The sequence below is a fragment of the Podarcis bocagei genome (genome assembly GCF_964188305.1).
Source record: "Podarcis bocagei genome assembly, chromosome: 4".
In the NCBI taxonomy this organism is placed as follows: Eukaryota; Metazoa; Chordata; class Lepidosauria; order Squamata; family Lacertidae; genus Podarcis; species Podarcis bocagei.
This window is the reverse complement of record NC_138128.1, coordinates 9,147,667-9,219,755: the sequence shown is the minus strand read 5'-3', so window position 1 is coordinate 9,219,755 and position 72,089 is coordinate 9,147,667. Positions and strand designations below refer to the sequence as shown.

Sequence of the window (72,089 nt, the reverse complement as noted above, 5' to 3'; positions counted from 1 at the left end):
TTATAGGAAGGAAGGGGCAAAAGCAGCCCATTGAAGACTGAACATGTTCAATGGCCAGTCCAGCTGGGGGATTTTTGGACAGAAAAGCAGAGGGAGGTTAGGGAATGGAGTATCACTTTACATGATTTGTTGCAGATTCCCCTGCACTCTCTGTATCATCAGTGGCCAGGTGCAAAGATGTGTGTATTCTGTGTGCCTCCAAAATTACTGCAGACGTATAGGACTTCATGACCAGTGCCAAACTAGGTTGGCCACTTACACATAAGCCCCCCCAAAAAAGAGGAGCACAAAGTTAGTAGAAATAACTTATCTGATTCAAATAGAAATGTCCTACAGACTCAGCTATATGGCTGCAAATAAAACATTTTAGGTGTGTTGCAAAGTACATTATACAAATGTGACACTAGATGGCGATGGTGAGCTATGGCAAATTCAATATATTTTTTCAAAACTTTTTTTAAAGCATTTTCACACAGGTTTGTTTTTTTGTTTTGTTTTGTTTTTTGTAGACTCTACCTACATCCTCACCCTAATAGCAAAGGTTATGAGCTTCCTGCTAACAGTTGAGGAGCATCTTCAGGGTCCCTGTTGCTCTCCCTTCTTAGGGGCCATTAGCATCAAACTGGGCCTGGACCTGGCAGCCTTCCCAACAGAGGACACCTTCCTCTGCCCCAGCTGCAACAAAACATGTCTCTCCCATATCAGTCTCTTCAGCCACAGCAGGCATTGCAGCCTTCCAACAGCTTGACCTCACCCCCAGTGTCTCCTGAGACAGATGAATGCCAACAGTTCATTTATTGCATTTATAATACAGGGTGGCAAACATGACCTAATAGGCATTACTGAAACTTGGTGGGATGAGACTCATGGCTGGAGTGTAGAAATTGAGGGGTACAAACTGTTTAAATGGAGCACGAGACTCTTAATCTCAGAATCATAGATTTGAGCACCATGTTGGGCAAAAGTTTCCTGCAGCACAGAAAGTAGGACTTAGAAGAACTTTGTGGTTTTCTTTCACTTGAAAACAAACAAGCGAATATGCAAGTTTTCCAGTGCAAGCTCAGTTCCCCAAAAGCCACAGGGGCATTTGCCCACTCCCATCCCCAACGCAGCTTCTTGCCACCTAGCTGCAGAATAAGCTTATGTCTCCTTCCCTGGCTACATTCAAAAACTTAGTTTAAGTATTTCCTTGGCAGGTGGAGTGTGCTATAAATCTCACCAGCTAGTAGTCACCAGCCATCAAAGACTGTCTGTCAAGCACCTTCAGGAAGCAAACCATAAAAGCCCCCCAGAGAAGATCATTTTGCATGCTCAAAGAATGCGCTGGCACCAGGCCCATCCAGGTGCCTCTTCTGATTCCGATGATGGAGCATAGCATTCTGTGCTTCCAATTCCTGGTCTCTGCACATGGAAGACATATTTTGTACTGAATCTCCACATCTATTTGCTCCAATAGGATCTGTCCATACTGTGACACTATTGGGATGATCTGGGTGAATGCATTACCCACATTCATCCCTTGTCACCTTTGCTGATCCCATTCCTTCCCCTCCTGCTCCTCTGCCAAAATTTTGATTGCAAACTCCTTGCAGCAGGGACCTTTTTTCTGTTACTTGGTAAAGAACTGCATGCAGTGCTGCAGGATAACCATGTCCCCAACTTCACACAGGACAGTCCCCTATTCGAAGGGCTGTCCTTTCTAAGTCCAGAGAGCCCAGAATAAGGGAGACAAGAGTCTTGAAATCACCCATCAATTATTTGGTTTGGCGGTGTTGTGTTTTGTTTATTTGCTCATATTTCATTTAGGGTTTGTCGGCTTGGTTTTACCCCTATGCAATCTCATGTGTTTGAGCTATGAAATTACAAATAATTTTGCATTTTTAATTCTTTTTGAAAGGTTACTATTTTTCTTGTTGTTGCAAACTACAAAAGAAAGGAAGGAAAGCAATTGTCCATCACCTCACTGGGGTGAGTTGGGTTGTATTTCTGTAATAATAATAATAATAATAATAATAATAATAATAATAATAATAATAATTTATTTATTTATTTATACCCTGCCCATCTGGCTGGGTTTTCCCAGCCACTCTTGGTGGCTTCCAACAGAATATTTAAAACATTGTTGTTTAGTCGTCTAGTCGTGTCCAACTCTTCGTGACCCCATGGACCAGAGCACGCCAGGCACTTCTGTCCTCCACTGCCTCCCGCAGTTTGATCAAACTCATGCTGGTAGCTTCAAGAACACCATCCAACCATCTCATTCTCTGTCGTCCCCTTCTCCTTGTGCCCTCCATCTTTCCCAACATCAGGGTCTTTTCCAGGGAGTCTTCTCTTCTCATGAGGTGGCCAAAGTATTGGAGCCTCAGCTTCACGATCTGTCCTTCCAGTGAGCGCTCAGGGCTGATTTCCTTCAGAATGGAGAGGTTTGATCTTCTTGCAGTCCATGGGACTCTCAAGAGTCTCCTCCAGCACCATAATTCAAAAGCATCAATTCTTCGGCGATCAGCCTTCTTTATGGTCCAGCTCTCACTTCCATACATCACTACTGGGAAAACCATGGCTTTTACTATACGGACCTTTGTTGGCAAGGTGATGTCTCTGCTTTTTAAGATGTTGTCTAGGTTTGCCATCGCCTTTCTCCCAAGGATCAGGCGTCTTTTAATTTCGTGACTGCTGTCACCATCTGCACTGATCATGGAGCCCAAGAAGGTAAAATCTCTCACTGCCTCCATTTCTTCCCCTTCTATTTGCCAGGAGGTGATGGGCCCAGTGGCCATGATCTTCGTTTTTTTGATGTTGAGCTTCAGACCATATTTTGCGCTCTCCTCTTTCACCCTCATTAATAGGTTCTTTAATTCCTCTTCACTTTCTGCCATCAAGGTTGTGTCATCTGCATATCTGAGGTTGTTGATATTTCTTCCGGCAATCTTAATTCCGGTTTGGGATTCATCCAGCCCAGCCTTTCGCATTATGAATTCTGCATATAAGTTAAATAAGCAGGGAGAAAATATACAGCCTTGCCGTACTCCTTTCCCAATTTGGAACCAATCAGTTGTTCCATATCCAGTTCTAACTGTAGCTTCTTGTCCCACATAGAGATTTCTCAGGAGACAGATGAGGTGATCAGGCACTCCCTGATTTAAAACATTATAAAACATCAAACATTAAAAACTTCCCTAAGCCTTCAGATGTCTTTTAAAAGTCAGATAGCTGTTTATTTCCTTGACATCCTGTGGGAGGGCGTACCACAGCGCGAGTGCCACCACCAAGAAGGCCCTCTGCCTGGTTCCCTGTAACCTCACTTCTCTCAGTGAGGGAACCTCTAGAAGGCCCTTGGAGCTGGACCTCAGTGTCCGGGCTGAACGATGTTATAGTACATCTGTGCATATTAGCATAATGCAAATCTGTTCCCTCTCTTGGCCTCATTTCTGGAGATGCCTAAGTGAGAACCCTAGAATGATGACACTATACTGATGATGATGATGCTACAATGTTGGCTGCTGCTCATTGGGACTGGCAGAGCAAGACGCCAACAGGAGGCGGAGCCAAAGCCAAGGGTGGACCACACCAGAGCCAATGACAGGGCACAGCCAATTAATTCCAGGTTTGCTTCCTTCTTCCTCCCTGCTGAATTCTACAAGGGGTAACACTGAGATTAGGAAGGAGCCAGCTGACAGCCAGGGCCACCCATTAGACAGGATTGATGAGGCAGTGCCCCATTTGCCCAGACATTGCAGCCTCCCCTGATAATAAATAATTATACCACGAGAAGAGGAGGACACTTAAACCAGTTTGAACCCTCCGATTAAAGGCAGTGCAGGATGATTGGATCCCGAGTGGAAATACAATCCTTCTAGCCTGCGTGATGCATGAGGTTAGACGAGACGATTGCACCAGTTCCCTTCTGTCCTCGGGCTCCATAAATCTCTGGCGGAGTCATGTCCTCCAAGGGTCCTCCTAAATCACTTCTGCTCAGAGTGATTTATCTCTTTGCGCTTACTCCCACAGAGTCAACTGCTGCCTCGAGACTGAAAGGAAGCATGTTGTGCAAAAGGGCAGGTCTCTCGCTAAACATCTCCCAAGGGGAGACAAGAGAGAGAGAGAGAGACCGTGACCACACCTGCTAGACATTTTTTTGCCATCGCTGCGTATGAGGCTGTCCTGACACAGTTTGTTTGTCTCTGTGTGGAGGGTGCTTCAGCTGGAGCAGAATGCCGCCACTCACCAAGGTATGGCCCAAAATGCCGGGCAAGACCGTCCCAACTATTAGGCAAAGTGAGGCAGTTGCCTCAGGCAGCTGATACCGGTTGGCAGGCAATGGCAGTGAGGTCTCAGAGGACAAAGCTGTGTGCCCTGTGCCCCTAAGCTAGCATTATTGCTCATGGGCGTAGTGGAGGAGACTGTCCATAGCTAACATTGAAGGTAAATGCAAACTCCAGTTTAGCATTTTGTTCTTTGCTCCAAGCAACAAGATATCTTGGTCCAGACCTGATGCTAGCTTAAAATTGTAATAATAGTCCAAACTATAGCTGTTGTCCAGTGTGAAGCAGCTAGGTAGTTTTAGACTTTTGTACTTCATAGTCTTTTGGGGTATCCCCTCTTTACGTGGTCCTGAATTCACCTAAGTGAATTAATATTAAGTGGATATTAATATTAAGTGAATATTAAGTGAAATTAATATTCATTTACGTCAAGATGTGATATGCCAACCCTGCAGCATTGGCAGGGAAACACTCATGTCCATTCTGCCCAGTGGGAGCCAAGGCATCTGTCCTCAAAGTCTTATACTGACAGCACCACTGGGGGAAACCTTACCAAAGGAAAACATGGTTATATAGGTAATAACGAAACACAATTGCAGTTGGCAAAACCTACCCAGTTGTTCAGCAGGTAGAAAAGGTATTATCAGAGGGCTCTTGGAGGGTTTCCTGTGCTGCCAGTTTGGCATGAGGCTTTGGAGGCAGATGCATAGCAGCTGCCCATTCAGACGTGCCCTGATGATGGCCGTACAGCTAGCATGCAGGTATGCCAAACATCACAGGTTCTCCATCACCCCTGGACCCAGAAATCTGATGTCAGTGTCTAGGAATTTGAAGCCATTATTCAGCCCTGTACAGCACTGGCAGTTATAATTGGGTCTGAGCTGAATGTTGTACTCAACAAGCATTTTCATTACTGAAAGTGGGGGCAATGTAAGCTTTCATGAAAGCCCCCACCTTGTCTACCTCTTCTTCGCTGTATTTTGTTGTCTGTGCTCCTCATCACTGCTTGGTGCCCTCCCACTTGCTTTGGTTGCACCAGAGTGAGGGCAGCTGCCTTCACTCAGATTTGGCTTTGTGATACTTTGGTTACCAGTTCGTTTCTGAGCCTATTTCAAGGTGCTCACATTTAAAGCCCTGAACGATTCTGGCCCCAAATATCTGAAAGACTGCCTCCAGTCCTACAGACCTTCTCCAGCATTAAGATTGACAGAGGGGGGAACTTGTGGCAGTTCTGGTGCCCTCAGAGGTTCAGGGCGGCAGCAGCAAAGGAACGGGCCTTCTCTGTGGCAGCTCCTAAAGTTGTAGAACTCCTTCCCCACAGAGGTGCATCTGAAAACTTAACTATACAGTTCCCTGTCAGTGTTGAAGATGTAACTCTTTGGATCTGAGTTGTATATTTTTACAGCCCACCCTATTTTTGTAAATAATAACAAGCAGGAACAGTTCACGCTATTGTGCTGTTCCTGGCATGCCCTGGTTCAAGATTTCACCATGATTTCGTACAGCATCCATTTCTGAACTTATTTTCAGGGAGTCCTGCTGAGGAATTCATTGCTCCCAGGGATGCCAACTTGAATAAAATATGGTGGGGAGAGAAGGGCAGGTGAGGCCTGCCCCACATAATCAACTACATTGGCATGGCACAAACACACCATTTGAATGGCAATGCCCATCAACTTTGGGCAATGCGCATCTTTCATTGGGCAGGGACGAAAGGACCTTGGCCCCTAAGAGTCGGCTCTTATGACTGCTACAGAAGATTCCAGGGTGCCTTCTGGAGCTGTACACCTATGTCTCCATGGGAGATTTCGGCCTGGTCCCAGGTGCACAGGCAAAGCCGACGTCTGTACAGCTGTACGTTTGAGAGCCATGTCTATCTGTGCATGCAACTGGCTACCCTATCTGTATTCATCTCCCCCCCCCCAACACACACACAACGTGTGAAGAATCCTTATTAAGGCTAAGCTAGGTATTATGTGAGAGACTTATGAATAGGATATTCTGCATTTTTACAGTGTTAATAGCAGCCTCTGCTGCCCCCGGGTCCTGTGTATTCAAAACAGGCCTGTTCTACTAACATTTTCACATGCATTATTTTCCGGTTTAAAATTGCTCTCCCCAAAGCTATTTGTCCTGAGGGGCAAAACACACGGGAGAAGTATGTTTTACAGGTACTCCCTTTACCCGTGGGAAAGGAGTAGCTTCAGGTGGGGGATATTTTTAACTGGGAAATCAATTCAGGGCGAAAGGCTTACCCCCCTCGCCACCAGCATTGTGGCCTCAATCCAAATTCCACCCACCAGCTGCTTCCAGCAGCACGTTAAAATGCAGAAGATTCTGTTCACAGACCTCAAAAGTCTTGTATTGTTTGAGACAGTTGATGCCTGGTGGATATTTGAAAAATGGCATCCATTTGGGTGCCTGTGCCTTTCTATCCATGCCCAGCTAAGCTAAGAGCCAAAGCAGATGTTTGGTGCGCACAATGGATACGATAACGATAATCTTTATTGTCATTGTCCCATACAGAACAACGAAATTGAAAAAATCTACATCAGACATAACAAAAACCAACAAGCCTGCTATCCCAGCTATCCCAGCCTGATTGACCCCCTAAAAACTCTGATACCACATAATTAAATACAATATACTCCCATAGAGACTACCTTACACTGCATTTAAAACCAAAATCACATTTGGATAGAAACTTTTCTCAGGCAGCTAGTCCTAGTCTTTATAACCCTGTACCTTCTTCCAGAGGCAGAAGCTGAAAGAGATCATTTTTTTTGGGGGGGTGCACTATCCTGCGCTATCTCTGCAACTTTCTTATAGCACCTGGAAGCATAGATTTGATCCAAGGTGGGAAGAGTGCACCCAATTATTCTCTCCACAGTCTTTACAACCCTGGACAGCATTGTTTTTCCCCTGACTGTGCAGCTCCCAAACCACACACAGAGACCATAAGTTAATACACTCTCAACGGTACAATGGTAAAATGCCATCAAAATGGAGTCTGGGAACTAGGGGTGCTCTGCTGAACAATGACAAGGCTTCAGGGGTAAAGCACAATTTGAAGGGAGAAGTAGCAGGTGGAGCAAGGGTGTTTAACCCTCCCTGTCCACAGAAGCTTTTCTCCCTGCAAAATGCATCCGGGAACCACAACTGGGGGGAAAGGACTGGGTGAGGGAAGAACCAGTGGTGAGACTTAATCACCCTTCCTACGCCTGGTGTCTTCCCTTCCAAATAGCGCCAGTGCCTTTTGCCGAATGCCTAGCTGGTCCTCAGGTGAGTGGGGCAGCTTGTCAGTTTGCAGCCATAGAGGGATGGCTGTGGTTCATTTCCAAGCAGAGTAGAGATCTCTGCACGGGAGGAATTAAACGGGGAGCAGTGTTGGCATCCACCAGGCCAGCCCCGTTGGCGCAATCTGCCCATCTGCAGGAGATGTGGGAAGTTCAAGCTGCCATCACTCCAAGAACAGGCTCCTTTTCGGGTGGCAGGAAATGTTTGCCATTGTGAGCATGGGGGGGGGGGAGGGCCCGTCAATGGCGAGGGTCAGCCCAATGGCTTCAAAGCCTCCTATTTCTCTCGGCAGTTCCAATTGCTCGTTGATCTGCCAAGAACAGCAGAGGTTCTGTTGTGCCCCCGAGCTCCAGATGGCTTTTAAGTCATAACTGTGCTTCCTTGCTCAGGAGCTCAGGTTACCTCTCCTCAATCCAGGGATCCCTTCTCTCTCCCCCCCCCCCGACCCCCACCCTATGAATGGTCCCTTCCCCTCCCCCCTCTCTGTTTGCTCCATCAGCCTTTTCTGATTGGCTGCAATTACCCTGATTGCAAAGGATAACTGAACGGCATCAACTTCACTCCCCATCTTAGAGGAAGGTACCAATCAATGGCGGGATTCCCCCAGGAGGCCGTGTTACTCTATACGTTTGTCATTCAAAGCCTGAGCTTGAGGGGCAAAATATCCGCACACTCTGAGGCTGTTCGAGGAACAAGAATGCAGATGCTCAAAGCACCTTTGATCAGACCCTTCAGGTTCAAATCACTCTCCCCCTCCACTCTTTGCCTTGCAGTCTCATTTGCTGCTCAGTGCAGAAAACCTGGACCAAGGTACAGTGGTACCTCTGGTTACGTACTTAATTCGTTCCAGAGGCCCGTTCTTAACCTGAAACTGTTCTTAACTTGAAGCACCACTTTAGCTAATGGGGCCTCCTGCTGCTGCCATGCCGCCGGAGCACAATTTCTGTTCTCATCCTGAAGCAAAGTTCTTAACCCGAGGTACTATTTCTGGGTTAGCGGGGTCTGTAACCTGAAGCGTGTGTAACCTGAAGCGTATGTAATCCGAGGTACCACTGTACAGATGTGGCTCGTGGTTCTTTTTAAAAGGGATATACTACGTCTCTGATGCAACTAGTACTTTTTTAGTTTTTAATCTGGGTTGGCGGTATGCAAGGCCCTGGGTTGAATAATGTCTTATTATAGAGATGGAAGCAACCCTCAATCTGAGCACGTAAGCACGGAAAGTCATCCATGTTGTGGCCTTCTCCAGATCAACTGATATTACCCAGCAGTGGACAGGGCAAAGCAGCAAGCACTGAATGCAAGGCTGGTCCAAGACCTTTTGCTGCCTGAGGCAAAGGACAAAATAACACACAAGCTCAGTCAGTAGAGCATGAGACTCTTAATCCCAGGGTTGTGGGTTCAAGCCCCACATTGGGCAAAAGATTCCTGTATTTCAGGAGATTGGACTAGATGACCCTCGTGGTCTCTTCCAACTCTATAATTCTGTGATTCAGTACGTACACAGAGCTACTGAAGCTGAGGGTGCTGAAGGGTCCAGCTTGACAATAAAAATGGTCCAGACTCATAAATATGATTCAAAAGCTCTACTAGCAGAACTTGTTCCAAACAGGTACAAAACCAAATTATGATACATCCAACTAGTTGAATAGCATCAAGTGCAAGTCCAGCACAGGTTTCATCTTCTTACAAAATTGAAACAGACCTAAAATCAGAGGTCTCTCTCTCTCTCTCTCTCTCTCCTCACTCCATTAGCATGGAGCTGTTTTTCTTCCTTCAGGAGAGTCCTCATTAGCACATCACTTGTTCTCTGTGGCTTCCAGAGAAAGGCAGATCCCTTCAAAATGGAGATTTGTAAGCTTCATTAACTTGGGACCCTGAAATTCCAGATCTGGATCCAGAATTTTGGGGTCACATGTTAATGGAGCTAGATTTGCAAATGAATAAACCTCTCATGTGATCTAAAGTTAAACACCATGCAAGAGAGCAGAGAACATCCTAAGTTAATTATCAAACCATTGGGTACCCAGAAAGCACTTCTTAGCTTCAATGGCATTTTCCATGCTAAACCTTCAGCAATACACATCCAAACACATACAGAGTTATTTTCCATTTCAGTGTCAATTAAACAATTAGACTTAACAGAACTGGGACTGAATTGTCCCTGAAATGGAACCAACATGATGCACAGCCCGTGTCTGCGTTACACCGGTGGGACAATGGTGGGAACCTCAGGGCTGGGAACCATCTCTCCCCAGGCCACACCTCAGTGGTCCCTTTTAACAGGTTGGAAAGTGCCCTTGAACTCTTAATTGTGCTTCTTCTTTGCTTGAATGAAGAGAGGTATGCGCGTGTTGTAGAAAAACCTCTAACTTTTCAATTGCTGGAATTCAGCCTACTTACTGAACAAAGGTTAAGAGTCGAATCCATTGCCCCCCCTTGTGTGTTTTTAATATAAAATAGATATAGTTTTTATTGATTTCCAATATATAACTAAGGGGGGGGGAATACAAAAACAAAATCTCAACATACCTCCTTCCCCTTTCCAGGACAGATCAATCTAGTTACTATACTTTTCCGTGTATAAGACTAGGTCCCCCCCCCTCGAAAATAATGTTTAAAAAGTGGGGGGTAGTTCTTATACATGAGTAGTGCATATGGGGGACGGGCGATTGGTTGGAGCTTGTCAGTGGCAATTGGTTGGGAGAATGGTGTCTGCTGCAAGGGATGCAGTTGATTGGCTGCCGAAGGGCCAATTGGTTGCTTCTTCTGCATATTTGATTTGAAGCATTTGTTATCTGGGTGAGCAGTTTTTGGCACCCCACCCAAAAAAATACCTCAGTAACTCTGGGCAACTTTGGGGGAAATCTTCCCTCTAAAAGGTTAACAACTCTTGGGGAAACTTCCCTTTAAAAAGCTCAGCAGCTCTGTGCCATCTCCCTCCATTTTCTTAAATTCTAGTCCCCCCAAACAGGGGTCCTGTTATATGGTAAGTTTGCTGAAGTTCAGTCTGTGATTTCAGTGGGTGCCATTCTCCAAGATTATCAGTAAATTATTTTATAAAAGGATGCCATATTTCAACAAAATGGTTTACATCATTTGTATTATTCCATGCACGTCTCTGTTGATTTTCCTGATATGGCAATTGGCTGTACATTCTGTTTCTAACAAGAGATACACACGTGTTTCAATCTGTGCCACCAGTAGGTGTTCTGCTACTAAAAGAAAAGTAATTATGTCTTTATATAAAAAAAGAGAGCTCAAATTGCCCTTCTTTAAAAATGGTTAACAATCCCAGACTAGGGATTCCACGTGCTGAGCCGTAATATAGCTTATTTCTGTAAATACTGTCTGCCAGAAGGGCTTTATATGTCCAGACGTCCACCACATGTGAAATATTGTATCTATGCTATTGTATCTATGCTATTGAAGCCTCAATGATGGGATGTTTCTTATATAACTACACCGTAATGGTGTCAAATGCCATCAGTGTAATAATTTGAATGTATTTTCTTGTATATGAGTGGATACTGATTTTAGTGGGGGTTTTAGGTCACAAATTATTCCAATCTAGCTCCGCAATCTCTATCCCTAGATCAGATTCCCTTTACTGTTGCAGTAGGTTGCTCATGAGTTAATTCAGCCCTTAGACTGAAAAAAATGTTCCCTGCCTGTGCCTTAAAAACAATTGCAGGGTCTTCTAGATCTGCAAACAGCTGCTGTAAAATCTTGGGTCTAACCCCAGCCTTCTCCAACCCCTCCAGATGTTCTGGACCAGATGTTTTCAGCTGGATGGACCAAGTGTCTGGCTTGATAGAACTCAGGTCCCTATGCAGCTGTGAGCTGTATATACCCTCCAGAAAAATTAAAGCATACTTAAAGCACATTTCCCGGTCAAAGGGTCCTGGGAATTGTAGCTCTGTGAAGGGTGAACTACAGTTCCCATGATTGGGGGGGGGGCTTTTAACTGTGTAGTGCGTACACAGTCTGAGGCTGACATGATTAACACATGTATCTGTTAATGCACATTATTTTATTGCGATGTTAGAATTCAAAGCATGAAAAGAAGCAAAGCAATAAAAGGACGTTCGCTTTCTTTGTTTTCTAATGTGGAAAGACAGTGACATCCCAGAGGGACTGGAGCTCTTGCCATTAAGAGAACACAGATATGAAAGAGTTGTTCAATTATGGCAGCCAGGTACTGCAGGCTTTTCCTTAATAGAAGGGTGCGAGCGGGGGGAGGAATCCCTTTGGCTTGGCTTAGAAACCTTCGCTCCGGCTTGCTCAGGTTAATTAAAAAAAGACCTGGAGAACTTCCAAGGCCTCGCTTTTCATTTTTAACAGCTCTCCATCCTGCACACGCACACACACACACTGTCGCCGCACCTCTCCCTACACACACCTCTACAACCCGCCAGGCTGGAAGAAAATGTTGCTGTTGTGGAAACGCACACAGCAGCCTTGGACTTCCAAGGCTGTGTGCACACCACAAACTCAGTGTCTGTTATGGAAGTGCCCAAATTCTAAAATCGGGAGCAATTTTCCATTTATTTACATCATGTAAATGGAGAGCAGGAATACCTGCCAGGTCTGGTGACACAGGAAGCAGGGAATCATAGAATTGCAGAGTTGGAAGGGACCCTGAGGATCATTGAGCCCTGTGGGATGTGATACATAAGTAGCAGTCAAATACAACATTCCTTGTTTTCCTAGAGTGGACATGCAAGGGGATGTTTGATCCAGCCAGTCGGAACTTCCTGTTTCCTCCTGGGCTGGGACATACTTCCTCTTGCATATGACTAGAGGTGAGATTGATCTTACCTGTGCAGGTAACAAAAGTACAAGGCATGCAGCCCTCCTCCCTCCCCCCCTTCTTCTCCATCTTCCTTTCGTTGTGTGAACTGCAGTGACTGCTAGTCTGCAGTCACTGGGGTTAACCCCCATATGGGGTAGATCCATATGTACATATTTGTAACTAAGTCTGCCTTCTGGGATCCAGCTGTGAACAGAATGTGAGTAAACTACTTTTATATTTTTTAAACAAGATTGTGGCATGCTTATTCTTTTAAGAGGGATATAAGGGAACTTACCAGGTCACTAATATTGAGAGGCTTAAACAAGCCTGCAACCAGCAACCCACTGTGCATTTAAAAGGAAAATGTAAAACTCTGCTAAGTTATAGAACTTGCAAGCACAAGTTAAGGTAAAGGGACCCCTGACCATTAGGTCCAGTCATGACCGACTCTGGGGTTGCGGCGCTCATGTCGTTTTACTGGTCGAGGGAGCCGGCGTACAGCTTCCGGGTCATGTGGCCAGCATGACTAAGCCGCTTCTGGCAAACCAGAGCAGCACATGGAAACGGCGTTTACTTTCCCGCTGGAGCGGTACCTATTTATCTACTTGCACTTTGATGTGCTTTCAAACTGCTAGGTTGGCAGGAGCTGGGACCGAGCAATGGGAGCTCACCCCGTCACGGGGATTCGAACCGCCAACCTTCTGATCGGCAAGTCCTATGCTCTGTGGTTTAACCCACAGTGCCACCTGCATCCCAAGCACAAGTTAGGAAGGATATTAATAAACAGTATATCCTCTCCTGCCTCCCTGAACATTCCCACACACCCAACCCCCTGCAATGCAGGAATAATTCAGCTGTCCCTTACAGGGATCGAACCTGCAACCTTGGCATTATCTACGCCACACACTAACCAACTGAGCTATCTCACTGGCTCTAAGCTGAGAGTCCCAGCTTTGATCCACCTGGGTCAGCATTGCCCCCAGCAGCAGAGGTTTCTGCATGCTGCCTCATCTCATGCTTTCCTGAAATAACAGCAACAATAAATCCCTACCGTGTGAGGCCTCTCCACCCAGCAGCAGTTGGTGCCAAAAATATGCCCCCTTATCACAGAGAGACTCTGTGCAATTTGGGCATCCAGCGGAGCGAGCGCTTTAGCCTTTGCCAAGGCAATGTTTCCTTCAGGGCACTTATTTACCCCAGATTGTTTGCTCCGCTCCACCCGATCATTCCCTCTGTTGGCTCCAGTCCCTTGTGCCACAGCCAGTGGCTATTTATTAATTCCTTTAATTCATTATAATGCACCTAATCGACCATGCTGGAAGGGGCAGGAACAATATGCTAATAAATAAATAAGAAACAGCTAATGAGAAGGCCTGCAGTGTCAGCTCAAAACTCGCAAAACCAGAAGCCCTTCCAGGCTGGGCACCAGTTCAGGACGTGCGGTGAGGTTCTGTCTTCCCTCCAAATGTGTCCTCTCTCTTTTCATGGACTCAGCAGGTCTCTCATAAGGGCATCTTAACCAAAGCTCTGGTCTTGGCTGCAAAAGGAGGTGGGTGGAGAGAGCAGCTGTTCCTGGTTCAGCCCACCCAAGTGTCCCAGGGGACCTTGGAAAAGCTGGTTCCTTTGGGTCACATTCTACAACCTCAGGGGGATACCTAAAGGGTGAGGATGAGACTGAGGTCTCCAGCCTGATTTCTCTGTTGTTGGTGTTGTTGGCATCTATCTGTCTCAAGAGACAATGGAGTGCGCCTCTGGGGGTTAGCAACACCAAAGTGACCTCCCTGGGCAGTGCAGATGGATGTCCTGGGCCTCCTCCCTGCAACTCCTGCTTTCTCTGTACAGTGGTACCTCTGGCTGCAAATGGGGATCCGTTCCAGAGCCCTGTTCACAACATGAACAGAACACAACCTGCGTCTGCACATCTGCGCATGCGCGGGTCACGATTCGCCACTCCTTCGCATGCACGTGATGTCATTTTGAGCATCTGTGCATGTGCAAGCAGCGAAACCCGGAAGTAACCCATTCCGTTACCTCTTGGTTACCACGGGACGTATCCTGAAAGAACACAACCTGAACCGAACGTAACAAGAGGTATGACTGTACTCTGCGAAATGTCAAAGGGGCACATTTAGAATCCACAGCATGTCCAGTCCCTTCATCACTGGGGGAAAAGGCGCAGGGGTAGAGCATCTGCTTTGCATGCAGAAGATCTCAGGTTCCATCACCAGCATCTCCTTGGTAGGGTGGCTGGAGAAAGCCTTTGGTCTGAAATTGATTTATTTACAAAAATATTTGTAGGCTGCCACTTCACACACACACACACACACACACACACACACACACACACACACACACTGAGGAAGTTAACAACAAAAATAAATAAAATCATACAGTAAAAACATACAGTATTTAAAAAGTTAATCAATTAACAGTTGTGGAAAGATGTATTCTTAATTGCCTGGCAGAATGGAAAAAGTTTTCAGCAGGCATTTAAGAGTTGAAACAGAAGGCGCCTGCTGAATCTTTGTTGGCAGAGTATTCTGTAGGGGTGCTAGGTGAGGATATATTTATTAGATATCATCCCTCCTTTCCCACATTTGTGAGTTCAACAGAGTGCATCCCTTTGCACCTTAAAATGAAACTTAGAAAAAGAGATGCCGGAACACAGTTCTGGTGAGTTTCGACTGGGGGAAAAAACAAAAAACCTGGGTAAGAGTGAAGAGGAACAAAAGTGGATGTTCCCATGCTGGTAAGGAGAATATTTATGGCTATGCCCTTGCCCTGTCAGGGCACAGTGGGATTGGCTCTCACCAAGTTCTCTCTAGCAAACCTCCAGGAAATCTCTGTGAGCTTCAGCTCCTATCATGTGCCTATCTAGCAATCAATGAATCATTGGTTTGGCTGTGGTTTGAATATTCCACAATAGTGGGCTGCTGACACAAAAGGCTCTATTTCTTGCTGTTGCCTCGCCAACTCAGGGAACAACCCATGGTGCTCCTGCAGATGATCTCAGTGATCAAGCAGGAATATCACAGTCCAGGTGATCCCTGAGGTATCCTGGGCCTAATCTGGGAGAGCCACTGCCAATCGGTGTAGAACGGGTGTTAAGTATAATTGCTTAATTTACATTGAAATGGGAGGTATATAATGTGAAGCATGGCTGGAAATTGCCATGAAGTTATAGAAGAGCTTAACACATTCATCATTAATTGGCTTATATCATGGGGCTGCATCTCTGTGGCTCAGTCGCCAGGTAATCATCTTACAGTCAGATGAAAGAGAATGCTTTTCAGATCTATGCATATGCTAATCTAGTAGGCATCCATGTTGGGTGCAGAGCCATTTTGTTCTAAGATACTGAAGAGAATGGATGTGTTTTCTCTGTGTCTCCTGCAAAAACAGCCTGAGGCTAAAAGAGGTTGCAGTGGGGAAGATACAGAACTTTGGTTTTAGCTAAGAATATAATAAATTTGGAATCTAAATTATTACACCATATTCTGGGACCAGTATATGAATTATGCAACTAAGTGAATGCATGTTTGTTTTATTGTTTTAAGTTGTTCTGAAGTTAAGTTCTATGAGTAAAGCTTTTGAACCAGAATTTTTATCTCAATACAATACGCAGCTTTTGTTCATCAAGCGGCTTCCACATGCACAATATTAATAATCTCAATAACAGGGTGGGGTACCTCAAGCCTTGGGGCCAAATGCAGCTCCCCAGGTCTCTTTATCTGTTCCTTGGAAGCCTCCCTGGATAGGGGGTAACATTCAATTCTGTTCACTTTCAAAGGCAAATTTACCTAATCAGCACTTTCGAGACCAATGTGAGAGCTGGAACACATTGATCCTTCAAAATCTGCACCTGAGTCTGGGAGGTGCTGATCAGATCCATTCATATGGCTGGGGAAGACATGCAATTCAGTTCATAGTTAAAGGAACATGACACCCCCCTAAATATCCCTCTTCTACAGTTCCTCCCTGTTCGGATTTTTCAGTGTGATTGCTCATACTTTAAAAGTGCAACCCAAAATGTCCATAGAAGCTTTTAATATGGATGGAGTTTATATGTATGTTTTCAGAGAGCCAAAATGGTCTGAAGAACCAACTGCAGTCACTCAGAGATGGGGTCTGGGAGGCTTCTGCTGGATGCAAAGCAGAGGAACAAACACTTTTTAAAAAAAGTGCTAATAAGGACGAAGGGGTTTGTTTTTGCTTTCACATATTTTAACGCACAGAAGGACTGGCTCAGAACTACTGGCTGTTGTTTGCAAACATTTTTGGCAGTGTCAAAGACTTCTATTTCACTCTCGCTTTGGCACGCTTGGTGAGAAACTTTGCTCATCGTTCTAGCTACCCCTATTTGCCTCGGTGAAGTCATCACGCAGCGCAGTCCGAATGCCTGCCACTTGGGAGGCAATGTCACCAATCTGGATCAGAGAACGATGAATGTTTCTACCTTCTAAAGACCCCAGGGAAAGAACCAATTTCTACCTCAGAATTGGAGAATCTTTGATGCAGCTAGAGTTGGCAATGCATTTACAGCCATACCTCAGGTTACGTTTGCTTCAGGTTGAGCGTTTTCAGATTGCATCCCGCGGCGACCCGGAAGTACTGGAAAGGGTTACTTCCGGGTTCCGACGCTCGCGCATGTGCAGACGCACAAAATGATGTCACACACATGTGCAGAAGCAGCGAATCGTGACCCACAGATGCGCAAAATGATGTCACACGCATGTGCAGAAGTGGCAAATCGCGACCCGCGCATGTGTAGACGTGGGTTGCATTCTTCTCATGTTGCGAACGGGCCTCCAGAATGGATCCTGTTCGCAACCAGAGGTCCCACTGTATCTTCTTTGGTTATTGTGGACATTGAAATAGAATCATAGACTCTTACAATTGTGGAGTTGGAAGAGATCGAGAGGGTCCAACCCCCCTGCCATCCAGGAATCGCAACTGAAGCATCCATGATGGCGCATGAAGCATTCCAAGGGCACGTGTCTTTGGCCTCTTTTCGGCTGCTTTCCTCTGTGTGTGTGGCTCTAAATTCTGCCTCTCGCTGGGCACACACAGCCCCTTTTCTGGCAAATCGAGATGAGCCAGGCTTGTTACGGTGCCACGTTCCTAGGCTTTGCTTTTCCTTCTTCTCTTGGCTGCATTTGTTGGGCTCGGCCCCAGAGAGGCTCGCGGCAGAGGCCGAGCGCTTTGGAGAAGTGACACAGCCATCACCCTCTCTCCTGCCCCATCCGGGTCCCCGGGACCGTCTGGCTCGTCCGCTGGCCCCACGCTGTGTAAATACCACTTGTAACTTATTTAGACTCTGAAGTGACTCAACCTCCAAACGCTTTTTTGGAATCGTTTTTCCCAGAGAGAGTTTAATGGGGATTATCGTGCCAAAACCCTGAGCTATGCCTCACTTTCATCCCGCTAATGCGATCCATACATCAAGAGACACCAACGGAGGCAGGGAGGGCTTCTGACAAGGGGAACCTGGGAACAATCAGCCAGTGCTTTCTCTCTCCAGCCGCCCCCCCCCCGCCTTTCCCTGGTCCTCCCCAAACTGATACATTCCTTGAAATGTAAATAGAAAGGAGCGTTCGCAGTCCTTGGATGCATTATGTGCAGCTGGAGGGAGAACCGGGGGCAGGCGGTGGCGTTGCCTTTGTCCATTCACAACCAGGCCGGATTTCAGCATCTCAGGCGAAGGAGCAGGGATGCAACCCGCAGGCGACCCCTGCCCAAGGCTTTGTGGTTCATGGGTCAGATTCCAACAGGATGCACGTTGACCTACAAGGGGCCACTACAGCCTGGTCCGCAAGGGCTAATGGGACACTGGACCACCAGCCTCGGCCTACTCCCAGCCAGCCCATGTTTGCCTCGCTCTTTAGTTTCAACCTGTGAAAGTGGTGGCCGCTACCTGCCAACTTCATCCTGCTCAGTTTCTTTCTTTCTTTTTTTAATAATATTTATTGAAAAAAGAATTTTTAAAATCACAGAGAAAAGAAAAGAAACAAAATTACAGAAAAAAAAGACAAAAACAAAGATAAAAAGAAAAAATAAAACCATCATTTTCAATACACTTTCTTTACCTTCTTTCCATGACCTCCTCCTCCTCCCATCTCTTGTATCTTAATTGATAATTGTCACAGCAAATCCTTCATCCTGCTCAGTTTCAGCATTGCTTCTTATATAACTCCAGACCCTCCAAGTGCCCCTGTTTTCCGGATTTACAGAAACCGCCCCAGTTTCTGATTTGATCCTGGGGTGTCCCCTTGTTCTTTAAAGGTAAAGAGACCCCTGACCATTAGGTCCAGTTGTGACCAACTCTGGGGTTGCGGCGCTCATCTCACTTTATTGGCCGAGGGAGCCGGCGTACAGCTTCCGGGTCATGTGGCCAGCATGACTAAGCCACTTCTGGCAAACCAAAGCAGTGCACGGAAATGCTGTTTACCTTCCTGCCAGAGCAGTACCTATTTATCTACTTGCACTTTGATGTGCTTTCGAACTGCTAGGTGGGCAGGAGCAGGGACCGAGCAATGGGAGCTCACCCCGTTGCGGGGATTCAAACCGCCGACCTTCTGATTGGCAAGCCCTAGGCTCTGCGGTTTAACCCACAGCGCCACCCATGTCCCTGTTCTTTAGGACATCCTTATTTTCATTGGAGAAATGTTGGAGGGTATAGAGCAGTGGTTCCCAACTTTTTTTTGGCCATGCCCCACCTAAGCATCTCAAAAATTCTGATCCCTCCCCCCCCCCGTGACATATAATTGTTATTTTTCAATAAGTGAACCCTTATTCACATGGAGGAAACCTTAAAGGCCATCCACTGTTAATAACTCGTTCTCGAATTGCCACCCTTAAAAATCAAATTGCCCCCCTATGGGGCATGTGCCAAATGTTGGGAACCATGGGTATAGAGTTATGCGACCCCCCCCCCAAGCCAAGGAGATAAGTAGCTATACAACCTTTAGAAGACATCTGAAGGAAACCCGGTATTAGGAAATTTTAAAATGTTTAATGTTTTATTGTGTTTTTATATAGGTTGGAAGTTGCCCAGGGTAGCTGGGGAAACCCAATCAAATGGGTGGGGTATGAATAATAAAATTGTTGTTGTTGTTGAATAGGACATCACTATTTTCATCAGAGAAATGTTGGAACTCAGCAGGGGACAAATCTGGAATGCGGTCATATTCATGCCATGCATTTAAAGTGCTACAATAGCGCATTCAACAGTTGCGGCTTCCCTCAAAGAATTCTGGGAGCTGTAGTTTGTCAAGGGTGCTGAGGATTGTTAGGAGACCCCTATCTCCATCACAAAGCCACATTTCCCCAGAGTTCCCTGTGAAGAGCAATTCATTGTTGAGCAACTAAGGGAACTGTAGAGGTGAGGATGTCTCCTAACAGCTTTCAGCACTCTTAACAGATCCAGAGCTCCCAACATTCTCTGGGGGAAGCTATGACTTGGGCCAATCACCATCTCTTCGCCTAACCTACCGCCCAGGGTTGTTGTGAGGATGAAATGGAGCAGAGGAGAACCATGTGCCCCACCTTGAAATCCTTGGAAGATAAAGGGGGTATATAAATGAGTGTTCAAAGTGGCATCAAAGCACTTTAAACATATGGCATGAATGCCACCTTTGTTGTTGTTGTTAATTTCATTTTCATCCCACCTTCCCCCCCCCAAGAAGATCAAAGTGGCATGCATGGGTCTCCCTCTCCCTGATCCCCACAACAACCCTGTGAGGTAGGTTAGGTAGAGAGGCAATGACTGGCCCAAGACCACCAAGCTTCTTGGCTGAGTGGGGATTAGAACCCTGGTCTCCCAGGTCCTAGTCCAACACTCTAACCACTACACCACATTGGACACTGACTCTCATTGGCTTTGGCTCCAGCTACTGTTGGGCTCCCTGTTTTCTGCCCCATCAGTCCTTACGGGCAACAGCTGCCATCACATGGGTCCTACACACACTCCATATGACAGCAGCTACTAAGACAATTGGGATGGATGCCTCTGTACTCTGTCAGGGCAGAGTGATGTTCCTGTCGGGTCATCCCAACCCACACAATAACTCCTAGGGCCATTTTGGAGACCAACATAGAAAATCCACATGGCATACTTCCTGCAAGACAGTAAGAGACCCGTCCGCTCAGGTAATTCCACAAGCCTTATTGAAATGGAGCTGCTGAGAACATTGAGAGCCAGTGTGGTGTAGTGGTTAAGAGCAGTAGTCTCGTAATCTGGGGAACCGGGTTCGTGTCTCCGCTCCTCCACATGCAGCTGCTGGGTGACCTTGGGCCAGCCACACTTCTCTGAAGTCTCTCAGCCCCACTCACCTCACAGAGTGTTTGTTGTGGGGGAGGAAGGGAAAGGAGAATGTTAGCCGCTTTGAGACTCCTTAAAGGGAGTGAAAGGCGGGATATCAAATCCAAACTCCTCCTCCTCCTCCTCCTCCTCCTCCTCTTCTTCTTCTTCTTCTTCTTCTTCTTCTTCTTCTTCTTCTTCTTCCAAACTCCTCCTCCTCCTCCTCCTCTTCTTCTTCTTCTTCTTCTTCTTCTTCTTCTTCTTCTTCTTCTTGCGCATTTTAAGAGCATCTGTGGTGATTACGTTTTTTATGCTGCATGCCGCAAGCTGTACTCGCCATAAATTCCTGACAGAGGCTCGGAGCTGGCCATAACTATTATCAGAGCAGGTCAAATCGCCCACCCACTTCTTCAAGCAAATGGATTTGTCCCCGTGCCATGCATAGCTAGTACATGGGTTCAATTGATGATGTATAACCATAGCGACTGAGCGCCAAAGTAGATATTACAAGGTCTGCCACCAAGAACAGCAACCCTATTCATCTTCCTGCTAATGTCCAATAAAAGATGAGTTGAGCATTAAAAACACAGCAACTTGGCTTATTAGGACCACAGAGAGCTGAGTTACCCTGAGTCAGAACTTTGGTCCATATAGCTTAGTATTGTCAACACCAACTGGCAGCTCCCATCTTATGTTTTCCTGATGAAGAATACTGATAGGCTACTCAAAGGGGCAGACTTACAAGCGAAAGCAAGGAAGGGATCTGTAGGATAAGCAGCCTCATAAGCCTCATATAACCAACATGCTTAAGTGTAAATTAATGCATCAAGGAGTTAATACCATACAGTAAGCTGTCCTGTCAGGCTTAGCTATGTCACTTCCCCTTGCCTTGGGAAGAAATAGGTAATCAAGCCTTTGCCCACCCCATCCCCCCAGTCCTACCTGTGAATTCAGAGTGTGAAGAGGTCTGAGCTGGCTGCTGCAGCTCAGCCACTTGTTTGTCATCAGCCTCTCTCTTGTCTTCCTATACCAAGAAAGAGGCTGGTGAGAGCCATGCGGCTGAGCTGCAGCAATAGTATAGCAACCTTTCCCACTTTGTAACTACGCTGCGTTTTGACTGCCTGTGCAACTTTTGTGACTGATGTATAGAAAAGCACATGAACCAGACCTTTGGAGAGTTTGTAAGTAAACCATTATTTAATTTACCCAAGGTGTGGTATTTTCTTATGCTGGGGGAAGAGGGAAACTTTGGGACTTTTAAAGGGGAGAATTTTGAAACTCACTTGGAACAGCATATCTTAAAGTTTTTACAGCCGATATTCCCACGCTTTACTTTGCAGCACTTTTAGCAATTTTAAATCTCTGCTGGGGCTGGATCTGGGCATCCAAGGAAATTCTCCTCCCCCTTCCACCAAATCAACAGAATCTAGATGGGTCAGAAAGCAACATTCACCATTGGCGTTGCCTTACAAGAAACTTGTATGTTCTTAGTGCCAAACAAAGATGCAAATACAACTACTTCCTCCACTCCAAAAAAGGGAGGCTCTCTATTGCTTCTTTGTCCCATGATGCCTTTGTGTACTTTGATATCTGTTTTTGGTACATTACACAGCACATAGTTACATTGGGGAGATCCAGGGCCTTGAAATGTTGGGAGAGCCATCAGCTGAGACCATTCTGAAGCACGAGTTGGAGGTCCTGAGATTTTTGAGAAGCTGCTGGATTACATTATCCCTGACCATTGGGCATCCTGGCTGCTGGGGCTGCTGGAAGCTGGAGTACAATAGGAAATATTGCATACAAAGATGGGTATATTTGGATAAATCCCCCCTGAAATGCTGGTGGATTTTCTGAAGACACTTAAAGAATAATAATTTCTAACTAATGTGGAAACGGGGAGAAATGAATCTAAGGTTAGAAAAATGAGAAATGGAATCTAGCAGTCCAAAGCTACAGAAATCCAGGGCTCTACAATTTTCCGAAGGAAACAAAAAACATCCTGTGTAGAATAAGGAACGCAGTCCTTACCAAATAAGGGGTGTCCCTTAAAATAAGAACCATCTGGTGACTCTACCTCTAGGGGACATCTCTGGGGGTGGGGTGGGAGGGGGAGGATTATTTCTATGTCTTTTCCAGCCCATCAGCCTTTCTTGTGGCTCTCTGTGCAAGCAGCTAAGCCTCCATGATTCACTGCTGAGAACCCCCTCAGTGAACTTCAAAACAAACTCCAAGCTAGCAAAGAGTAAGCGAGGAGAGGAGCCCAGGGTGAATTGCCTTCAGACACATGTCCTGAGATGGGAAGGGAGGGGGAAGGGGCCAATCTGGATTAACCACTATGCCATGTACTCTACGGAAGGGGCAAGAGAGCTTCAGGCTGGCAAGATGGACTTTGTTTCTAACCTTGAGGTCAGCCCGTCGGTCTACATGCAAAATAGTGCCTTGGATCAGTGCGGTGGAGAAATTTGATTCAGCTTGCATTGGGGTACAAACCCACCTAATTTGTGCTTTCTGAAACAATACTTGAGCCGAAACACAACCATCCTAGGAATTTCGCTTTTCTCTGAATTTTGCAATGCGGTTCTCCAGCCAAGGAATGTGTAGAATAATGCATAGACTGGGTGCATAGACTGGCAGAAATAACATGCAATCATGTGTTGTGGGAGGAGGAAATTCCATTGCAAATGTGTTCAGGTTAGGCAACATTGCACACCTGCGAATTGTGCATTTTAGGAGAATTTTGCGCTTTTGGAAAGACTCCTCCCCTTCCCTGTGAACTGATGTGTGAATATGGGGAACTGAACTGAAGACTGGGAAATGAGACTGAAAGAAGCCAAAATTGTCAAAAGTGTTGTTTTTCAGCAGTCTAATTTCGGATTGGGGGGGGGGGTTCGTTGTTGCTGTTGTTAGACATTTGAAGTCAGAAAGCCTTTACCAATCTATTGCAATTAGCAAGTAGGTCTTGAAAATGGAAGGTCCTCAAGAAGTTGCTCAGAATACTGTTGTAAACACTGCAGGAAATGGAATACAACAGGAGATGGAACATTCAGAACTGGACATGAACTAGTGGATGTATAAAGAGGGGGGGAAATGGAATATTGGCCCAATGCGTGATCACAGTGGAGAGACTTTAAAACAGACATGGACGAAAGAATGCAGTATTCTTCAGTATGGAGTAATGGTGGTGAGAATTAATGGAGGTGAAGTTAAAAGAAAAAAATGGTTAAAATTTATTAATAATTATAGCATTTAGAAAAGCTATCTTGGACTTTTTGTAGGAAAAAGAAATGGATAATTCTGAGACACCGTGACTTAAAAGAAATATTGTTTAACAGAAGATGAATGTTTGTATGGACTGAAGGTTTTTTTTAAAAAATAACATTTTCTTTATTTATGTAACTGGGAGATGAAAAATCAGTTCTTTTGTATCTTTTGCCAATGTTTTTCCGCCCTTCTTTTTTCATTTTATTCTTCTTTCTCTCTTTCCTTTCTTTATTTCTATTCTCCCTCCCTTCCTTCTGTTTTTACTTATTCAGTTTGTATCTTCTTGTAATTTTACTGTATTACGGGAAAATCTTAATAAAAAATCTCAAAGGCAATGAACCTACCTTTTTGTATCAGGGCAATAGTACGTGATTCCCCTTTTGATATTGTTTGCACCCACAAACATTTTGGGGTGGACATACAGCCTCATTCCCAATCAGTGCATCTCTCGTAACTTCCTGCTGAAATCCTGCAGCCACAAATGTGGGCGTTTTCTGTTCTGTTTTCGTTGCGCTATAGTTCAAGAGTGCCCCTCTAGACATCAATGATGCGGTAGCGTTACAGCAGTATTGCAGAAGAAAGCCACTCCCGACATAAGGAGGGGGAGGTGTTGCGGGCTTACGACCCCGTCTACAATCTCGCGGGGCTGGCGGCAGCACCGCGGGAGTCAGGGATTCCCCTCTCTCATCCATATTCATAACCATCGAGCTGGCCAATCAGCTGACGGCAGGGGCGGGTTTACCTGGGGGCACTTAAGGTCGGGGCAGCCCTGGCTCGCCCCTTTTCCTTCTCCGCAGCAGCAGCGGTTTCCCACCCACCCTCCCTCTAGGCTGCTGCTGGACTTTGCTATGGGCTTCGGCTGGTCGCCGCAAGGGGCCTGGTAGGAGTTTTTCCATTTGGCTAATTGGCTGTGTTTTGAAGCCACTTGGTTTTTTCACCTACCTCGTAGCAAAACGTCACAACTCCTCGGTATTGGTGGTTAGGCATTGGCAGGGGTATTGTTATGCAAATGCGGCTGGGGGGGAGGAACACCATCACCTCCCCCACTTCTTGAAGGGTAGTTCGTTAAAGGACTCCGGGGGCGTCGCCTCGTCTGAAACCTACGGAGGCTAGGGCCTAAAGCGCGCTCCAGAGCGGTAACCCCTTGGGGAGCGCCTACGGATGTGCATCTGGGGGGCTCCCCCTGTTGGTGCTTAACCCTTCCCGGTTAGACCAGTAGCATGTTAGGGCCAATGCCTAAAGCCAATACCTCTCTCTTACCTGTAATCAATAAAGTTGTGGCCATTTACGCCCATTAACCTTAATTCTGGTGTCCGTTGTCGTTATTTACTACATTCGTGGGAGGGGTCGGGAATTGCCACGCAACTAAGGAAGCAGAATGATGTGTGGAGGGCTCAGTATACATCCACAATTGATGCACTATTCTTGCACTGAACTGTGTACATATCATATACAGTGGTACCTCTGGTTACATACGCTTCAGGTTACAGACTCCGCTAACCCAGAAATAGTGCTTCAGGTTAAGAACTTTGCTTCAGGATGAGAACAGAAATCGGGCTCTGGCAGCGCAGCGGCAGCAGGAGGCCCCATTAGCTAAAGTGGTGCTTCAGGTTAAGAACAGTTTCAGGTTAAGAACAGACCTCCGGAACGAATTAAGTACTTAAGCCAAGGTACCATGGATTTAACACACAATGAAAGCACAGGACTTCTCCCCAATAGTCCTGCAATCTGTAGTTTACAGCTTACAGAGCTACAGTTCCCAGCACCCTTAACAAATGACAGCTCCCACGATTCTTTGGAGAAAGTCATGTGTTGTAAATATGCTTTAAAGCAGGGGTTGACAAGGCTTACCAGCCATGGGCCGGATCACTCCCGCAGAGATCATCTGTGGGCCGGGCTGGCGCAGCGCTGCACCAGAAATCACTTCTGCACATGCCCAGACACTGAAAATTGCGCCTGCGCAGAAGCGATTTCTGGCATCTGCATGTGCGCAGACGTGATTTCCGGCGCCACTCAGCAAGTCCCTGTGCCGCGCTGCGCTAAACCGGCGCAGCGCGGCACGGGGACTTGCTGAGCAGGCAGCTCGGTTTGGGGGCGGCTTGTGGGCCAGTAAAATGGTTGCCGACCCCTGCTTTAAAGGCACAGTCAGTATGCAGCATTAATGACCTGCTGCAGAACACATTTGCAGAAAAATACTCACTTGGAATTTGCTAACACATTGCTGTCAAAATAAAGCAAGGAGTCCTGCAACACCAAGGTAATCTGCATTTCTGTACCCTGACTAAATGATGCAAATTAAGCACATTTGCCTGATTTCTCTTCTTTCCCCATCATAATTAATTTTGCTTCTGCTGGTCATGAGGAAGGACAAGCAGCCCACGTTTATCCCAGGTTTGATTTAAGAGGTAAATTGGCCAGAAGACCCCACTATTTCTCTGCAAATCTGCTTATTCTATTTTATAATTTGATACTTTGTTCCTCTCTCTCCAGCCATAATGTGGGCTCTGAAAAAAACCATCCAGAGCTGGCTTTGGATTCTCAGACAGATATACAGATATTTGACAGCTGGCCAACTCAAGCAGCCAAATCCATTAGGCACTAGATTTCAGAAATGGCAATGGGTGCAAGGAGGGTGCCCAACCCTGCCTGTGACAGCTGACAGCTAAGAAAGGGAGGAGTCAAGGAGGGGCGGTGCTAGAGAAAGAGACCACAAAGGAGCAAAATACTGATAGAAAGCAACAGGGCAGCATTTGTCAACCTAGCGCCCTGGTGTTTGGGACTACAGCTGGCTGGGATTTGTTATTTGGACGGCACCAAGCTGTCAGAAACTGTGACAGGGAGTTCCAGTGAGCAGAAGGGAAGGGGGTTCAGCCACTCTCTTGACCGCTTTGAATGACACAGCAGTCAAGCAAAGAAAGCTATCAGTCTGGATGAAACCTAGCTTGCAAACCAAGAGTTTTGCATGGGTGAAAACAGACCCAATTAAGGACCTCCAGATTCCTAACCTTTTGAGCTGACCTCCCAAATCTCTCTTGTTGTTCAGACTGATATTCTCAGGTTGTATCCTGCTTACAACTTCCTGCTCAGTCACTCACTTCTCTCTTGTACCTCAAGGTCACACTGGAACTACCCTCTGAAAGAACAAAAGAGCTAGGGTGGCTGCCTCGCTCTCCGCTAGAGTATTGAGTTAGAGTAGAACTATATATTTATGTATTTCATACAACAAAAGGCTTTATTATTTTATTACCCACAAGCATCTCTGTCTGTGTGTGATTGCAACTAGTGGCGTAGCAGTGGTTACTGGTGCCCAGGGCAGGTGCGTGTGCACCAGGCATGGCAGCAACAGCCCAGCCCTCAACACTGACACTGATGGAACGACCCCACTCCCACTGGGCCAGTGTGGTGTAGTGGTTAAGAGCGGTAGTCTCGTAATCTGGGGAACCGGGTTCGCGTCTCCGCTCCTCCACATGCAGCTGCTGGGTGACCTTGGGCCAGTCACACTTCTTTGAAGTCTCTCAGCCCCACTCACCTTACAGAGTGTTTTTTGTGGGGGAGGAAGGGAAAGGAGAATGTTAGCTGCTTTGAGACTCCTTCGGGTAGTGATAAAGTGGGATATCAAATCCAAACTCTTCTTCTTCTGCCTGCACAGAGGGGAGCCCGGCTGGCCACGGCAGCCCTTGGCAACTGGAGAGGAGCACCAGGGCCAGGCTGTGGTGGGATCGCCTGCATGGCAATGCCTGGTTCACACCCCCTCAAAAATTGTGCACCCAGTTCCACGGACCCCTGGCACCCCCCACACTACCACTGCTACGCCACTGATTGCAACAAGTAAAGTCTACTCTCTAAGACTCTCTAGTTTTAAATACTGCTCACTCTGCATACCAAAAGGGTTTCGGCAGGTAAATGCCCCTGTTATTCCATTGCATTGCCCCTAGGATCTGTCCCCACCGTTTTTGCAGATTTCTCCTGCAAACCACGCACAGACCGATTCTTCATTTTGCAATATTGGGTTAGTAATAGGACATGATTGGAAAATCAGAGATCACTGCAGAAACGGAGCCAAACAGCTGAAGGCTAATCCCTGCTCCCTTGTGCACACCTCTGTGGTTTGTCTTTGTTTCCCCATTTGCAACTACATCCCACCATTTCTGCAGCCAATCCATTACCCCGGGAGGCAAAGAACTCTGTCACTTCCTTGCTCCATTAAGTTTTGCTACATTTCAGGGCTTGCCCTAAAGCTATCTTCCCCTTCCCTCCATGCACCTTGTTATAAGTTCCAATCAATGCCGTCAGGGCTGAGCAGCAAGGAAGAGGAATCACAAGCTGCCTCCAAATTTCAGTGTTTTTCCCTATCCGCCCCCACCCCCCAAAAAATATCGTGGGTGTCCCTGCTTCCAGGAAATTTACATCCAGACGATATCTTGGGACTGTGGTGGATGGACAGCTCAAGAAAAGTCAACTCAGCTTGTCATTGCCCATGACTATTTTCCATATGTGGAATTCTCGTCCACTGGAGGCTTGCCAAAACCTGAGCCCAAGCACCTTTTCAGTGTGCTGCAGAACATTTCTTGGAGTGTCTCTGTTGAGGTTCGGGCTTCGATTGCCAGAGTGTGGGGGCACTTTTGATAGTCTGGGGTTTTTCCCCTGCTTGGCTGAAGTTCTTGTCCTTTTGGTAGCTGCTCAGACGAATAGCTTGATTTCCATATCCCCTCTGTCAAAGAGGGAATGTCCCTGGACTACCAAAACAGTTACGAAAAGAGGGAGAATTGGGAGTTCATCGTAGCTGGGGAAAGAGCCTGGCAATGGAAGGGCCATAGAGCAGCCTTTCTCAACTTGTGAGTCACCAGATGTTGTTGAACTACAACTCCCATCACCCCTAGCTAGCAAGGCCAGAGCTCAGGGATGATGGAAGTTGTAGTCCAACAACATCTGGGGACCCACAGGTTGAGAACCGCTGCCATAGAGGATCAACTTTGCATGCAGGAAGCCCCAGGTTCAATCCTCAGCATCTCCAGACAGGGATGGATGCCGGTCTGAAATCCCAGAGAGATGCTACCAGTCAGTGCAGACCAGGGGGGCCAAGGTGGTGCCCTCCAGATACTATGGAAGGGCGCTGGTGCCACAACAGAGCATCTGCCTTGCATGCAAAAGGTCCCCAATGGGCATCTCCTGGTAGGGCTGGGAGAATCTCTTTCCCAAAACCCTGGAGAGCATCTTCCAGTCAGTGTAGACCAATGATCACCAACGTGACACCCTCCAGACGTGACAACCACTCTAGGCAGCTTCTAATAAAGATTAAAAATGTATAAAAATGTCACCCATTAAAAACTTCCCTGAACAGGGCTGCCTTCAGATGTCTTCTAAATGTTATGTAGTTGTTTTATCTCTTCGACATCTGATGGGAGGGCGTTCCACAGGGCGGGCGCAACTACCAAGAAGGCCCTCTGCCTGGTTCCCTGTAGCTTTGCTTCTTGCAGCGAGGGAACCGCCAGAAGGCCCTCAGCGCTGGACCTCAGTGTCCGGGTAGTATGATGGGGGTGGAGACGCTCCTTCAGATATACTGGGAAGAGGCCATTTAGGTTTTTAAAGGTCAACACCAGCACTTTGAATTGTGCCTAGAAATGTACTGGTTGTAGGAAGGACATGGCACAATGGGAGAAGGTGATTTGGTGGTGTGTTTTGTTTGTTAGTTTGTTTGTTTGTTCCTAGGTATCTGGAAGAGTAGGGCTGGAAGAGTCTCCACCCTGAAAACCCTGGAGATCTGCTAGCACTCAGTGTAGACAATGCTGAGCTCACTGGCGCAGTGGCTCTGACTCAGTGGGAGGCAGCTTCTTGTGTTCCTCCACTGTTGTCAGCTGGTGACTTTCCCTTACTTCTCTGCGTCTCCCCGGGAAGTGGAGCTGAGCGGCGCTGGGGCTGCAGCGGGGAGCCTGAGCGAGGGGGAGAGAGGCGGCCCAGGGCGTGTTCCGCATTAGCTTCTCTTCTGATTTTTCCACGAGGTGTCGGTAATTTAATCAAACCTTGCGGAGAGAAGGAATGCGGTGCCTTTCATGCATAAATCCCTCCCCGGCTGCCAGCAGCACCTCTCAGACCTCAACCTCAGGCTCTGGAGACTGGCAAAACCCTCCCTGGGTGCACCTGTCCGTGGCTGAGGCCTTCTCCATGCCTGTCAGGAAGCCCGAGCTGAAGCCTGGAGAACAAGGAGATGCTAGTCTGTCTCTCTGTCTGTTTCTGGCCCCTTTCATTTTTCTTGGCGCTTAAACCACATTTAATGGAAAAAGTCTTCTTGTGGCTTTAATTAAAGTGATTCCAGAATGCGCGGAATGTAGCTTCGCATTTCTGTTTGCTCTGAGACGTATTCAATGGAGCCCACTTAGATTCAAACTCATGGGGGATCCTTGGAGCTGAAACTCTGGAAGCCAAGCACCCTGGCCCCTCGGCTGACCTTTATAGCCCTAAATGGCCTCAGCCCTGTATACCTGAAGGAGCGTCTCCACCCACATTGTTCAGCCTGGACACTGAGGTCCAGCGCCGAGGGCCTTCTGGCAGTTCCCTCACTGTGAGAAGTGAAGTTACAGGGAACCAGGCAGAGGGCCTTCTCAGTAGTGGCGCCTGTCCTGTGGAACACCCTCCCATCAAATGTCAAGGAAATAAATAACTATACAACCTTTAGAAGACATCTGAGGGCAGCCCCATGTAGGGAAGTTTTAAATGTTTGATTATTTATTTGTTTGTTTGTTTGTAAATGCTTGAAGCTGCCCACAGTGGCTGGGGCAACCCAGTCTGATAGACAGAGTACAATTATTATTATTATTATTACTACTACTACTACCTTTCGGCAGATTGACTGGTTTCCTTAGGCACATAATCTGAGTAGATCATAGTCCAAGGTAGAATTGTACTATACCATTGCCTGCTGGGTACATTCAAGAAGGAATTGAGGAAAGTGTGCTCTGCATAGTCCCATCCCTTGGACCATGCTAGCTTTTGGGTCAGAGATCGGCTTTACCCCCCTGCTTTTCACCAAGGGCAAGAAGCTCCTGGAGACCCTGGTTTCCCCCCTCCCAATTCCCACTGCCAGTGACTTGCATCTGGATTCACTGACTTTTGAATTGGTATATAGATCTCTTCAACAGGAGAAAGCGTGATGGGGGTGAAAGGCAAAGCAAGCGGATGGTACAATTCCTAAACTTTGCTTCTTCACTGTGCCTCTTAAATTGCTAAATACACAAAAAGGGAAAGCATTAAGGGAACGCTGATTTGCAGCGTAGGCCGATCGGTGCGTAGAGAGACCTGACCGCAAGAGACTCTGGAAGGTTGATTTGACGGCTGCTGAGGAGGGTGATCAGAGGCGAAGCAGGGGAGAAACCTTGTGCCTTCAGTATTGTGGTCCTGCATATGTTTCTTCAGAAGGAAGCCCAGCTGTTTTCAATAAGCCTTCCTTCCAGGTGGATATGCATATGATTCCAGTCTCTGTCACTGTCGTTTGGAAATTTCAGGAGCCACATGTTCCCTTGGGTGGCACACATGGAACCCAGAGAAGGACCCACAAGACTATTCAAGGTGCAGTATCCTCTGAGATTGCCTGTTGACCTCCTTTACATCGAACCAACTAACAGAGTGCTTCTTTGGCCCTGGCAACAGGAATTCCTATCCTGCTGTGAAACTTGTCTCATAATCATGAGGACTATCAACTTCAGTTTTTTAAGAGGGAAAAAATGATCTTGAGAGTTATCAAGGTTGTTGGGTTTTTTTAAAAAAAAAATTGCAGTGGGTTGTTCAGAATGAGTTTAGGTCAGAGAGGGTGAATAAAGACATATTACTCCTGTAATTTATATCCTCCGCAAAGAACAAAGAGTAACAGTGTCACCTGTAACAGCGCCACCTTGTGGAATATAAATATGTCACGAGAATGCTCCTCCCTTGGTCTTAGAACTTAATCCGACTGGAGAATGGAGGTTGTAAAAAACCCCAATCACGTTTGCTCACTGTTGGCCCAGGCCGGAAATTTGCTGAGATCAAACATTTCAGAAGAACATTGCTATTTAACTTTCAGCCACATTATTCAAATATTAACTGAATCACAAATATTTATAGACTTCGTACTTGAAAGTGGTTTGAGAACCCAGCCAGTGCACTGCAGAGTAATTGCTTGCTCCGACTCCGGAGTTTTCATTAAGTTCTGGCAAGCCACGTTTCGTGGTCGGTGGTCAGAGGTGGTGAGGAGTCTTTCTAATGAGCTGAACTTTGATCTGGTCCTGTGAACCCCAATCATCCAGAGTCCTTGGGGTCATCCCAAGTTGTGTAGCTGAACTGGGAGAAGGCTAATACACACACACACTGCAAAGACACACATGCACCACAACTGGAGCCCCTTCTGCCATTGGTGAATGCAGGGAAAGGAAGAGGCTGAGGTTGGAGAAGTTGTGGTTGCAGGCGGGACAGAAGAACATAAGACAATTCTACTGGATCAGGCCAGTGATCTATCTAGTCCAGCATCCTGTTCTCACAGTGACCAACCAGAGTCATAGAATCATAGTGTTGTGTCAGGTGTGCGTGCAGGAGCCAGGCCCTGTGACCAATAGGACTTTGCAGAAATGGGGCCTTCCTAAGTTTGTTCTGCGGAGGCAAGACAGGTGAGGCCGATTGGTAACTCACTGCACTTGGTGACAAGAGCTCGGAAGGGATAGAAGGTCAGCATTTCCCTTCGGCTCTTTGCCACAGCAACACACTTCCTGCCTTACTGCGTTTGGCTTCTTGCTTCCTGGTCCTTGAACCTCAGCTTCTTGACTCCTTGCTTCCTGACCTTGACTCCTGGCTTCTGGACCTCCGTTCCTGCTCCCACCCCGCCATCTTGCCCCCGGTCCTGACATCCCCTGACAGGACTTGATAGCCCATGAACCGGACCGTGACAGTTGGAAGGGATCCAAGGGTCATCTAGTTCAACCCCCTGCCATGCAGGAAATCTCAGCTAAAGCATCCATGGCAGATGGCCATCCAACCTCTGCTTCAAAACCTCCCAGGAAGGAGAGTCCACCAGTCATGGACTGGCTGGATGTAGTAGACAAATGGTGGGAGGAACCAGCTGGGGAACCCCCAAGGGCAGAAGGCTCAGAGCCGGGGGTGGTGGGACAACTCTGAGTGGTCAGATGGAGATGAGGGAGCAGACTGGGAGGAGAAGGTGCTGGAAGCTGAAGAGGTAACAGGGTTTAGTGAGCAGGGAAAGCATCTTTTCCTGTTTTCATCCGCATTATCTCAACTCCCTATGCAGCCCTCCAGCCAAACAATGTGAAGAAAACTACATGTGCAGCTAGGGTAAAGTATCTATCAATGACAGCAATGTGCAATCGTGCATTAGCTTAAGAACAGCGGCTTGCAGAAAGAAGGGATGTTAGACAAAACGATATACAGTTCATAAATGAGCATATGTGTACTAAAACATTGGCAATTTTCATGAGCGCTTAACAAAAATTCTGCAAACTGAAATGTGATGAACTGAACTTAAGAATGGAAAAATGAGAAACTGAGACGCACCAAAACAGACAGATCCGGCCGTTCCCCGAAGAGAAGGAGGGCAAGCAAGCAGCCAGGATCCCATCCCCCGAAGGAACTTTCCATGCATTACCTTCGAAATGTGCAGATTCCTGAAATCTAGAAATTATGGGTTTGCTTTTCATGTGGATGCCATAAATCAGTGTATTTTTACACACGCTGAAACGAGGCCAAGAGACAGTGCTAAAATGTCTAAATCCGGTACATGCAAGGAGAGTGTCAGCAGAGGCCAGATTTCTCCAGCAGACAATATGGTGGGACGTATATTTACTTGCAGGACAACTGTTTTTGGACTCCATCGAAAAGGGAGGAGGGGAATGGGGGTGAATGAGGAGGTTTTAACGCAAACAAAACATCCGAGGAATTTCTGGGGAAGCGAAAAATGTTTTGACAAGGCTAGTGAAATGTATCAGGGACACACGGCACTCATGAACGCAGGCAGACACGAACAACGGGAGTCATTTGCATTTTCAAAAGGAGAGAAGCCATCGCTTCTTGCTCCCAGCATGCCTTGGTGCAACATGAGATGGGGAGGGGAGGTGATAAGGAAAGGTCTCAGCATTTTGGACTTTTCCTAGAAACTTATAGAAATATGGCATGGGGAAGTAATAATAATAATAAATAATAATAATAATTTATTATTTATACCCCGTCCATCTGGCTGGGCTTCCCCAGCCACTCTGGGTGGCTTCCAAAAAATATATATATTAAAATACTGTAATACATCAAACATTAAAAGCTTCCCCGAAAGCCTTCAGATGTCTTCTAAAAGTCTGGTAGTTGTTGTTCTCTTTGACATCTGGTGGGAGGGCGTTCCACAGGGCGGGCGCCACTACTGAGAAGGCCCTCTGCCTGGTTCCCTGTAGCTTTGCTTCTCGCAATGAGGGAACTGCCAGAAGGCCCTCGGTGCTGGACCTCAGTGTCCAGGTAGAACGACGGGGGTGGAGACGCTCCTTCAGGTATACTGGACCAAGGCCTTTTAGGGCTTTAAAGGTCAGCACCAACACTTTGAATTGTGCCTGGAAATGTACTGGGAGCCAATGTAGGTCTTTCAAGACCGGTGTTATGCGGTCTCAGCGGCCGCTCCCAGTCATCAGTCTAGCTGCTGCGTTCTGGATTAGAAGGTAGATAGAGGAAAGTTTTTTCTCCTTCTCTCATGATACCAGAACTCTTGGACGTCCAACAAAGCTGAATGTTGGAAGATTCAGACAAAAGGAAGGGCTTCTTCATACATAGATAATGTATGGGACTCATTTCTGCAGGAGACAGTGATGGACACCAGCCTAGATGGCTTTAAAAGAGGGTTAGACAAATCATGGAGGAGGAGAGGGCTATTGATGGCTGCTAGTCATGATGGCTCAGCTCTGCTACCACAGCTGGTGGCCACAATTCTTCTGAATACCAGTTGTTGGAAACCACAGGCTTCCCACAGACATCTGGATGGCCACTGCAGGAGCAGGATGCTTCCCTAGATGGACCATTGGCCTGATCCAGAAGGCTCTTCTTATGTCCTTAACTCTTTTCACAAAGAGTGGCTTGACCAAGGCTGCAATCCTCTGCAAAACATACCTAGAATGTAGTGTACTACTTAGTGTAGTGGGACTTCCGAATTAACATATATTTGGTTGAGTTCCCAGCAGCTGAGGCTGGTCCATTAGGGAAATTTGTGGGGCTGTTCCACCAACCTCCACCTGCCCTCAGCCCATTCCCATACCCTCTGACATTCCCCAGGTGAAAATAGGGTCATTCTATGCTACACCAGTATCACGGCTTGAGAATTTCCTGCTGGTCAAGAGCAAAAGTTGTTAGAGGAAACACACAAAGCATAAATCCTTGGATTTATGTATTGCTTTTAGGGAAGCCTGCGGGGAAAAGAAAACCCCAAATCAATAAATGCAACTAAATAGCAGTGATACTGATGCAGAATCGAATGTCCCTAGTTTCACCTGGAGAATGCTGGAGGGGTATATTCCCACCTGCCTGCCTGCTTACTGACAACCAGTCCAGCGGGGTAGGACTCCAGTCCTCCTTAATCTCAGTGATGCCCTTTTGCAGAGCTCAATGGGGAGGGGGATAAGCGCCCAAGAAGAAGTGTTTGCTTTAGATTGGCTCTGGCTCCCCCTACTATTGGTCTCCCTGACTTCTGCCCAGTGGGCACCAGCCCCCCGCTGGTTGCAAGGATGCAACTTATCTCCTCCATTCCACTGGAGCTACAACTCCTTTTAAAAACATTTTTTTTGAAAAAAGCTTTTGCTTCCAGCGAAGCTGAGCACCCCGCAAAACAAAACACTCTTCTTCTGGCATCTTAATTTGCCCCGAGGCATCTATATGCATATGTCAACATACACAACTGTGATGCCAATTTGGACCATGGCCTTGTGCGCTGAACCTTTTAAGTACCTAGTGAAATCCCTGGCAGGGAAGCAAGCGAAAAACTGAGGATAAACAGGCAGGACAAATGCACATTATAGGAACACAAAAACAGCCCTGCTTGCTCAAGCCTCAGAGGATTCATCTAGTTTAGCATCCTGTTATCACAGTGGCCAACCAGTTGCCCATGGGAAGGCTGCAAGCAGGTCCTGGGTGCAATAATTCTCTTCCACTTGTGTTTCCCAGAAGCTGGTATATAGAGGAATTCTGCCTCTGACAGTGCTAGTAGAACATAGGCATTGTGGTGAGTAGCTGCTGATAGCTTTATCCTCCCCAAAGATTCCAACAAACCCTTTTAAAGCCATCCAAGTTGGCGGCCATTGGGGTAGAATATTTCGTGGTTTCACGATGCACCAGGAGAAGAAGGGCTTCCTTTTGTCTGCCCTGAATCGCCCACCATTCTGAATCAACAGAAATCTAGTCTCTGGGTCAAGGGATGTCATAGTACCACTCTATTCTGCCTCGGTCAGACCATACCAGGAATCCTGTGTCCAGTTTTGGGTGCCAGAATTAAAGAAGGATGTTGACAAGCTGGAAGGTGTGCAGAAGAGGGCGACCAAAATGATCAAGGGTCTGGAAACCAAGCCTTATGAGGAGCGGTTGAAGGAGCTGGTTATGTTTAGCCTGGAAAAGATGAGACTGAGAGGAGTTTTGATAGCCATCTTCAAAGAAGGGCTGTCGCATGGAAGAGGGAACAAGCTGCTCTGGAGGGTTGGACTTGAACCAATGGCTTCAAGTTATAGGAAAGGAAATTCCAACTCAACATCAGGAAGAACCTTCAGGAAGTTGTTTGACAGTGGAACAGTCTCCCTCGGGAGGTTATGAACTCTCCTTCCTTGGAGGTTTTTAAGCAGAGGTTGGATGGTCATCTGTCATGGATGCTTTAGCTGAGATTCCTGCATTTGCAGGAGGTTGGAGATGACCCTTGAGGTCCCTTCCAACTCTACAATTTTAGAATTCTATGATTGGATGGCCCCAGGTTCTAGGATTATAAGAGAGGAAGAGAGAAGTCATAAGATCTTATGAAGAACCTGCTGGATCAAGCCAATGGTCCATCTAGCCCCACATCAGCAACTAGATGCCTACTGAAACCTCGAAGCAGGATTCAAGGACAAGAGTCTTCTCTCCTCCTGCAATTTCCAGCAACTGGTGTTCAGAAACACCCTAAAACAGGATTCGAACTCATGCTTCTCTTGCAAGGTCCATAACTTGCCTTTCCCCCAGCTGCTGCTGCTGCTTGTGATGTTGGCCGAGTCCTGGGGAAATGGAGGCAAAGTATGTGACAGTGGAGACAGATTCCTGCCTGCCCCCCTTTCCCCGCTCTTTCAAGCCTTCCTACCAGGGCTGGTCTACCCGAGCAGGAAAATGTGCTGACAATGCGGTGGTTGCAGCTTCCTAAAGACGTTTGGATAAAATTACTGTGGGCATCATGTGCCGTTCCCCAAGCCAGAGGAGCTCGTCCCAGCCCCACTTTGGAAAACCCAAGCTCTCCTCGCTGCTCCAGTTGCAAGCAAGGCAGCCTCCTGACATGGTTGCAGGAAATCTCCTGGTCTGATTCCACTTCTGCAGGAATCCGGCCAACATCATTTAATCTGTTTTCATTCCTGTTTCATGAGAAGTGAATAATTAATGAGAAACAGAGAAAGTGGATGATCTTTTCTCTCTCTATTTTTTTAAAGTGAGTGAGCAAGAGAGAGAGAGAGAGAGCCTAGCAATGAATTCAAGGGAGAGGAGAAAGTTTTTGTTTGACTAAGGGGGTCATCAGACGCAGATTGGGGGCGGGCGGAGAGAGGAGCGTTGCCATAGCTGTGAAATCATAGCAAAAGTGGAGCTATCGCTGGGGAAAAGCCGGCGCTCAATTAGCAAGCTGCCAAACCAAACCATCACTCTCCCGCTTAGCCTGCTGGAGACACAGAACAGGGTCAAGATTCTGCTATGGTTTAGAACCTCTCTTGTTTGGGCCCCGTAGGATTGAGTTTGGGAAGGTTTAGGACTCTGCTATCTGGTCTAGTCTCAGGGCTACATTAAGGTAATTCAGGGCCCCAATGCAGATCCCAAAATAGGAACCCTCTTCTTGCCAAAGAAAAAGTGGTGTTTGAAATTAAGGAGCCAGAAAGTACACCTCGAGACATCTCAAAGACTAAGCAAATTATCGTTACATAAGCTTTCTCATGCTACAAAGCAATACTCCGAGCAAGGGCAGGCTCACACCTCTCAGCAAAATGGTGTCCAGTTCTGGGTGCCAGAATTAAAGAAGGATGTTGAACAAGCTGGAAGGTGTGCAGAAGAGGGCGACTGAAATGATCAAGGGTCTGGAAGCCAAGCCTTATGAGGAACGGTTGAAGGAGCTGGGTATGTTTAGCCTGGGAAAGAGGAGACTGAGAGGAGTTTTGATAGCCATCTTCAAATATCTCAAGGGCTGTCACATGGAGGAGGGAATAAACTTGTTTTCTCCAGCTCTGGAGAGTTGGACTCCAAGTTATAGAAAAGGAAATTCCGACTCAACATCAGGAAGAACCTTCTGACAGTAATAGCCGTTCAACAGTGGAACGGTCCCCCTCTAGAGGTTGTGGACTCTCCTTCCTTGGAGGTTTTTAAGCAGAGGTTGGGTGGCCATCTGTCAGGGATGCTTTAGCTGAGTTTCCTGCATTGCAGGGGGTTGGAATAAATGACCCTTGGGGTCCCATAGAATTGTATTCTATGATTCTATGAAAACCCAAAGAGATAACATTTTGGGAACCTGAAGGAACAAAAAGGAAGGGTGGTGGTTATGTGCAGTTTCACATTTTAAACTCACTTCTCGTAGTTTTTGCTCACTTCTCAGCCTGACCTGCCTTGTGAAGATATAGAAGGTGACATAAAAGAAATGGAAAGCAGGACTTGTTGACTATATAAGAAGCATCATATCTGGGTTCCATTAACCAGAATAAAAGTCCATGTTTTTCTGGACACTACACCTCTTCAGACTAGTACATCTCCAAGGCTTTAACCAGTCTTAATTTAGCCTGATTATTGCATGTTTTACCAATGCATAAATCCTATTTGTGTTCAACTGCATGGGGGACTGATTCTTAAGAGGAATTAGGCCTGTAGCCACTGAGGGCTGGTGGGGAGGGGGGGACTGTGGAAAGCAGAGTGATGTACTTTAATTTAATTTTAGCCATTTTAATTTTATAGGTAAAATAGTAAGGTGTTGGTATTTTTCCTAATTGCCCAGTTAAAATGCCTGCTCCCAGTTTTCACTGCTCTGCCCCAACAGCAAAACCACTGAGATAACTAGCAGGATTTTAAAATGTTACAGAATGATTCCAGATTTCTGTGGCTTAGGTCTGCCATCAACAGCATGAACATGACATTTTATTCTGGAACGAAAGAAGACAGGGTCCTTGTTTCTCCTACGCAATCCAGACCTGTGGCATACATTTTGCCCCTGAAAAGGGCTTCTTGAGAAACTGCTTTTGTTCCAAAATTAATGCTTGTGGCAGGTTGAGTCTGTGCCTATTTGAAAGACAGACCTGGTCCCAGCAATGTGATGTGTGTATTCACACCTGCAGGTGGAGGGGTGTGTGTTGAGATCACAATCACCACTTCTGTTATGTACTGAGTTGAATAGGATCCAAACTGCAGCAGTCTGATTGGTCCTAGAACAATAGGATCCAAATTGCAGCAGTCTGATTGGTCCTAGAACAATAGGATTCAGAATGCAGCAGTCTGATTGGTCCAAGAACAATGCAGCAGTATGATTGGTTGGCAGGAACCACCCAATCATGCTTCAGATATAAGTGAATCCACAACCTGATTGGCTTGCAGTAGAATTCCAGAATTAACCAATCATGTGCAGCCCATTGTGTAAATAATGTATATAAAGCAGATACTTTGAGGGGACATCCATTCATTCCTCCTCACCACTATGAGCTGAATAAAGAGCATGAAATCACTTTGCGACTCTGAGTATATTTCAACTTCCCTCCTTGGTCCCCACCCCACAGAATCAATCACAAAGCATGGCAAAGCCCATCAATGGGGGGGGGCTCAAATATTTTATTGGGGGAGGCGAAGAGACCTCAGCTCCTAGGAGTTGGCTCCTATGGGCAGGAGATCCTTTTCCAACCACCCGAGTCCATTCAAGTTAGCAGAAGATTGAACTTGCCATGAAATATCCTTGCTCTGCAAGTGGACCAAGAACCTAAGAAGAGAGTTGCTGGATCAGGCCCTTGGCCCATCTAGTCCAGCATCCTGTTCTCACAGTGGCCAACCATTTGCCCTCAAGCAGGACCTGAGCAGAAGACCACTCCCCGCTCTGCCTTGCGGTTCCCAGCAGCCATTGATGGCTAGCAGCCACTGATAGCCTTTTCTTCCATGAACTTGTTCCATCCTCTTTTAATGCCAAGTTGGTGGCTCCTGTGGGAGTAAATCCCACCATTTCAACTGCCAAAACTATGTTTTAACTTTCAGCGGTGATTCCTGCTATATAGAGGGTTGGACTGGATGACCCTCAGGTCCCTTCCAGATCTACAATTCTATATAATAATATAATAATAATTTATTACTTATACCCCACCCATCTGGCCAGGCCTTCCCAGCCATTCTGGGCGGCTTCCTAAAGAATATGAAAAACACAATAAAACATCAAACATTAAAAACTTCCCTCAGCAGGGCTGCCTTCAGATGTCTTCTAAAAATCAGGTAGTTGTTATTTCCTTGACATCTGATGGGAGGGCATTGTAGTGGTTAAGAGCAGTAGACTCGTAATCTGGTGAACCGGGTTCGCATCTCTGCTCCTCCACATGCAGCTGCTGGGTGACCTTGGGCTAGTCACACTTCCTTGAAGTCTCTCAGCCTCACTCACTTCACAGAGTGCTTGTTGTGGGGGAGGAAGGGAAAGGAGAAGGTTAGCCGCTTTGAGACTCCTTCGGGTAGTGATAAAGAAGGATATCAAATCCAAACTCCTCCTCCTCCTCCTCTTCTTCTTCTTCTTCTACTACTACTGCGGGTGCCTGGTTCCCTCACTTCTCACAGGGAAGGAACCGCCAGAAGGCCCTCGGTGCTGGACCTCAGTGCCCGGGCTGAACGATGCGGGCGGAGATGCTTCTTACTGGGCCCAGGCTGCATGAAGAAGTACTTGCTTTCCTCTGTCCCAAATCTTCCAACATTCAGCTCCCTTGGAATGTCTGTGAGTTCTTGTGTTATGAGAGGACACTTCTGCTACGAAGAAGAAACCACTGCGAAAAAGCAAACCATGTCTAATGTCTTAGCTGAGCAAAAGCCAGCATCTTGGGCTGGACGTGGGAGGGAGAGGAGAGGTCCTCTGAGCCATAGCCTACCACCCAAGGAGGTAAAAAAAGCACAGGCTGATCTGCTAATAGTAGCCCCCCATGGGATTCTCAGCCTCCCTCCCCTCCCTCGCACCATTTCCCTGCTTGTCCTTGATGGATGAACACCCAGCTTGTTAATTTCCCCCATTTTTTTATTATCACATCCCTGCACACCTGGAAGTGATGGAGCCAGATCTCCGGGAGGGAGGGAGAAGCCCATCAGCTGTGATGTCAGCTGTCACTCGACGCAGCTGCAAGCAGAGACCCCTGGGATGTGGGATGCAGCGAAGGGAAGGGGGCAGCCTCCATCCCCAGAGCAGAAGGGCCTCCCGCCGTCTCCATTGCGCACCGAGAGGAGGTTTATCTCCTCTCTTTGGCTCTGGGACCTGGCTCTGTCCTGAGTGATTTAAGAGGAGGAGGACAGAGGGGTCTATTGTTCGGGGAAACAGAGAAGGGATGGGAGGAAAGGAGGAGCTGCAAAGGATGGGACTTGGTTCAGATTCCCGGCCTGGGAATCCGGTCAGAAGGAATCCATAAAGCAGTGGGGAAATGAGGAGGGTGTACCTGGGGGGCCATCCTGGAGGGATGGTTTTTCTAATGGATGAGCCTGCGGCCAAGATCCAAAGGTGTTTTTGAAGCCTGCTGGGGGACTCATCTCAAAGAAGGAGGGAGGAACGTCTGCCTGGAGCTGCTGCTTTTTTGTCTACCACCAGCATCATGAGTAGGAAGAACTTTCTGGCAGTAAGAGCTGCTCAACAGTCAAAAAGAAGGTGGTGGACTTCATTGGAGGCTTTCAAGCAGTTGTTGTGTGGCCACCTGCCAGGAATTTTTTAGCTGTGATTCTTGCATTGCATTAAGTTGGACTGGTTGGGATGTGGGGTCCCTTCCAACTGTACAATTCTGCAATTCTATTATTCTATCATTATCATTATCATCATTATCTTCCTCTGAAAGCCTCAGCATTTATGGAACTCCTGCAGGTACCTTACAGCCCAGACTCAATCCCCAGACTCCAGATTGAGAACCTTTAAGGGCCATATTCCTTCCTAGATATTCTTCAGCAGCACTTATTAACAGCAAAAAACAGCACATCCAATGTCCCTGGAATCCTTCTAGCAACAAGAGAAAGAGGGGCCAACTGGACCGGCTCAAGACATTTTCTTTTTTAAAAAAAGATATTTATTAAGAGTTTACAAATTACAGAAAAAGAGAACAGGGAAAAAAAACAATAAAGAATTAGACAAAACAAAACAATACCTTACAATACATCAAAGAAAAAATAAAGAATACAATAAAACAACAAAGAAAAATAGAACAAAAACATTTAAAAGCACATCCAGCCTTTCCATATCTTTACCTTTCATATACTTGTTTCATCGACCTCCTCACACCTCCCTTTTTTGTATTCTAGTTCAATTAGCTATTTCAGCAAGTCCTTTCCATCTTTCTCAATTTTCGTTCTAAAATTTAACTTAAGACACTCTAACCTTAAAATTTCCACTTCGGTCCATTAACGATCTATTTTTACTTAGTTCTTTATAACATTTCTGCTAAAACCATATAACTTCATTCCAGCATCCTTCTAACATTCATTAATTTTGCAATATTTCTGTAAATATACTTTAATTTTTTTCCAATCTTCTTCCACCGACTCTTCTCCCTGGTCTCGAATTCTGCCAGTCATTTCCGCCAGTTCCATGTAGTCCATCAGCTTCATCTGCCATTCTTCCCTGGTGGGTAGATCGTGTGTCTTCCAATACTTTGCAATAAGTATTCTTGCTGCTGTTGTAGCGTACATAAAGAAAGTTCTATCTTTCTTTGGCACCAATTGGCCGACCATGCCCAGGAGAAAGGCCTCTGGTTTCTTCAGGAAGGTATATTTATATACCTTTTTCATTTCGTTATAGATAATCTCCCAGAATGCCTTAATCTTTGGGCATGTCCACCAAAGGTGAAAGAATGTACCTTCAGTTTCATTACATTTCCAACATTTATTATCAGGCAAATGATAGATTTTTGCAAGCTTGACTGGTGTTATGTACCACCTATAAATCATTTTCATTAAATTCTCTTTTAAGGCATTGCATGCCGTAAACTTCATACCAGCGGTCCATAACTGTTCCCAGTCAGCCATCATAATATTATGTCCAACATCTTGTGCCCATTTAATCATAGCAGATTTCACCATTTCATCTTGAGTATTCCATTTCAACAGCAAGTTATACATTCTTGACAAATTCTTAACTTTAGGGTCTAACAATTCTGTTTCCAACTTTGATTTTTCCATCTGAAAGCCAATTTTTTTATCCAAATTATAGACCTCCATTATTTGATAATAATGGAGCCAATCTCGTACTCTATTTTTTAATTTATCAAAACGGCTCAAGACATTTTCACACCTGAGGCAAACTACAAAATAGCACCTCCCTCCCTGCCTGGGACAAAGGAGTGAGTGAAGATTTACATCAGGAACAAGGAGGGGGGGAATAAAAATCTGCTGCCCCTGTGGCTCTTGCCACCTAAGGCAGTTGCCTCACCTTGCCTCATAGGTGGGCCAGCCCCATGGGTCAATACTATTAGTTATCTCCTGCTAAAGATGGTTGGCACCAGAGATGGGAGGCTGTGACTTGCTAAGACCACCTAAGTGAGTTCATGGAGAATGTGAATCATGGAATTATGGCCTCCACCCACCCGAGCTCACAATCTTTTTAGGGCCTAGTCTAGACTGGATTAGGATCTCTGAATCCAGCTTCTCTGCTTTTTTTAACTGTAGTTTTGCAGCACCTGGAGCATATATACAAGCACATAGACCAAGAAAATGTCTGTCGTTACCAGGAATGGGAAGTGGAGAGGCTGTGTGTCGCAGGACAAGACCTGTCCCATCACTATCTGGGCTCTGGGACAGATTGATTCCTTACCACCACCACTTTGCTCTCACATTTAGTAATGTAGTTATTTTGTCCCATAGGACATAGACAGGAACCCCAAGACCCAGTGTCACACCTTACCTTCCAGCCAGGGAAGAATTTTGCATGCAGTCCATGCCTCCTTAGAAGGGTTGGGGATTTTGTCAGCATGATAAGCTCATAACTTTCACTTTGCCAGCATTTCTTATGAAGGAGAGCGTGGGAACTTCCTCCCCATGGAGTGGATAGTGCCATTATATACTTTAGTCACCAGGTGGCACTGGACTTAATTGTTTTAATTATTGTGTGTGGCTTTTGGTGTATTACAATTGTTGTAAACTTTGATTTTTTAAGAAATGAAATATATAATATACAAAGGTAAAAACGGTAAAAGGTAAAGGACCCCTGGACAGTTATGTCCATTCAAAGGCAACTATGGGGTATATATAATATAGAGTTTGATAAATGGCAGGCACTATGGAATAAAGGTATGAGATTTTCGGCATGCACAACACTCAGGGAAAATATGTATAAAATGATGTACAGGTGGTATGTAACGCCTGTAAAACTGGATAAAATATATAAAAATGGTGATAAATCATGTTGGAAGTGCAAGGTCAAGGAGGGTGATTTTTATCATATGTGGTGGTTGTGTGAACCTATCAAGAAATTCTGGGAATCCATTTACAATGAACTAAAAAAAAATCTTAAAATATACCTTTATAAAAAAAAACCCGAAGCCTTTTTGCTGGGGATAACTGGAGAGGAAATCAAAAAGGAAGATCAAACACTTTTTCAGTACGCGACAGTGGCTGCCAGAACACTAATAGCGCAGAATTGGAAGACACCAAAAATCCCAACTATAAATGAGTGGCAATCCAAACTATTTGATTATTTAGAATTGGCAAAAATGACACAGAAAATAAGAAATCAAAAAGACACAAAGTTTAATAATGATTGGAATAAATTTAGGGCATACATGGAAACAGAGGTAAAAAATCTAAAAATTACAGTAGGTGTGATATAACACTTGTGATGCAAAGAATGGTCTGAGGAGAAGAAACTGCAGATAGAAAAACTTTATAACACATTCCAATACCGAGACGAAGGGAAGTCAGTTAGTGTTATGTGTTTTGTAGTTAATGTAGTTAATCTGTTGTTGTCCTATGTTAATTTTTTATGTATTCTTTTTAGTGTGAATGTGTTATGTATGTCTTTTTTGTTTGGTTTAATGTATGAAAATCAATAAAAAAACTTTAAAAAAAACCAAAGGCAACTATGGGGTTGTGGCACTCATCTCGCTTTCAAGCTGAGGGAGCTGGCGTTTGTCCACAGACAGCTTTCTGGGTTGTGTGGCCAGCATGACTAAACCGCTAATAATAATAATAATAATAATAATAATAATAATAATAATAATAATAATTTATTTGATCCCCAGCCACTCGGGGCGGCTTCCAACAAAAATTAAAAATACATTAAAATGTCACACATTAAAACCTTCCCTGAACAGGGTTGCCTTCAGATGTCTTCTAAATGTCATGTAGTTGTTTGTCATGTAGTTGACTGGTAGTTGTTTATCTCTTTGACATCTGATGGGAGGGCATTCCACAGGGTGGGCACCACTACCGAGAAGGCCCTCTGCCTGGTTCCCTGTGGCTTTGCTTCTCGCAGTGAGGGAACCACCAGAAGGCCCTTGGTGCTGGACCTCAGTGTCCAGGCAGAACGATGGAGGTGGAGACACTTTAGGGCTTTAAAGGTCAACACCAACACTTTGAATTGTGCTCGGAAACGTACTTCTGGTGCAACGGGACACTGTGATGGAAGCCAGAATGCATGGAAACACCATTTACCTTCCTGCTGCAGCAGTTCCTATTTATCTACTTGCACTAGTGTGTTTTTGAACTGTTAGGTTGGCAGGAGCTGGGACAGAGCAATGGGAGCTCACCCCGTCGCGGGGATTCAAACCGCCGACCTTCAGATTGGCGAGCCCAAGAGGCTCAGTGGTTTAGACCACAGCTCCACCCGTGTCCCTACACATAATTCTTTTTGTAAACAAAATCAATATCTGAGTGGAGTCAGGCGTGCCCTGTGGTTGCTCTGTACTTGTTTCAGACATGAAATAAAGCTCTTCTCTAGGTGGTGTGTTTTGGAAGCCTAATTGTAGCAGTGAGAGTGTGGCAAAGAGTGGGGGAGACACCACAGACCAGAGAAAGAGACCCCCGTGAACCAGATATGCCCCAAAGGTCATCAGTTCCCTATCCCTTATCTAAGCCCTCCATTATACCCACTTCCACTTCCCAAATTTTGATCTGCTTTGTCTGTGCAGAGTGTGATTGATCCTGCTGTCTTCTCTGTATCAACATGCATTGAAAACATGTATTGGGCTAATAAAGCTTTGAGACTTAAACGACCTAGCACATCATTTAGCAGTGCAGGTAAAAGTCTGCTGGGTTTCATTCAACATATTGCTTTCTGGGCCTTGGATTCCCTCCACTGTTGTTGGTTTGCCAGTGCTCTGGACTTATTGGAACAGTTGCCATGGAGCAGGAAAACCAGGAGAATCCAGTCTGCCTTAAAGAATCCTGCATTACTTAAACTAAAAGGCTAAAACTATCCTATCAAAGCTTCATTTTAAGCTGCAAAGGGATGCGCTCTGCTGAGCTCAGGAAGGATAAAGGTAAAGGGACCCCTGACCATTAGGTCCAGTCACAAACAACTCTGGGGTTGCAGCGCTCATCTCGCTTTACTGCCCAAGGGAACCAGTGTACAGCTTCCGGGTCATGGGGCCAGCATGACTAAGCCGCTTCTGGTGAATCAGAGCAGCACACGGAAACACCGTTTACCTTCCCGCCAGAGTGGTACCTATTTATCTACTTGCACTTTGACGTGCTTTCGAACTGCTAGGTTGGCAGGAGCAGGGACCGAGCAACGGGAGCTCACCCCGTCGCGGGGATTCGAACCACCGACCTTCTGATCAGCAAGCCCTAGGCTCTGTGGTTTAGACCACAGCGCCACCCACATCCTCAGCGCCACCCGCTGATAGTATCTAATGAATACAGTGGAACCTCAGTTGTCAAATGTAAGACAGTTTGACTTCCGAAACGTTTGACAACCAAGGCGCAAAGGGTTATCAGCAATTTCCATTGAGAAAATTGAACACACCGAGGAAGCCATTTGACTTCTGAGGCACAGTCAAAAACAGAAGCAATTACTTCTGGGTTTTCGGTTTTCGGGTTCCGAAACGTTCAGCTTCCAAGAAGCTCGAAAACCGAGGTTCCACTGCAGATCCTCTCCTAGCATCTATTCACATCCCTGCATATTGTGGCTGGGAAACAGTTAAATTTGGCCCTATAAAAGGCATGGCAGTACTGGGGATAGTCAAATTCAAGGTAAAATCTATGTGGTGGTGGTGGGGTGTGTTTGTGTGTCCCCTTCCCCCACTGCCTGAATTGATTTCAGTCAGGGCTAATTTTTTTGTATTGCAGATTATGCCTTGCCTCGCATGGCATGTATAATATTCTGCTAATTGAACGTAGTAATAAGGGCAAAGATGGATAATGGCGTGTGCAGTATTGAGTTGCAACTGCACACTGCTCTGTAATCAAGACTAGCGTTCTTAAGAACCAGTATAATGTGTCTTAAGCGGTTTCTAATGTATTCTTGGAAATGCCAGAACAGGCTTCCCCTTCCTTCATTAGAATCCGTGTGTGAAAGATTCCCTGTCTTCAGATTTTGACCTTTCGAAAGCCTGAAGGGCAGAAGTAACATTATTGTTTTAAAACACGAGGCCGAGAGTTCCTTTACCGTTCATTCGGAGAGTAAATCTATGCTGACAACCCTTTGGGGCTGCGATCAGGTCTCGGTTTTTTAGAAAGTGTCTGGAGCGCAAGTCTTGCCTAGAGGATCCTTAGTCCTAAGTGTGCGCAGACAGGTTCAGATTACTTAGTGGGAAGAGAAAAGTCACTCTGCACATGCCACGGGGCTGTTTTCCTTTCTGTCTGCCACGGATGCATCCCTGATCCTTAATTGTAAAGCAAGGAGCAGCTGGGGAAACACAGCTAGATTGGTGCAGTATAAATAATAAAATTATTCAATGGTACACTTATGCACTCAGATCGTGCTCAGAGACTCTGTGCTCAAATATTCGCAAATGGAGCGCCAGTACCGACATTCAGGTTCTAGGCTGAATTCCTTGCACATATTAGCAGCTCTCCATGCGGGCAGACATGAGCTCTATGAGCACAGGCAGTGACTCCCACTGGTTATCCCACCTCCTTCTCACTGCCCGTGGGGCTAGGAGATTGGGATTGGGTGATACTGACCAGGTAGGGTTGCCCATTTTTCAACCAGGCCCTGTAACTGTGTTCTTAAGAGCAGTGCAATGTGCAAACCTTAGCAGCCGATAATTGCTCATCTCAAGTTAAGTGAAATGCTTAACTTGCTGGTTGCAAATTCTGTGCCAGTTTTGAGATGCAAAGGAAGCTTTCGGGATCTCAAAAAACGTTCCTTAAAACCCCTTTCCCCTGATGCTGACACATTGTTTGGCCCTGATCCTTGCGGCATCCTAGAGCAGGCATAGGCGAACTCCAGCCCTCCAGATGTTTGGGACTACAATTCCCATCATCCCTAGCTAACAGGACCAGTGGTCAGGGATGATGGGAATTGTAGTCCCAAACATCTGGAGGGCCGGAGTTTGCCTATGCCTGTCCTAGAGGCATTTTAATCATTCTGCTTTTTACAGACCATGTGGCATAGCCAATTAGGGACTTATGCAGCCAGGCTATCTGATACAGCCAATTAAGGATCGCGGAGTCAGCAAGATGACATCATGACACCATATAAGCCAATCAGATTCTGCCATATGGTTATGACATCCTGAAGCCCGCTCAGAATGAACAAGAACAGGAAGCACTGCCTTCACTCTGAATGAGGAGGGAGCTGGCTGATGCTCCAGTCCATCTGAGTTGTGCTGTGGCTCAGTTTTAATGCAACAAGACAGGAAGTGTCACCTAGTTGCCTTGGCGACATGGGAACAGGCTTCTTCCTAACTGCCCCAGCACAATTTCAAACCTATCTGTGATACCCTCTCCCTATTTCCAAGAACTGAGAGTTCTGGGAACTGCAGTTTGTTAAGGGGGCTGGGGGTGTGGTTCTGGGAGGGAGAAACTACGGGACTCTTTGGGGAAAGATAAGTGTTATAATGTCAACTGGATATGCTTTTAATACATGATGAGTCTCTCACAGACATCCTAAAACAAAGCCTATTTTTCCTGGTCTATTTGCAGACTTACAAACAGCTGCTGATTGACATGCTGACATGATAGCCATCTTCAAAGATCTGAACAGCCTTTCTCAACCTGTGGGTCCCCAGATGTTGTTGGACTACAACTCCCATCACCCCTAGCTAGCAAGGCCAGAGCTCAGGGATGATGGGAGTTGTAGTCCAACAACATCTGGGGCCCCACAGGTTGAGAACCGCTGGGGTAGAAGATGGAACAGGCTTGTTTTCTGCTGCTCCAGACGCTAGGACCTGAATCGATGGATTCAAACTGCAAGAAAGGAGATTCTGACTCAACATCAGGAAGAACTTTCTGAGGGGGAAAGCTGTTTGACTGTGAAACAGACTTCCTTGGACAGTGGCGGACTCTCCTCGGTTGGAGGTTTTCAAACAGAATTTGGATGGGCGCCTATCGGGGGTCCTTTAGCTGTGATTCTTGCATTGCCAGGGGCTGAAAAAGATGACCTTTGGGGGTATCTTCCAACTCTACAATTCTATGATTCTATGGCCTATCAACCACAAATACCTCAAAGGCCACCTTCAGCATAAGAATGACTCTCAGTGCCATTCCTTGCGGCGGTGAGTTCCATCTTGCAGACTCCCCTCCCCTCATCCCATTAAAACAAACGTACCTTGCTAGTGCTGCCCCTCAAGTTGCCTTGTGGCCTGAAGCACAACTCCCCTTTGTTGTTCTCCCAACAAATTATACCCTCCCCTCCGCACATATATATCCCCTCCTGTCCCTCCCCATCGACTGGCTGTCCTGTTTCCGAAGCTGATTCCAATTCCTCCTTTTCCTGTCCCTCTTCCCAGTCTGTGTGGGTCCCTCCCTCTGTTGCATCCCTTTGTTCTCTCCAGAAGTTGCTGGTTCCTCTCCATTTATTATCTTGCAACAGAGACTCTCTCTCTCTCTCTCTCTCTCTGCTTCCCCCTCCCCGTGATCCATAATGAAGACGTTAAATAGAAACACACACTAACACGAGGCCCCTGGTGCTCCCAGCCCCCTCCGCCACTGTTCCTTCTCCTCCTGGCTCAGCAAAACGCCGTTCTCCATTACCCTCTTTGATTCCAGGTCTTTAAGCCAATTTTCTACCTACTTGTCAGTGTGTATAATCTCCAACTAATGTTTCTCTTCTCTCTCTCTCCCCCCCCCCCCGCTTCTTCCCCTGCCTTCATTTGCAGGGTTCTGAGAGAGAAGCAAGAAGCAAACTTCACAGCAAATCTGTCTGCACCAGAGTGACATCTCCTGTCAAGCTACTTCTGTCAAGATCCGCCTTTGATAACTCAGCCCCTAGCTGGCGCTTGTAGGGAAGCAGCATCCGCGGCTCCTTGCAGCTGTCTGACATTTATTTTCTGCTTCATGTAGGTCACCCCAGCTGGCCAATAAAGTCCAGAAACTCCCCACAACCACCACTCTGCAAAGAGCTCACAGAAAGGGTGGTCTACATTTCCCCTCCTAAATTTGCCCTGACTTTTTCCAAGAGCTTAGTTCTCTATGGTGGTGCTTTGCAGAATATTTTCCTTTTTCTTTCATTTTAACACAGAAAATAGTTCTTCCAGAGTAGATAGAAAGGGGGGCAGACCTGGGAAAAGTCCTTATTTGTGCTAGAAAAACCATTGTTTCAGTGACACTTCCCCCCTCTTATTTCTTCTTCCCCTGCTTGGTTTAGTCACACGAGCAATCCCAACCAATCAGGGATCACACAGTGTCTGGATTGTGACACTTGGCCACATTACTGATTGAATTTGGCTATGTAATGTAGCAATATGCAGACAAAGCCAATGAGAACGAAGGCAATGCTTCTTGGATGAGTCACATGGGTGAACTGAGCCAATCGGGGATCATGTAATGAGCAGGATGAGGTCATCACTAGGAGACTACTTTACCCAAGTGTTGAATTCAATCTGTGGCATCTCACCAATTTTCAAGAGGTTTGCTTATGCATGACGACAGCCCCTCCAACGCAGCCACCTCAACACCCACTGGTCTAAAGGCAGAACTACATGTTACACCACCAAAGAAACTGTAACTGACACGTCACATGGTTTTGTGGATGGTGGAACAGGGAAGGGGGTCATTTTCAGAGGAAAATATGCAGGCAGGAGGAGGGTGCTTAGCCCTTCCTATGCCTATCAATTCCTCCCTGCAAATTCCACCTCCCATATACAGTGGTACCTCGGGTTACATACGCTTCAGCTTACATACGCTTCAGGTTACAAACTCCACTATCCCAGAAATAGTGTTTCAGGTTAAGAACTTTGCTTCAGGATAAGAAAAGAAATCGGGCTCCGGCGGCACGGCAGCAGCAGCAGGAGGCCCCATTAGCTAATGTGGTGCTTCAGGTTAAGAACAGTTTCAGGTTAAGAACGGACCTCCGGAACGAATTAAGTACTTAACCTGAGGTACCACTGTATTCCTTCCTCTAGCCAGGATTATTCCAGCTTGACTGGTGGAATATCTGTAAAGAAAGAGAATTGATCAGCAGTGCATCTGTAGAGGAGAACCACCTAGTGTGGAAGGGGCTAAATACCCGTCCTTTCCCTCTTCACTCTTCTCAGAACCATCCCAGCGTCTGCTTTGCAATGTGCAACTCTGCCCCCAAAGAAAACCAATTTTGCAGAAGCAGAGCATCGTGAAACTCTAGCCACATCCACACCGCATGTTGAAAGTACTCATGCTCCACTTTAAGAGTCACGGCTTCCCCCAAAAGAGTCCTGGGGATTGTAGCTTGCAAAAGGGGCCACGGCTTGTTAGGAGACACTTATCTGACCACAAATCCAAGGATTCTTTGCAGCGGAAGCCATGACTGTTCAAGTGGCACATGAGCTCTTTGAACGTGTGGATGTGGCGCCCCTTCCTCGTCATTTCAAAAGGGAGAGTGGCAACGGGCTCCCCAACCGTCTGGCCTTCATGGCCTGAAACCCAGAACTTGCTCTCTTCTGTTCCATTAGCAGAAGCCATCAAATGTTCTTTGCAGTCCTCCTCCTTTGCAGCCTCACACTGGGAACATTTCCCTTGGGGTGAGAGTCCCACATAAACTGAGCCTTTGAGATAAAACAAAGGGTGGGGGAACAAGGGGAAATGAAAACCCTGTGCTTCCACATAGAACATTTTGATGAGCATGAAGATCACCCTCCCCCTTGGACTACCCCTCTCCACCCCCTGCCACCCCAGGTCACATCTGAGCCCCCTTAAAGGAACAGGCCACTTGCTGAAGGATGTTAGAGAGGGTGTGAACAGCTGCAATGGACAATGGCTAGAGTCATACCTCCCAAGTTTATCCTTGTTTATCAGGGATGTCCCAATTTGAACCTAGTTTATTTTCCCCCCAGCAGATGTGCCAGAGCAACCTTGGCCAACCTGATGCCCATTATGGGAGTTGTCTTCTAAAACATCTGGGGGGCACCAGGTTGGTGCAAGCTGTGCCAAGGGGATGGAGAGATGACTCCAGTCCTTGCCACTTCCAATGTGTGTCCATCCATAAGTCCCCACTGTCCAGTTTCCACATTAATTTGCATTTATAAAATAAGTCGCTTTTCTCCAAAAATTCACTTTTCGAAATTCATTTTTGTTTGTTTTTAGTTGAGAGCTGCGTGACAACATTTGGAGAAATGCAAAATCTGATTGAAAGCTGCCTTCCAATCCACACATTAATTATGGAAGGTGCAGATCAAGACAGCTCATGTTGGAATTTCTGAAGATGGGATTTCTCGAACTCCTCCCCCTGTACCACCAGGATATGTGGTTGACACAGATACTCCTGAGCCTTGCAAAATATCTGATGGGTGCATCTGTCTGGGTGATCTTTCGCTTTCCTCTACTTATGTCAGGCTTGGATTTTGGGTGTTACGGTGACCAGATGCAGAGAAGGACGGGGTTCTTACAGCACCTTTCAATTGTTGTGTAGGAGAGGAAATGTCTCCTGATGCAATATTCACCATAGTATATTCAAGGCAATACACAATAGGCCACAAAGTAATGCAAACCATAACTCCTTTTCCCACCCCTGCATGACAGGTTTCCAAGGGGCGACCTGGAGACCTGCCCTGCACCTTTAAATCACGGGTGACGTCTGCAAAATTCTCTGCATCTGAATTTCTTTCTAGATTTTGTTGATCCCAATTACTCATTCTTGCAAGCAGAGCAGCACTAATATATCAGCAACCCGGCATTCTTTTCTTCTTTTTAATTTCTGAATTTTGCTCAGGCTGCTGCGATTCATGTCTTCCTTTTGTTTTGTTTTCACTTACACATTACTGATGTGCACCAGTGCATATGTGCATTGATTAAATCGCAGCACAAAAAGGAATCATGATGCAATCACGAAAGAGCATCAAGATTACTTTTCTCTCTCTTTTTGGCACGGCATTAATCAATATGCGTATACACTGCCGTCATGGTATGTTAACATGGGGGCCTGGGGGCCTGAAAGGTGGCATGGAAAGAAATCCATAACATAATACACAAAGCCATAACTGGGAGGGACAGGACTGGCTAGGGTTTCTGCCCTGGATGAAGACCACAGAGGGGCACCATTGAGGCTCCCAGCCTGTGTGTGTGTGTGTGTGTACGCAAATACACATGGGGAGGTGCCAAACTGGGTCTTTGACTCGGGTGAAATACAGTGGTACCTCGGGATGCGAACGGGATCCGTTCCGGAGCCCCGTTCGCATCCTGAGTGGAACGTAAGACGCAACGGTGCATTTGCGCATGCGCAGGTCGCGTTTTGCCGCTTCCACGCATGCGCACGACGTCATTTTGAGCGTCTGCGCATGCACGAGTGGTGAAACCCAGAAGTAATGCACTCCATTACTTCCAGGTTGCCACAGAGCGCAACCCGAAAGCGCTCAACATGAAGCACATTCAACTTGAGGTATGACTGTAAAGCCTAGTTTCGCACCTATAACACAATGAAATGGGAAGAATCTGCTCATTCCTTTAAATTACTCAGTGTAGTGAAAGGCGAGGCATCCCTGCCTCTTCTCGCCCCTCTCCTCCCAATCAGCTGCCTCACTGTGCAGAATCCAACCTCAGCTGCAACAAAACATGTCTCTCCCATATTGATCATTCCCGCCACAGCAAGCGCTGTAACCTTCCAACGGTTTGACTTCGCCCCATGGGCATAGCCAGTATTTATATTACCAGGGGGTGGGGGGGTGCAGGAAAGCCACCTGTCAACATCCTCTGTCTAGCAGATTTGGAATGAAAAGTCTCTACGACAGTTGTTTTAAATTACTTTCTTTTGACCCCAAGTGCTCAGAAAAACCTGTCAAAATCTTACTACAATTTCTACTTTTAGTTAAGTATTTTTCTTTATTTACTTGATTCAGGAGGGGCAGCTGCCTCCTCCCTGACTTCATCCGTGTCCCAGAGGCTGCTCCCACTGGCCAGTCTGGCAGCCACATTCTGGACCTTTGATGGGCTAAATGATCTGGATCTTGTGGGTCTCAGGAAGCCCCTTTCCCCTTTCCTTACCTCTCCCTGAGATCTCATAAATGCTCTTTGTCCTTTCCCATCCCCCTTTATTTTTACAGAATGGACACCCTTGTCCCTCAGCCGTGCCCTGACAGTGCAGTGCTTTTGACATCTGCTGTGTTCCTTCCTCCTCTGTGCATTGCCACTGTCAGGTAAAGACATTTTTACTTTTGAAAAGCCTTCGCTTACGATAGGCAAAGGCCATCACTCAGAAGTTCCTCAGAGTTAGTTTTTCCTCTCCTTGGGGGCTGCTGGAGTGTGCCGTTTCCATTTACCGTCTTTAAGACTGCTGATATATTTACTGCTTTGATCACTACATTTCTAGATGACTGAATAGAGTTGGATAGGGGGAGCAAGCAAATGAGTAACCAAATAAACGATTTCAATTATTCGTATCCCATGTTTCCATCGGGCTGATGTCCAAGGCAGCTTATGTAACAATTAAAAATCAATGCAGAAAAGCCTGAAACACATCATATCAATAAACCAATTTAGAAACTCATCAGCGTAACAACAGGTGGTTTAAAAAAATCCACAGCCAGCAAAAAGCTTTGGTGAGTTATTCTTTTCGTCTGCCCTGATCCTTCCAACATTATGCTTCATGTAGTGGTGGGGAAGTTCTATTATGATCAGAGGGAGAGAAAAAAGAGTCTCCCTATCCATTTCTCAACACCATAATTGTCTACACCTCTTAGCATGTCCCACACCCCCTTCCCCAAACTCTTCTTTTTTCCCAAACTAAAAAGCCCTCAACAGTCTAACTTCCAACCCCTTGGTCATTTTGGCTGTCCTTTTCTACAACCTGAAGATTCCTCTTGTGCTTTAACTTGCCCATGGCAATCCATGCTCTGGTAACTTCCATATTAGACTGCTGCAATGCACTCTACATGGGGTTGCAGCTAGACTGGTGACTAGGAGTGGCTGCCAAGACCACATAACATTGGTCCTGAAAGACCTACATTGGCTCCCAGTACATTTCTGAGCACAATTTAAAGTGTTGGTGCTGACCTTGAAAGCCCTAAATGGCATCAGCCCAGTATACCTGAAGGAGCATCTCCACCCCCATCATTCACTGAGGTCCAGCGCTGACGGCCTTCTGGTGGTTCCCTCACTGTGAGAAGCAAAGTTACAGGGAACCAGGAAGAAGGCATTCTCGCTAGTGGTGCCCGCCCTGTGGAATGCCCTCCCATCAGATGTCAAGGAAATAAACAACTATCTGACTTTTAGAAAACATCTGAACGCAGCCCTGCTTAGGGAAGTTTTTAATGTTTGATGTTTTATTGTATTTTTAAATTTTTGTTGGAAGCTGCCCAGAGTAGCTGGGGAAACCCAGACAGATGGGTGGGGTATAAATAATAATAATAATAATAAATTATTATTATTATTATTATTATTATTATTATTATTATTATTATTATTATTATTATTAGGAAACATCAACAGGTTCAAAATAAGGCAACCAGATTATTGGCTGGGGTTGCCTTGAGAACTCAGATAAACCCCTGTTCTAAAAAATCTGGATTTGCTGCCAGTTCAATTTCATTTGCTCACACTGGAGTTTAAAGCCCAAAAAATAACTTAGGTCCCAAATATCCTAAAGATTACCTCCTTCCCTAAAGACCCTCCAAGGTTTTAGGATCAGCTTAGGGGACCCTCTTGGTAGTTCCACCTCCCTAACATATTCAGGGTAGTGGCAGCCCCTAAGTTGCAGGACTCCCTCCCCACAGAGGTGTGCTTGGCAACTTCACCATGCAGCTTTCAACAAATGCTGAAGATGAACCTCTTTAACTGACCTTTGACACCTAAAAAGTGTGTTTTCAAGGCCCGCCACATTCTTGTGACTGTCATCTGTTTTAACTGTTTTAAATCCTGGGTCTTAAATTGTTGTAACCCACGCTGAGACCTTCTGGTGATGATGAGGTTGGTAAATTGTGATGCTGCTGTTGGCATCCATCTGTCTCGAGAGACAATGGAGTTTGCCTCCAGGGGAAAAGTCAAAGCAAAGTGACCTTCCCAGGGTGCAAGCCTGGGCAGCGTGTATGGGGGTGGGGTCCTGGGCTGCCCAGACAACAAGACCTTCTCAGTCTCGCTGATGTGATCCAAAGGAAGGCAGGGCAATATGTTTGGCACCAACCTGACTGCAGGAATTGCTGCAAGGAGATGTACAAGGCTCCATCCAACCACCTTGGGGGTTGGACTCCACTCCAGATTTGTGTAGGGTTTACTCAGAAAACTCTGGTCCTAGACCTCCACTGCCTTGTGGGACATCTCTGGGGAATTATGATGAATATGATGGCTTTACTGTACCTGGGGAGGCAAGGCATGGTAGCTTCTCACACCTGCTGCCCTCCCCATCCTTTTGTCTATTCCTTCACAGCACACCTGTTCATGACCACAGATTGGGGAGAGGGATGGATGGAAAGACTGGAGGCAGGAAAAGGCAGGAGAGAACCTACTGCTGCCTCATCTGGTTAAAGCGGTGGTGAATCTAAGGTACAGGGGGAATCTCTCAATCGCATCCTAGCCGGTTTACTTATCTCAACGCTCTTTGATGTGAGGTTAACAGAGAAGGGGACAAAAGGCCCCATTTGCAATTAGATGGAATCTCTGCACTGGAGCGCTTCAATTAGAATGCAGCTTTGGTTTACAAACACACATGAACACACACCTGTCTCCAGTCTAGCTGTAAAGAGAAATGAACCCCTTTTGGACCGAGGAAACAATGAAGTGGGAGAACGACTGATCTCAAAAGCAGCGTTAAGTCTATTTTATGTTTTGCTGCCTCTTTTATGGGCAGAGGCTCCAGGTTATGCGGCAATGAAAGGTACAGTTTGTGGGATGCTTTGCAGGGAACCTTGACAGTTAAAAGTGGTGTGGAAGTGTTTTAAATGAATAGTGTGGATAAGCCCTATGACACGCTGCAGGGCTTGGGTGGCAGATGTAGCGGGGACACAGGGAAGGCACCTTGTTGTAGAAACTGTTCCCTGGAAGCAGAATGCTTGAAAACCACTGAGCTTCTGTGTGTGTGTGTGTGTGTGTGTGTGTGTGTGAGAGAGAGAGAGAGAGAGAGAGAGAGAGAGAGAGAGAGAGAGATTTCCCCAGGATGAACATAAGCTTACGCCTTCTTCCTCGTCTTCTTCTTTAAGTCCAATGAGAGAGAGAGACGTAAAGGTGCCACTAGGGTGTCTGCAGTCCATTCCCTCTGACTGCAAAACCCTCCCCTCTAACCATCTTTAGAAACTGGTGCCCGAGTTTGATTTTAATTTTCCTCTTCCCTCCAAGTCCCTTTTCCCTTGTGTGTTGGTTCCCTTGTGTGTTTCAGGGGTTTTTTTTATAGATTGTAAACCGACGGATAGGGACTGTCTTGTTTTGGCTGCACGTACGCGGGTGGCGCTGTGGGTTAAACCACAGAGCCTAGGGCTTGCTGATCAGAAGGTTGGCAGTTCGAATCCCCGTGACAGGGTGAGCTCCCGTTGCTCAGTCCCTGCTCCTGCCAACCTAGCAGTTCGAAAGCATGTCAAAGTGCAAGTAGATAAATAGGTACCGCTCCAGCGGGAAGGTAAACGGCATTTCCATGTGCTGCTCTGGTTGGCCAGAAGCGGCTTAGTCATGCTGGTCACATGACCCGGAAGCTGTACGCCGGCTCCCTCGGCCAGTAAAGCGAGATGAGCGCCGCAACCCCAGAGTCGTCCGCGACTGGACCTAATGGTCAGGGGTCCCTTTACCTTTAAGCTGTTCTGAGAGCCTTTTGGGCTGAAAAGCCAGGTACAAATGTGCCAAATAAATAAATACACAATCCTACTGGTGGCTGCACGGTTGTGAAGAAATGGCACTCTGCTCATAGAATCATGAAATCACAGAACTGTAGAGTTGGAAGGGAACCCTGAGGGTCATCTAGTCCGATCCCCTGCAATGCAGGAATTTCAACTAAAGCCTTCAGAGCAGGTGGCCACCCTCTGCTTAAAGACCTTCAAGGAAAGAGAGTCGACCAGCTTCCGAGGGAGACTGCTCCACTGTTGAAAGAAACCTTTAAAAAACCACCCCAAAAACACTTCCATGATGAAGAACCAGTCTGTTCCGGCTTGCTAAAGGCCCAGCTTTCCAGCAGCCATCAGATTTTAAATATATATATTTAAGCCTCCCTCCTGGGAATGTTTGGGAAGAAGAGAAGAAGAAGAGAAGATCCCCAAGAGGCGCCCGTCTGCGCTCCAGGCCCTGCGCGCTGCTTGGAGAACCGGCTGCGCGCCTCTCGGGGCGAAAAGCGCCGGCGTCACCGGAGCCTCTCTCCGCGGTGGCGAGCGGGAGTCTGGGCCCGGGGCAGGATCCCACCTCCAGCCCCCGAGTTCACATCTGGTCCTGCTGAAACCCAAGCCGAGCCTGGGAAGCGCTGCTGCTTTGCGCGTGGCTCAAAAGAGCCATTTCACCCCCTTCCTCCTCCTCGCTCGGTCCCAAACAAGCTGGGGGGCTGGAGAGGCTCCTGTCGTCGACCCCTTCCTCTCCTTCCTTCCTTCCCTGCCCGCCCTTGGCCCCGGGGGCAACGAGTGCCTTCCTGCTGCCCGCTCGCCCGGGCTCCCCCGAGCCTCCCTCTTTCCTTGCAGTCTGGCACCTGATTCCACTCCAGAGAGTCCGTAGCTCCTGTTGTCTTTTGGGTAGGGAGGGAGAGGGCAGGATCTGGTAACAAAGAGGACACCGCGCTTTGTGTGCGTTTCTAGCGCAGCTGGCGCCAGTTTTGCCCAACCTGACGCCCTCCAGCTCTTTTGGGGGGACTAGAGCGAGATGAGCGCGGAACCCCAGAGTCGCCCGCGACTGGACCTAACTGTCAGGGGTCCCTTTATCGTTACAGCTGGGGCTGATAGGAGTTGCAGTTCCCCCAAAAAACTATGCCCTCCAACATTTATCCATTGAAAATAGGGACGTCCTATTTCATAATAATAATTTTATTATTTATATCCCACCCATCTGACTCAGTTGCCCAAGCCACTCTGGGCAACTTCCAACATACAGTGGTACCTCGGGTTACATATGCTTCAGGTTACAGACTCCACTAACCCAGAAATAGTACCTCGGGTTAAGAACTTTGCTTCAGGGTGAGAACAGAAATCATGCTCCGGTGGCGTGGCGTCAGCAGGAGGCCCCATTTGCTGAAGTGGTGCTTCAGGTTAAGAACAGCTTCAGGTTAAGAACAGACCTCCGGAACGAATTAAGTACTTAACCTGAGGTACCACTGTATATAAAAACATAATAAAACATTAAACATTTAAAAACTTCCCTATGCAGGGCTGCCTCCAGATGTCTTCTAAAGGTTGTATAGTTATCTCCTTGGCTGGGGGGACGGGGACACATAACTCCATAGCCTCCCACATTTCTCCGATGAAAATAGGGATGTCCCAAGGAAAATCGGGACATCCTAGGATCAAATCAGAAATTGGGATGGGGTCTGTAAATCCGGGGCTGTCCCCAGAAAATAGAGATACTTGGAGGGTCTGCCCAAGATGAGGAAGCCCTCTCTGGTTCCACACCACGGACTGACCACGAAAGTCATGGGGCAAAGGCCAGAGGATCTTAAAATCATAGAACTGTAGAGTTGGCAGGGACCCCGAGGGTCATCTAGTCCAACCCCCAAATGAACGAATTCCTATGCCCCACAAATAACCCAGAGGTGCATTTTAAATAAAAGCACACATTCTACTCATGTAAAAACACGCTGATTCCCGGACCGTCCGTGGGCTGGAATGAGAAGGCGATTGGGCCGCATCCGGCCCCCGGGCCTTAGGTTGCCTACCCCTGGACTAGATCCTCAAGGTCCCTTCCAACTCTATGATTCTATGATCTCCAAAGAGCTCTGTCTTTTGATGGGATGAAAGAAGCACCCCCCGGTGATTAAGCTGCCTGAATTCACCAAAGTCAGCTGATTAAAGAAATCTGAGTTGATTAATTGCACGAGCTTAAATTAATCAATTAAATCTGCATCAAAATGCGTATGAATAAAACAACAGCTTTGAAGAATACGTTCATTGTTTCAGTAGATCACAATCTTAAGAAGAACGAAGAAGACATCCCTCTTCTAGGACTGTGGTTGTCAGCTGAAGCTTTTGTATTAAAACATAATTAACTTTTAATATGTGTGTGTATATATAAATAAATAAAATATGCATTCCAATTAAGTACAGGGCACACCTTTTTTTTTAGTCAAGTCAAAGTTTGTTTGTTTCTAATCTGTTTCTCTTTATGACTATACTCGCAATTTATTGCAATACGTCTTATTGCTTATAGACGTAGACTTTGCATGAACAAGTATACAAAATATGCAAAATACAGTAGGTTATATATTTATGTGTATGTATCTGGATAATAATAGAATCATAGAGTTGTAGAGTTGGAAAGGACCACAGGGGAAAGTTAGATGACCCTCGTGGTCCCTTCCAACTCTACAATTCTATGATTATATAAAGGGAATCTATGACTGGGAGTCCTGAAGGGATTTTATCATGGATTCACCCTTCCAACAGAGGGCCTGGATGCAAATAGCATCTCATGCTGGGAAGTTTGAGGAGGGTGACCAAGATGAAGAATGTTTGAGGGAGTTGGGTATGTTTTGCCTGGAAAATAGGGGACAGAGAGGAGACATGATAGCCATCTTCAGATATCTAAAGGGTTGTCACATGGAAGATGGAGCAAGCAGCTTGTTTTCTGCTGCTCCAGAGGAGAGGACCCAAACCAATGCCTTCAAGTTGCAAGAAAGGAGATTCCGACTAAGTATCAGGAATGACTTTCTGACGATAAGAGCTGTTTGACAGTGGAACAAACTCTCTTGGGCGGTGGTGGAATCTCCTTCATTGGAGGTTTTTAAACAGAAGGTAAAGGTAAAGGGACCCCTGACCATTAGGTCCAGTCGTGGCCGACTCTGGGGTTGCGGCGCTCATCTCACTTTATTGGCCAAGGGAGCCGGCGTACAGCTTCCGGGTCATGTGGCCAGCATGACTAAGCTGCTTCTGGCAAACCAGAGCAGTGCACGGAAACACCGTTTACCTTCCCGCAGGAGTGGTACCTATTTACCTACTTGCACTTTGACGTGTTTTTCAGCTGCTAGGTTGGCAGGAGCAGGGACCGAACAACAGGAGCTCACCCCATCACGGGGATTCAAGCCACAGACCTTCTGATCGGCAAGTCCTAGGCTCTGTGTGGTGAGCCAGTGTGGTGTAGTGGTTAAGAGCGGTAGTCTTGTAATCTGGTGAACCGGGTTCGCGTCTCCGCTCCTCCACAGGCAGCTGCTGGGTGACCTTGGGCCAGTCACACTTCTCTGAAGTTTCTCAGCCCCACTCACCTCACAGAGTGTTTGTTGTGGGGAAAGGAAAATGTTAGTCGCTTTGAGACTCCTTAAAGGGAGTGAAAGGCGGGATATCAAATCCAAACTCTTCTTCTTCTTCTTCTTCTTCTTCTTCTTCTTCTTCTTCTTCTTCTTCTTCTTCTGTGGTTTAACCCACAGCGCCACCCACGTCCCTTTTTTAAACAGAAAGTGGATGCCAATTTGCCATAGATTCTTTAGCTGAGATTCCTGCATTTGCAGGAGGTTGGAGTTGACCCTTGAGGCCCCTTCCAACTCTACAATTTTCGAATTCTATGATTGGATGGCCCCAGGTTCTAGGGTTTTGATAAGGAGCATTGTGTTCCAGTGAAGGAAAAGCTCCTGCAGGAACTAGAGGCCTTTTCTTTCCAGCAGCAACAACTTCAATATCTCTCCATTAAAATTCCCATCCCGCCTTGGAGATGCCTCTGTTCCTCAGTGCCAAGATCTGTGGTGTAGGGGGTGGTCTTGGGCCCATCCTTACTTCTGCTTCTCCCATGCTTAGAAAACACGCGTCCGATAAGTTTTCCACTTGTCCCACGCTTTCGAGGCATGAGCCCGAGAGATTTCACGCCAGAAAAACCACTCTTTAGCAATTGCCGTTTGCTCCAATTCAGTGCTAAACCCCAGGTTTCCCCAGAGGGGAAGTGCAAACGAGCTTTGGCTAAGCTCATCATCTCTTGGTTCTTGTGGTAGCCTGAGCATCCCAGGAGAACGCTGCTCCCCAGAGGGCCTGGAAAGGGCTCTGCTTGCCAAAAGACAAAAGAGTACTGCTTTGATGAAGAATTGCCAGGATTGTTTGGGAGATGGTGCAAGATTATTTCCAGGGTGGCACAGCCCGAGACTTGCCCCAGCCATGGCTTCCTTCAGCTGCCCGCCTTTGGAGGAAATTTTATATTTTTTAATTATTTTGACGGGGTGCCTGTTTCCCCTCTTAGTTTTGTGTTAGAAATCTCCAACACAACTCCTTTGCCGTTCAGTTGGTTGCTGAGTTCTCCCCTTCCCCGCCTAGTCCCCTCTCCCTCTCTCCCTCTCCTGTCTTCCTCTTGAGTCTTATTATGCCAAAGGAAAACAGTTTCCAAGTCAAATCTCTGAGTTGCAGCATGCAAGCGAAGACTCATTTGACTTTCAAATCTCTGAGAACCAGAGAGGTATCTTCTCTTCTGATACAAACAAACATTTCAGGTAGAGGCAGCTGGCAAGGTGGGGGGGAGGGAGGGGGGAGGTTGGCGGGCTGTGAATCCATTTTTGGCACTTTGTTTCAGTTTTAGGTTTCAGAGGGTTTCCCCCATCCTTTTATTATGGCCCCTTTTCTGCTTTCGACAGCCTGTGTTCTCTCCACGCAGCTGGGGTGACCGCCACCAGCTTCCCCCTACTCCTTGCGCATCCTTCTTACATTTAAAAACAAGCAGGCAGGCAGAAATTCCACCTAAGAAGATTCCACCTAAACATTCGGAAGAACTTCCTGACAGTAAGAGCTGTTCGACAGTGGAATTTGCTGCCAAGGAGTGTGGTGGAGTCTCCTACTTTGGAGGTCTTTAAGCAGAGGCTTGACAACCATATGTCAGGAGTGCTCTGATGGTGTTTCCTGCTTGGCAGGGGGTTGGACTCGATGGCCCTTGTGGTCTCTTCCAACTCTAGGATTCTATGATTCTATGAAATTCAATTGGTGAAGATGAGATTGAAAGCATCCTTTTTCATTTTCAACTCATCACCATTTGTCATCTTGTCTGAATTGAGAATGGCTAGCTTTAACTCTGGTTTCTCTCCAGAGGATCATAAACCATAGTTTGTAATGGGGTTGTTCAGACAAACCACTGAAAAATTTGAGTTAGCCACAGTGTGTATGAAACAACAATCTACAGTTGTTGATTCTCCGGTTGGTGGTAGCCTTGGATATTTTGTCTCTTCACCAACATGGCTTGGCTCCTTTGTATGAGTTGTATTAATGTATCTATGTGCTGTATTCAATTGCATTCTATATTGAATAGATCCATTAAATTAATGTTAAATTAATGTACTTAAGTTAGCCATGTTAAGTATAATTGGTTTAATTGACAATGAAATGGTGAATGCCTGTGTATTGCTGAAAAGGCTTCAACATGGGGATTTTTCATGGGGCTATATTAAAGCCAAGAATGGTCTCTTTGAGCTTTAACTGTGTTGATGATTAACTGTTGTTGTTTTCTGCTAGCTAACATGTGAGTGTTTAACCTTAGATCACATGGGAGGCTATTGAATTGCAAATCACCGTTTTGAAGGGAGTTGCCCTTGAGTCTTTTGTTCCCTGGCTCCATGAAGTAAGGATATGAATGAAGCTCTCCAGGAAAACTTCTTCAGGCAGAATGGATGCCATTAGGAGAGTGACCTTTGCTTCTAGGTCTGTTTGGATTAGTTCATATTTTGTAAGATGCTAAGCCTATGTCTTGGACTGGCGCCTGTCTTATGGAGCTGTTTGGATGTATCATTTGATATTTTAATTCTGTTGTGAAGAAAGTTCTGCAAGTAAATTTTAATTAATCTTATGGGCCCTGACAATGTTTTATTTCCAAAAAGGAGTCAGTTTTCATGCATCCAGTCACTCCAAACTGCACAGTATACTGCACAGTTTAATTAAGCCATGTCCATTCATTTCAATGGGTCTAACCTATGCCTAACATTGGATACACCCTACCTCTGCTTTTCTCCCCTGACATAAGGACTAGAAACTTGCTTTTAAAAACAAAACAAATCCCTGAAAGAAGAGATGCTGGTCTATGAGCCAGCCCTCTCCCCCTCTCCCTCAGTCCCCAATTTCTATGTTTCCACAGCAATCCCACAAAACTACAGGGTGCAAGAAGTTCTGGGCTGCAGCGAGAGCTGTGAGCTGTGCTTTAGTACATTTCAAGGCATTTGCATTTAATTTAAAAACAGTGAGGAGGGGTCATTTGGATTCACCGATAGATTCATGAATCACAGTCACGTGTGGATTTTAAATACAATTTCCATCTGAGCTGTCGCCCACCACATGGTCTTCAGCGTAGCAGCAGGAAACGCAGAGACAGCTGCTGAGTTTTAATTCGGAAACCTTTCAAGCTGCCTCCCATGTTGAGGTCATATTGGAAGAACCCGTGACAGTCTGCGGAGAACAGGCAAAGCAGAATAGCTCTCTCTCCCCCACCTCAATTAAGTTTTGAAGAACCTGCTGGGAGGCCAGCTTAGGACTCAGCTGTGAACCCCAAAGAACTGAATGGGACTCATATCCAGCACAATCCTTCCCATTGAGATTCAGAATGGGGGGTGCCATGTCTGCATGCCCTTCTCCTGATGCCATCCAGAACAGGGCTTACTCCTGTGTAGTTGTGCTGAGGATGATGCCCTTGAGGCGTTGGGGAGGGCGAGAAAAGAGGCTTAGCCTTTGGCCAGTCAAATAATAAGTGTTTCTTTTATATAAGTATCAAGTTCTCAGAACAGCCACGCCGACTGTTCTTTCCCCCTTTTAAAGATGCGTTTACTGAGTTTTCAAAAACAGCAACGTGCAAACAGCAAAGAGCAATGGCTGTGTGGGGCATGTATGTCATTGTTGTGGCTGGCTTCCTTCTGTCTCGAGAGACAATGGAGTGTGCACCTCCGGGGCCAAGTTAAACTGCTTCATCAGCAGTACCAAAGTGACATCCCTGGGGCGCAAAACTGGGCAGTGTATTTTGGAGTCCTGGGCTGCCCAGGTGATAAGATGCTTCCCTTTGCCTCACTGCTGTGGTCCAAAGGAAAGTGAAGAAATGTGTTTGGCACCAGCTTGGCTGCAGGAGTTGCCAGTAGGAGGTGTACAAGACGCCATCCAACCAACTTAGGGACTTCACTCCAGATTTGTGTAGCATTTGTGTCTTAGCTTTTTCTTCTCTTGAAGATATCCCACAAGGCAGTGGAGGTTTAGGGTCAGATTATTGCTTGTCCTAGATGGGCCACCTTCCCAGGTGGGCAAACCTCATCCACCCCTCACTTCCTTCTACAGTGTGTGCAGAAACCGCCTTCTTGACTTTTGGACCCACTATTGGTCTCGTCCATTCAGTCCACCAGAGCCTGTCTTCACGTGCAGAGGAAGTCCTTGATTCACTGAGCACTTGAGACCCATCGGCTACCCTCACCCGGTTTAGCCAGCCAGTCAAAGCCATTGCTGGCAGCATCCAGGAGCCACAGGTGAGAGCTGAGTGCAGGGTGGGGACCAAAGGTGGACAAGCTACTGCAAAAGGTTCACAATGAGTCCACCACCAGAGGCGATTGCCCCTCCCCTAACACTCCATACACCTTATTAAGATGCATGCACCTTATACAAACATTATTAGAGATTCAGGTAGGTAGCCGTGTTGGTCTGATGCAGTCAAAATAAATAAATAAAATTTTAAAAATTGTCCAGTAGCACCTTAGAGAAAAACTAAGTTTGTTCTGGGTATAAGCTTATGCACACAAAAGCTTATACCCAAAACAAACTTAGTTGGTCTCTAAGGTGCTACTGGACAATTTTTTAAACATTATTACAGTTTGAATAAGGGACGTGGGTGGTGCTGTGGGTTAAACCACAGAGCCTAAGACTTGCCGATCAGAAGGTTGGCGGTTCGAATCCCTGCGACGTGGTGAGCTCCCGTTGCTCGGTCCCTGCTCCTGCCAACCTAGCAGTTCGAAAGCACGTCAAAGTGCAAGTAGATAAATAGGTACCGCTCCAGTGGGAAGGTAAACGGTGTTTCTGTACGCTGCTCTGGTTCGCCAGAAGCGGCTTAGTCATGCTGGCCACATGACCCGGAAGCTGTACGCCAGCTCCCTCAGCCAATAAAGTGAGATGAGCGCCGCAACCCCAGAGTCGATCACAACTGGACCTAATGGTAAGGGGTCCCTTTACCTTTACCTTTACCTTTACCTTTACAGTTTGAATAAATAAAAAAAATTCCTTCCAGTAGCACCTTAAAGACCAGCTAAGTTAGTTCTTGGTATGAGCTTTCGTGTGCATGCACACTTCTTCAGAAGAAGTGTGCATGCACACGAAAGCTCATACCAAGAACTAACTTAGTTGGTCTTTAAGGTGCTACTGGAAGGAATTTTTTTTATTTTGACTATGGCAGACCAACACGGCTACCTATCTGTAGTTTGAATAAAATAACTGGAAGGTTCAGCGTACTTTTGCAGACATCAGAGCCAGCGTGGCAGAGTGGTTAGAAGTTTGGGAACCTGTTTATCCAGCTGTGAAAGGCCATTGGTACAAAGATGGCTTCAGTCGTTGCTGGAAAGTGCAGACAGTGGGCACCTGAATGCTATTCCGAGAAAAGGACCAATCCCACTGGGAGCCCTGTTCTGAGTTCCTGCAGGTTTGGCTCCTCACAGACCCCAGTAACCTACCAGTTACGCAAGGAATCAGGCGGTCTCTCAAGGGCCTTCTTTGGTCTCCTGCTTCTGTGAAGTTTTGTGGCACGAATAATGCTCTTGCCTTCTGGAGCATTCCTGAGCCTGAAGAGTGTTATCCTGGGCTTGCATCTTAAATAGAAGCATAAGCATCTCTCCTGCACTTTCAGATTTGGCAGTAATTCAATTTGCATTTCTGCTCGCTGCCTTCTTCATATCTCAATACCGATAGAAGACGGAGGTGGGGGAGGCAGGAGAAAAGGAGGAGGACTCCACAAACAAAAGGCCGACTTAACCACATCGGAGTCCCCCTCTGCCTGCACTACAAATGTATTGTTCTTCATGTTGTTATCTGCTCCGAGGCTTTGGAGATAGCAGGGTGTTAGAAAACTTAAAAGAATCGAGGCAAATCCTGGTGGATTAAGGGAGGCTTGCACAGGCAAATGGCCTCCACATGGTCCCTTCTGACTGTCCCTGGGTAGAGGGGATGTGTATAGAATAGCACACTAAAGCAAGCATTCCCAAGCTGGTGCCTTCCGGGGATTTAGGACTACAGCTCCCATCAGCCCCCAGCCAGAACAGCTCCAGGAATACCAGACCTGGAATACTGTGTCCAGTTCTGGGTGCCACAATTTTAAAAGGATGTTGACAAGCTGGAATGTGAGCAGAGGAGGGCAACTAAGATGATCCAAGGGTCTGGAAACCAAGCCATATGAGGAATGGCTGAAGGAGCTGGGTATGTTTATCCTGGAAAAGAGGAAACTGAGAGGAGACATGATAGCCATCTTCAAATATCTCAAGGGCTGTCACATGGAGGATGGAGCAAGCTTGTTTTCTCCTGCTCTGGAGGGCAGGACTTGAACCAATGGCTTCAAGTTACAAAGGAGGAGATTCCGACAAAACATCAGGAAGACCTTTCTGACAGTAAGAGCTGTTTGACAGTGGAACAGTCTCCCTCAGGAGGTGGTGGACTCTCCTACTTTGGAGGTTTTGAAGCAGAGGTTGGATGGCCATCTATCATGGATGCTTTAGCTGAGATTCCTGCATTTCAGGGGGTTGGACTAGATAACCCTCGGGGTCCCTTCCAGCCCTACAGTTCTGTGATTCTATGATTCTGGGTAGGGCTGCAGAAATATTCCTGCCTGAAACCCCTGATAATTTGAGTCCTGCCCTGATTCACTCACACCCACCCACCCATGGTAGAAGACAACATGATTTGATTCCCTTACGCCTGCCAATAGTGACTGGACAAAATCACCAAGCTGCTATCTCATTCGGGATGCTTCAAGAGGAACATTTACGGAATGTCTTCTACGATTTGTTTTCGGGGAGGTTATACAATGTGGAGTCAAGCTACTGCTGTCAGGTCAGAACATAAGAAGAGCTTGCAGGATCAGGCCAGCATCCTGTTCTCACAGTGGCCAACCAGATGCCTGTGGGAAACCAGCAAGCAGGATCCGAGCACAACTCTCCCCTCCTGTGATTTCCAGTAGCTGCTATTCAGAAGCATTGCTGCATCTGTAGCATAGCATATCTATCATGGCTAGAAGCCACTGATAGCATTACCCTTCATGAATTTGTCCAGTCCTCTTCAGTGGTGGGCTATTGTTTCTGTTTGTTACTATGAAGCTGTCCCAGAAACTCCAGCAGGTGCAGAATGCTGCAGTGAGGCTCCTCACGGGGTCTCTGCTATGGGAGCATATTCACCCAGTGCTTCTCCAGCTGCACTGGCTCCCGGTGGAATACAGGGTCAGATTTAAGGTGCTGCTTTTGACCTTTAAAGCCCTTCACGGCCTAGGACCCTCGTACCTACGGGACCGCCTCTCCCGATCTGCCCCACGGAGAGCCTCAAGGTCCATAAATAGCAACACCTTAGAGGCCCCAGGCCCTAAGGAAGTCAGATTAGCCCGAACCAGAGCCAGGGCCTTCTCAGTGATGGCTCCAGCCTGGTGGAACACTCTCTCTCATGAGACCAGGGCCCTGCGAGATCTGATTTCTTTCCGCAGGGCCTGTAAGACAGAGTTGTTCACCTTGATCCCCTCCCCCTTCTTTCCTTTTTCCTTTCTCCTTCTGTGATGGAACTCCCCAAATAGGTCTTCCCTGGCTTTTTTTCTGGCCCATGTAGGACCAGTCTGGATAGTTGGCCTTGGTGAAGATTTAACGTTTTCATTCCCAAAAAGTTTTTGATTTGAGTTTCTACTGAAATGAGGCTGCATTTTAATGTTGTATTTTAATCTTGTTTTTAAGTTGTATTTTAATCAATTGTTTTTATACCTGGTGTTAGCCGCCCTGAGCCCGGTTGTGTTTTTATATTGCAAAAGAATCCTCAGACCCCTGTAATCCTCGGATGAAGGATGGTATAGAAATTTTAATAATAAATAATAATAATAATAATAATAATAATAATAATAATAATAATAGCATCCATCCAAGTGACTGGACATGCCTGCCTCCCTGGGAGTGAGCTGTTTTGTCTGTGTGCCTTTTCCAGGGTACAGCTGCTTGACATTTCCAATTGTCCTGATTTAGGCTGTGCTTGCAAACTGCGTTATATATATATATCGGGCTTCATTTTCTGTTGTGTTGTTTTTTCTTGATATTGGTTTTTATGGCTCTTATGAGCAGCCCTGGGAATTCTCTTGGAGTGAAGGGCAGCATAAAAATGGCTTCAAAGACATAAAGGCTCCGCTGGCTGCTGGTGTTTAATGCAGGACAACTCTCTGCCTCTCCTCTTCCACAACAGCTAAACTCAACGGCTCAATGCTCTCTGCTGGTTTAAGCTGCAAGCGCAGAGCCAGCAAGAGTTGGTGCCATTGCTGTCCTGCCAAGCCTTCTGCCCTCACCAAGCCTCCAATCAAACTGCCTCTCCCCCCCCCCCAGTCTTCTTTAGAACATACTTCATTGCTCCAGTTAATTCATTTATATTCATTTTCTTACATTTATATCCATACACCTTTCTTCCGCCCTAGAACCCAAGGTGAAATACATGCATACCTGTCAACTGCCCTGGGGAAAAATGGGCCATCCCGTTTTTTCTCCTGAGCAGCCAAAATGGCTGCCACAATCTTACACAATTTTGGGCTGCACTTTGGGGGGGCACGGCACCTCAAAACATGCAGTTATGGGCACTGTGCATGAAAAAGCATGGTTTTTTTGGGGGGGTAGGATCTCCTGTGGGTCACATGACTCGCACGGGAGTGCGGAACCAGAAGATGGCATCCTAGATTTGGGGCGTGTCGGAAGGTATGTGTCGACATGAAGGGCCGCAAGTCCAGCTGGCTATCCCCGGCTGGGCCGTCTCCTTCCAGCCGTCCTGCCGCAAAGACCCATCGCCTCGCTCCAACGTAAATCAGCGACCCGGGCTTCAAAGCCAGGGCACACTATCAGCAGATTGAACTGCCCACACAGAATAGGGGTGAGGCTTGTGGAAGCATACTATAACTACAGATTTATTAAGCATAAATCAGGACAAAGAAACTTGTCTCTGTCTCTCTTCAACTTCCCAGAGATAACCGGGGGGGGGGGGAGCAAAAGCTATACACATCGGAAGTTCCCAGCATACTGTGCTGGAATGTAAACAGACACGTGACATGCAACAGTTCCACACGTCTCCTCCTTAAGGTGGAATGGAAATCTCAACAGTATGTACGTGTGGTTCCCAGACAGTCTCCCTTCCAGGCACTGACTGGGTCCAGACCTGCTTAGCTTCAGCAAGGTGGCAAGAACATAAGAAGAGGCTGCTGAATCAGGCCAATGGCCTCTCCACCTCCATTGTTCAGCCAAGACACTGAGGTCCAGCTCCGATGATCTTCTGGCACTTCCCTCATTGTGAGAAGTAGTTACAGGGAACCCAGAAGCAGGGCCTTCTCAGTAGTGGCACCTGCCCTGTGGAACACCCTTCCATCAAGGAAATAAACAATTACAGGCAGCCTCCTGTTTACATACCTTCAATATGTGTGTGTGTGCGTGTGTGTGTTTGCACTGCGCCAAACCCGGAAGTGACCCAAAAACGTCATAAAGACATCACTGAAATGTCACTAAAAGGGCAGAGCAGGGGTGGAACAGAGTGTTTGCAGGCTTTTTCAATGGGTTTCAGTCACCTGCGATTTCACTGACACGCACTGTGCCTTGAAATGTGCATAAACGGAGGGCTGCCTGTATTTGACTTTTAGAAGACATCTGAAGGCAGTCCTGCGTAGGGTTTTTTTTAAAATGTCTGATGCATTGTGGTTTGTTTGTTTTTTACATTCTGTTGGAAGCTGCCCAGAGTGGCTTGGACAACATAGTCAGATGGGCGGGGTACAAGTAAAAAAAGTCATCATTATTACTATCTAGTCTAGCATCCTGTCTTGCAGCGGCTGAACAGAGGCTGAAGGGAAGCCTGCAAGCTTGACCTGAGTGCAAGAGTGCTCTCCCCTCCTGCGGTTTCTAACAACTAGTATTCAGAAGTATTACTGCCTCCATAGCATAGCATAGCCTTCATGCCTAGTAGCCATTGTTAGC

General features: G+C 46.5%; 1 long non-coding RNA gene across 1 annotated transcript; it reads left to right on the top strand.

Annotated features, from left to right (window-relative positions):
- The first annotated feature begins 55,366 nt into the window (after positions 1-55,366).
- LOC308585202 lies at positions 55,367-64,737 on the top strand. The gene is made up of 3 exons (XR_014007145.1): positions 55,367-55,425; positions 57,249-57,364; positions 64,436-64,737. It is a non-coding gene; the product is annotated as an uncharacterized lncRNA (long non-coding RNA).
- The last annotated feature ends 7,352 nt before the right edge of the window (positions 64,738-72,089 follow it).